A 72089-nucleotide genomic window follows, 5' to 3' on the forward strand; every position below is an offset into this window, starting at 1 on the left:
ACAGTGTTTCCCTGTGGAACTGCAGTGGAAGTATAACAAAAAGAGGGGGTTTAACACTAAAATACTGTAAGACTGAAAAATATCCACTTGATTTGACTCATTTGGATGGCTAAAGCTTCACATTTGCTTCTGGTACAGTTTTAAATACATTTTTGCACAGATGGAGGCTTCCAGATTTTAGCCCCCATTTTTACATCTCAGAGCTATAAAAATACCTTTTCTTTTAGCCTGAAATTTGATGATTAAAACTAAATAAACCCTCCCTGCTTTCTGAAAGCTTCATTTAAGGATTAATCATGTGTATTTGTGACCGATGAGGTCTTTATGAATGACTTGTGGTTCAGAAATGTGGTATAAAGACTAGGGTGATATCAGCAAAATTGGGCCATCAGGTAAAATGGGCCATTTAAGGTCTGAGCATCTTAGCTCTTGAAACATTAACAGGCAATGACTGCAAATTATTTCAAACTCTTGCCACAATTGTACTTGATTTGATTAATATTATATTGTTATAGCGCATAGATGTATTTTGAAATTAAAGTGTATTAGATTGATTTATCAGAAATTACCATTTTACCTGAACACTGCCCATCTCAAAAATGTGGGGTAGCTGATCTTTCAACAGCTGTAGGGCCTGAACAATTATATTTTTCTTACATAAATTCCACACAAAAATATTAAAAACTATCCTTATTAATCATAAGAACACCATTAAATGTCATACATCATGCCATTAACCAAAAAGTAGCCACATTTAGCTGATATCACCCTACAGTAATTATAAGGAAATACTGTGAATATCAGAATATGAACAATATGTGAAGGTAAAAAATGATCCGGAGGACAAACTAAGAACCAGCAGAGGGCTGTGCAGTGTACATTTCCCCCCCAGACATCACTGTCAAGGTTTGCGTGTTATTTGGAGGAGGAGCTCACAGTATGCACCGCCTCTTGCCTGTCAGACAGCACTGAGGGCTCACCCCCCTTTATAAACCTTGTAGCTATGGAAACTCGTCGATGGCAACATCCACCAGTCTTTTCTGCCTTCATCCTCTCATACCTCTCAGAGGTGCTGAGTGTGTGCATCTGTAGCCGATAAATGAGACGCTGCAAGATGGCGATTGTGCGACTCATAGCTTGTTTTCTTCTTTACACCAGCCTAGGTAAGCTTTTCCTCTCCTCCTTCTTCACAGCGATATTATCAAAGCATTGTGCTCTTAACTAGGTGCGGCTGTCTTTTTAATGAGAGCTGTAGAAATGTGACTGTCAGCGCTAATGTTACACCAGATGATAATGTGCTAGCTTGACACAAACAGGTTGAAGGGAAGGAGGGGGAATAAAGGGAGCATTGTGGTTAGTTGTAGTGGTGTGAAGTAGATAACATTATTAACATAAGCTGCTTGTTTCTTCCTTTCTCTCTCAGTAATGCTAATGTTACTGTTGTGCGGCTCAAACATGAAACATGACGTCGTCGTGTATATGAGTAGCTTTATGATTAAACAATTGAATTGAGTTTTTGGGGTAAGCAGTGCCGAATTTAAACAGCTTGAGATATGCTTTTAAAATAAATGTATTTTTTTTGGGTCATTGTCACAAACCTTTAACCCTTATAAACAGGCAGGAGTGGAAAATGAGATGTGACAAATAAAATCCCAGTTATCTCATGTGCACCTCATAGACTGTATAAAAGAAACCTAAGTAAAACATTTCTGTGAATATATTTTTAAAATGTTTTGGATTTTTATGAGTTGCATCTTCTCCAAGATACATTGTCCTTATTAAGTATACAACTGGTCATAATGGTAAAAAACAATTGAATGGTTTATTTGATAAAGAGAAGTGATGTATTCCTACTTTCTCTGGTCATTAATATCACATATACTAGTTTCTAAGGGCGGGGGGGCGGGGGGGGGGGGGCGGGGGGGTCATGTTAAGCACTGATATGATGACAGGTATCAGAAATAACAATGACAGGCCCCCTAAGCTAGAGCATCTCAGAAATAACATCTGCTGTGTATGCAGCTTAAACCCATAGGGGCCCATATATTTAAAAACCCATATTTCACTAGATGAGATGTGGAAATCCAAAGTGGTGTATTTGATAACACAGTGAGTGTATTTAGGGGGTTTTGTGCTGATCGATGATGGTTAGTAGTGAGGCAGGTGGAGGGCATCTGCTCAAAAATGAAGTCATGTCGGGTAACATGATGATGGTGCCCAAAAAAAACCAGCTGAAGCTTTTTTGGGGGGCCGATCAATGTATAAAAAAATGCTGTGTCCACCCTGGTGTACGCTTGGTGGGTGTGAGGTCACCCTGCTCCTCCTGTGTGAAAATTGGCAGTGGACTAGGTGATTGCTAAATGGCAGATTTCATCAGTAAGTGTTGAACTTTTGACCCCTCTGCAAGTGTGAATCAAATGAGCAGCTGACAGGCAAGAGCGTCATTTATTATCAGGTTGTCGACACTCAGGACTGATCTGGAGTAGAAAAAAAAAGAAAAAAAGGAGCTCGCTTATTTCCACAACAGCAGGAGACGTGATCAAAATTCAAGGTTTCAGACTATTTTAAAAAGCCTCCAATTCTACCCTCAAGTTTTTAGAGACTGCACTTAGGTATGAATAATGAATATGAATTAGTGTTAGCATTGTTGAATTCATGCTCCATATAATTGGGACACAATGGTGCATACATTTAAATAATTTTATTTAAATGAAGATGAAATTAATGTTTTTTTGCCATCTTCCTCTGAATTTGGAGTAGAGTGGTGTAAAACATACAAGAGCTGCAACTAATGTTTCAATTTCATTATAGATTCATCTGTTGTTTCTGTAATCAGTTTATCGTTCAATATCGGCCAATAAATGTCAGAGAATAGTGACAAAAGCAATACAAAAGGTCGTTAAAATTGCTTGTGTCATCTGGCAAACAGTCCTAACTTAAAGAGAGTCAAATTACAATGATGTAAAACAAAGGAAAGCATAAAAAAATTCACCATAAAAGACACATTTTTTCAGCTTCACCCTTCTGAAGCTATAGTAACCCATACAAACAGGGGTTGTTTTCATCATTTCATTTTCATAATAGATTAATCTACTGTTTAATTAATAGTTTATCGTTTAGTCAATAAATGTCGGAGAATAATGACAAAAAAGGTCTTTAAAATTGCTAACTTAAAGAGAGTCAATTTACAATGATATAAAAGAAAGAAAAGCTTTAAAAATCACAGTAAAGGATGAATGTTTTCAGCTCTTAACCCTCCTGAAGCTATAATGTTGCAAAGAGACAAGGGTTGTTTTCATTATAGATTCATCTACTGTTTGATATCGGTCAATAGATGTTAGAGAATAGTGACAAAAACATTACAAAAAGGTCTCCACAATCTAACTCAAAGAGAGTCAAATTAAAAAATCACTATAAAAAACTATTTATTTCAGCTTTAAAGCCTTTCTGAATCTACACACAGGGGTTGTTTTCATCATCGGTGTCATTTATGCGGCCTTAAGTGGCTTTAAAAGACACAAAGGCAAAATAAAGTTCATGCCCCCCCCCCTCGTCTTAGATCTCCCCAAAGTTGTTATGAAAATATGATTTTCTTCATTTTTAATCTACTGGAGTGATTAGATGTTATGACACAGTGGCTTCAGTATGCTGTGAGTCCCTGTTGGTCTCTGGTCCACACAACTCTCCATGTTGCTCAGCATATTCGCAGCGTCCGCACTGGAATGTCTGGGAAAAAAGCTTTTTATAGATGCACTGGATCAACAACTTTTCTGTTTTTTTTTAAGCAGGGTATGGGGACGGGGTAATTGTTTTCATATTTGGTGCATAAGAGGATTGCAGAATGTGGCTATTTAAGAGCACATTTTCCTCCGAACAGGCTATAGACCTACTTTACCCATGCATCAGAGACAACAGAGGGATTAAAAACTAGCCCGTGTGTTCGCTTTCCAGCAAAGCGGCTGAGATTATTTTCATAATTCAAAAATATTGTCTCCTCTTCGGCCTACATTGTGTCACAGCACCGCCGATCATTGTTGTATGGATGCTTTTATTCTAAGCTCTTATTAGCAATTAGTCATACATTGTCTCGTTAATTGACTGTGATGAGTCTTCCCACGGCCTACTTCTGGTTTTGTTTGGGTTGAGAAGAACGTCGAACAGGAATCACATGACACAGATTTAGCCATATTTTTGATCTTGGTTACTTTTGTACTGTGAATAATAACAGCAGTAAACTTTATCTATCCTTTTTTATAACCCTTACATACTGTTCAGGGTCAAATTTGACCCTTCTTTACATTTAAAAACACCATATACACATTTTTTTAGCCAAACTTTTCCTAATGACCCACAGTGTATAAAAATGGAAATAAAATGCACAATCTTTGTGCAGCTGATACACATTTGTATATATGCAAATGTACAAATCTGAGCTGTGTTTATTAAAAAAAAAAAAAAGTAAATTTTGTATGCTGGTTTTATGTTATTTGTAATGACGTTTGAACCAGTTATTTTCACCATAATGAGACTGAATGCTCCTGAAAATGTCAAATGGTGTAACCACAAAAGAATGATAAATATTAATTTATCAACATACAGTGTATTTAAGCATACTTATACAAATAATTACGTCATTTTAAAACATCAAATGAAAAGACATTTCTTTGGTGTATTTCTGCATTTTTTCTAAATAAGTTTTGACAAATTATGTAAAATTTGATAGAAAACATAGTGTTGCATTGCTAACAGTGGATTATATTTATTCCACATTTTAGTTCACATGTATTTTCCATTGACCCATATGCAAATGTACTAGTATGACCTGTGTTTACTAAAAAAAACAAAAAGAAAACAGCATTAAAACATTCACATATTCATTATATTCTATAAAATATTCTCCTGCACCATAAAACAGTGATTGTAAATGTCTGTTTTCCATAAGATTCAAACATTTGGTAATGACTGATGGTAAAATTAGGAATGTGAATTGGAGTAGAGATAAAATTATGAGTCAGAATATGAACAGTATGTCAGGGTTAAAGTTTATTTTAAAGAGGGGGAAGAGGGGAAGGGTGACGACACGCAACTCCCCCCGAGGACCTTCTTCTCCAGTGTTACAAAAATATATAGACTGCAGCTAAACTTAATGAACTGAATCACTTGTAAGTGCGGTGTAACACATTACACACTGGTATGTTGTAATGAAACGATGAGAGATGTCAGGCTTTTATATTTGTTGCCTTTTGTAATTTGATACTTTACAGTTTTTTTATCTTGTGTCTAAAAAATGAGACATTTCCTCTTCATGTAAACTCACAGCATGAATAAAACTTTTTCCTTTATTGTAGATTTATCACAGTACTCCACTCCAAACTGTGCATGAGGCTGAAGACTGAGGCGAGTACGTGCGCATGCAGAGGAGGGAGAAGGGGGTTTGTTTGTTGGACGAGGTCTCCTGTGTCTCTCTCAGGATGTCCAGTCACAGCTGGGGTAAAAATAGCTCTTGATGTACAGGGTGGGAAAGTCAGCAACAGAGACGGAAGCTGAGACCTGGGAGTCAGATCTCATCAGCGTCCGCAGCTGTGCAAGATACGACCGGATGCTTTGGCAGGACCCATGTTTTCATCACATTGAGGCCGAGCGTCGTGAGGCTATATGTGCACGCTCTCTTCTTCTGTACGTCTCGGCGGGGGTCACTCGACTCGCGTGGCCGCTTTGAATAAAATGTCTCAGAGTTCGTCAGATGGCCTCGGGCGAACAGGAGAGTATGTCTCGCAGTATTCAAGCCTGCTCAGATCAACACTGATTATTATTGTCTAATTTCAGCCCTTCACGCAGAGCCCATTGGGAGTGGGAAAGCCTTCATTACTCAGCAGGGGGGCAGTTATTGTGTTAGTGTACCCAGTAATTACCACATTTGGAAGAGGCGCAGACACAATAGTTAGTGTGTAGAACTCCAGTGGAAATTGGAAACATGCTTATTTAAATCAAATTGTCTTTGGCTTCCTCCATTACATTAAAAAATACAACCAATACACACCACATCACATCATGAGGACACTAAAAAAAACACTACACAACATTAAAACATACACCAACACTACACAACATGAAAAACATACAACACTACACAACATTAAAACATACACTAACACTACACAACATGAAAAACATACAACACTACACAACATTAAAACATACACTAACACTACACAACATTAACAACATACACTAACACTACACAACATTAAAACATACACTAACACTACACAACATTAAAACATACACCAACACTACACAACATGAAAAACATACACCAACACTACACAACATTAAAACATACACTAACACTACACAACATTAACAACATACACTAACACTACACAACATTAACAACATACACTAACACTACACAACATTACACAACATTAAAACATACACCAACACTACACAATATTAAAACATACACTAACACTACACAACATTAAAACATACACCAACACTACACAACATTAAAACATACACTAACACTACACAACATTAAAACATACACCAACACTACACAACATTAAAACATACACCAACACTACACAACATTAAAACATACACCAACACTACACAACATTAAAACATACACCAACACTACACAAATCATTACACAACATTAAAACATACACCAACACTACACAACATTAACAACATACACTAACACTACACAACATTAAAACATACACTAACACTACACAACACTACACAACATTAAAACATACACTAACACTACACAACATTACACAACATTAAAACATACACTAACACTACACAATATTAAAACATACACCAACTAACAATTGTGCAAAGGAGCACAAAAACAGTAGCAACCACTGTAGAATAATGTGTAATTTTCAGATTTTCTTCATTTGTTGCCACACACTCCTCCTCCTCCTCCTCCTCTTCCTCCCTCATAGTCATTTACTTTCTGCTCGGGTTGACTTTTCTGCTGGCCCAGTTTTGACACAATTTGTAAATTAACTCGTCATTAAAATCTGACATTTACAGAATAACGCTGATCGCTTTAAGGAGTGCGCTCATGCAAGGAACTTAAAACTTAAAATAAGTATTTGCTGTTTGTGCCAGAGGGAAACCAAGATGGTTGATTAAATGTGCTTTGAGTTTAAGCACTGCTAAGTAATCTGTGCTTCTGGTTTGTTTTGTTTAGTGTTTCTGACGCATTGTTTATTCTAAGTATCCCGAGCAACTTAGTGTCACGATTCAGCTGCCAGGCTTTTTAACAGCAGCTACATTCAATATAATTAAGTTGAGAAATTACAGACCACTTAGACAAAGCCATCTTGTTTGTTTGTGTTTTTGAGTGAATAAATGCTTTAATAGCTCATTTGCCCGAATACTAAAATGATGAGTTAGAGAAAATAAATGAGAGCACACTGGTGAAACATCACTGACACTGACCCATTTCATCTATTTTTCAGAGATGTATGTATGTCATGTATGATTTCAGCATTAGAGTCAGCGGTGACAGATTGAAATCCTTCTGTATGTGCAGCGTCCAGGTTTTCATTCAATTACTGTACTTACTTTATCTGTATGATTAGGATCATGGTCTCACTTTGCCTAAAACTGGAGGAGCTGTGCAGAAAAGGCTTCCTCCACTATGGATCTAAACACAGTAAAACACCCATCCAGCTGAAAGTCGGCACCTTAACCTCGGTCTCTGTTTCATTTCAAAAAGCAGAGTAAAGCCAAACAACAAATAACATTGACTATTCTCTCATGATGCATCACCAGCCAAATTATTATCTAATAAACCACTATAAAGGAGGCTATATTTAACCAGTAAAGTCAGAATATTTCTCTTTTGGAGTCAATTTATGCAAAAAGCCTACACTACAGAGTACACATCCTCATTAAAAATGTACACTTTACACATTTTGGCCTCAGGTTAATCTTCCTAAACAGAAATGGGAAGTAATTAATACGATGTGTTTACCCTAAATCAGATCCTAAGGCTCTCTCACTCTATATTTATCACTTTAAGCCACTGTTTATTAGGCAGCACGCCCAGCTGATAATGCCTGCTAATGAAAATGTTCATGAGTGTCATCAGGGTTACTCGGCGTTTAATGTCTTTCTTCCTTTTTTCTTTTTCTTTTTTTTTTTATTCACAGGCCACATTCCATCATCACTTGGCGTAATCCTCCGAACCACGGACAAGATTGTTTGGGCAAATGAGTTTGAGCGTAAGTTGCTTTAACCTATTTAGCAAAAGTAGCTTTTCTTTTTCCTGATTTGGGATGCCTGCTCCTGTGCTCACTCGTTCTGTTTTTTTTCTTCTTCACAGCCATCGAACTGACCTGTTTAATAGAGTCCATCTCGACTAACAACCCGAGGATTGAGTGGAAAAAGATTAAAAACGGTGTCCCCAGTTATGTGTACTTTCAAAACAAGATAGCAGGTAAACCGCTTGGAAAACTTTGTATTTTTAAAAACCTCACCAACGAAGGGGACCACTGCCTTTCAAAGCAATGTCTCGAGCCTCAGAGCTTAGCTGAATGAATGGTACCTTGAACGAACTTGGCATTGAATTTTGTTTTTGAACTGTGAAGTCTGCTCTGTATTTGAATGAGCAATTGTAAAGTGTTTTCTTTCTTCCTCTGAAAAGGGGACTTGGAGCACAGAGCACAGCTCAGAGAGCCGGCCAACATTCTGATCTACAACGCCACTCGGTCAGACACCGCAGAGTACCGCTGTGAGGTGGCCGCCATCGATGATCAAAGGGACTTTGATGAGATACTTATTAGTCTGGCAGTAAGAGGTATGGCAGCAGGTTCTAATCACATCACCGACCTGTCCGTGATTGTCTAAGACTCAAAGTGAATCTGGATTTACATTCTTGTGTGTAGATGAACATTAAATTAAACTGCACTTTAGATATCTAAGATTTATTTGCTTTTCTTTGTTTCACACTGATATAGAACTGATATTTCAGGTTTTGTGGACTGCTAAACTCATTTTTAAAAGAGCAGTGGGACATTTTAAGAAATCAACTAATTTGCCTTCTTTCCCAAGAGATAGATAAGAAAATTGTTTCCACTCTTATATCTGGCTGATAAATATGAAAGAACAGCCAACAGCCAGTTAGCTTAGCTTAACATAAAGACCAGAAATTGGAAGGCAGCAAGCCTGACTCTTTCCAAAGGTAACACAATCTGTCCATTTAATTAAACATTATGTTTTGTTTCTAAATTGAAACAAAGTGTAAAAAACCAAAATGTGTGGTTTTGTTGGTTTCTTGGCCAGGAGCAGTGCATTTTTGGAGTCTTGATTTTACAGTGAGAAATTGCCTTTAGAAGCTTTTTGTTACATTTGGACAGAGGCAGACTTGCTGTTTCCAGTCTTTATGCTACACTAAGCTAACTGTCTGCTGGTTGTTGTTTCATATTTAAGGCACTCATAAGGGAGTGTTGTCAATCTTCTCATTTAACTCTTTGCAAGAAAAAAATAAAACAAAACAGATTTCCTAAAATGTCAAACTATTCTTATAAGTCATTATCTCAGGCTCTGGTTTCACTATGTGATTAATACATGTTTTTTGTCTGAAGTAGATAGAGGTGTGTGTCAATATTTCTCAGTTTGGTCTGTGTCTGTGTGCAGTGAAACCTGTGGTACCACGGTGTAGCGTTCCTGAGGCAGTCACAGTCGGAACATCAACCGAGCTACGATGTCTGGAGAACGAGGGCTTCCCTGCATCCCAGTACCGCTGGTTCCACAACAACGAGGAACTTCCTCAGGACCACAAAAACAGCCCTAAGTTTGCCAACTCCTCCTACAGCATAAATCCTGACACTGGAGGCCTGGTAAGAGTTATTCTAGAAATCTCTCCGCATTATTATCTTCCTAACAGCCTCCACGGCTTTTTGTATTGTATGTTTTACTAGCTTACTGTCCTCTCGGCGGATGTGACTCTTTAGCATTAAGGATGGTAAATTGCAGCTCTAAAGTATGTGAACAGCTTAATCTGAGCAAAACCTAAACCATTATATGACTAACAGCAGTATTAATCCATGGATGTAAAGATAGTCTAAAGCAGAGAAGAGGATAATGTTCCATTTAAAGTCAAGATGATGTCTTTATGGTTTTCTTAAAATAGACAAAAGCTGGTTTACATATGGCTGAAATACGATAATGTTAGATTCACTTCATGAAATGTTAAAGCACAAATGAAAACTACTCTCAACTAGGAAACATCACACAAGAATGTATTCACAGCCACACATCCTTCAACATTTTTGCTGACAATGCATCTATGTGTCATTGCAACTGAAAGATGTCTAAAAATGTCTCCTCAGAAATTTCGAAGGGTCAGAAAGGAGGACGCAGGGGAGTACTACTGCCAAGCGAAGAATGATGCTGGACATGCACAGTGTCCCCCGCAAATGATGGAAGTCTGTGAGTGACACGTGCATGCATCTGCAGTTTTTGAACTTCCTCACTGTAAAGTTTTGAAACAATTTCTTAGACATTTTGAGAAAAACCAGCTCATGTTGTGTATGTGGACAGTTCTTGGACCACACAGCAGACTCAAAAGAGTAGACCTTAGATGAAAAGGAGACAACAGACAGCTAAAGTGATCAGGTGATCTGCTAGAAGCAGGGAAATTGTCACTACTTTTGGACAGGTGAGCTATTACAGGATTCAAACCTCAAAGTGATTCATCCATCCATTTTCTATAAAGGGAGACTTAGTTGGAGCATATCCCAGCATGCATTGGGTGAGAGGCTGGGTACAATGTAGACAGGTCAAAGGGCTAAGTGTGGCTTCAGATTGGTTTATGTTTACCTTGTTCATGATGAGAATTCTCCTTTTAAAATGCTACAGTACAGTATGCACAAAAGTTACAATATAAGGTTTTTTTATTTTTTATTTCTTATCACTAAACATGACTTTAAAGGACAAATAACACTAAAGCATGCAACAGTTTTAATCTGTAACCATGCTCTCAAAACCACTAGCATGTTATGCATATGCAGTACTTCCAATGTCAATTTAAAGTCACCTAACCTGCATCCCTTCACAAGCAAAGTCCAGAGAAACACAGTCCCAGCTGGCCAAGTCTGTTTTGAATCCAGGACCGGCGAAGCACCAGCTCTAAACACTAAAATGTTCAATTTCAGGTGAGAGCAGGCAAACAGAAGAGTAAACGGAGAAGAATGGGGGATCAGGTTCAGGCTATTTATTGAATAGTTATTTATGTAGTTGAAACTATTTTGTGGGAAACTGAATATAATGCATAAAATCTTTCAGCTTTATAACCAGGAAGGGCTACAGATATGGATTGTTTTCAGTACTGATTATTTATAGTTCCTTGATAAATCATATCAAAATGAGTAACTATTGCCCATCTATCACAAGATATCAGAGCCATAGGTTTGTCAGAAGCTGTTATGCTTAATGTGGCCAAAAAAAGTATTTGATGTAATGACATGAAGTTATGAGAACTGAATAATGTGAATCAGAAAAAAGGAGAAGAATAGCATAACACAAAAATGACCAAATATAATCATTGGTGGAATCATTTATTAAATAATGTTAATCAGCCAATCCATTAATTGGAATATTTTCACCACATATGTAAAATATAAAATAAAGAAAATTAAAAATATATATATATGTGTATATATATAAAATATAAAAAACCATAATGAAAACATAAATGACAAAGCTTAATAACTGTAAGTCAAAATGATAAGTGATCTCTGTGTTCTGCTGCAGATGATGTTGACATCCTTGGGATTTTCCTCAAGTCCTTCGGAGCGGTGATTGTGTTCCTGATCCTGACTTGTTCCATTTGTCATTCACTCAAACGTGGATGCTTCTCCAAAAAATGTCACAATGAAAATAAGTGAGTATAAAGTACAGCTCAGGGGAAGGGAGAGGCTATTTGTCATTCTGTATCCTCTGCCTTATGTCTGCACTATGTTAAGCCTCTTGTGTTTTATGATTTTTTTTTTTTCAGCTACAATTGGCCGGCACAGACTGATGGTGTTGACTACGGTGATGCAGATGAGGTAAATAAAAACTAAACACTAAAATACGTTTTAGTTGATGAGAGGTTGAGGAAAACATAAAAAGCATTTACTGAATGTCAAAGGGACATATTAAACAAAAGAAAAAATTGTGGAGTAGGAGAGGAACTGTATACTAATTTAATTATTTATATTTTTCACAGGGCCATTTTCGCCACAAGTCTTCATTCATCATTTGACAGCTGAGAGAGGTACGATGGATGGATACGATGGAACCAACAAAGAAAAACTGATGGTTAACTTGCAACAATTATGCTCCAGATGGTAAAGTATGAGGTGTAACATGGCACATTATTCTCTGATGCACATCAAAATCAAATCAACCAACTTGCCAAAGTAATTTTAATATCATTTTGTGGCACTGTTTTGTGGTTTTTATAAGGTAACAGGTTTTTATTTTGGTAGAATTCATTTCCATTTAAAACACTGGGTTTTTACTCCTTTAGTTTTCTTTTATCCTTTTTTTTAATTCTACAACAAAATCATTTAAAAGCTGTGAAATTTCACATTTGGCCCATGCTATCATCGCAAAATATGCTGGAAGCTACATTCCTTCACAGTTTTTGAACAAGTTCTCTTTTATAACTCTTAAACTTTTTACTGTATACACTGAAATTGTTTTACAAAACTCCTTTACATTGTCTTTGTTCATAAGATAAACATTTTCTCAGTTTGTTTCAAGTGGCCAAGAGTTGAAACTTGTTTTTGTATATACTGTAGTTATACAGGCAATAAATAACAGACTGCAAAAGGCTGATGAGCTCAGATTCATAAGGCACAATTTATCAGCCTTTATTATATTTACAGATGATAACAAGTATGTACGAGTACAGAGTAACCCATAAAATTGAGTACCATATATCCCACTATGCTGCAAATTCAATATTTACTATAAAGGTGGTGAAGTATGATTTTTAGAGTGCTGTTTCTGTGTATAAGTGACCTTCTGTGCTTCACTAATTATTTTGTGAGTATTGGACATATTGTCCAGTTTTGACTTAGTATTTAATGTACATAAATGCATACTTTTTTTTATCTTTTAATTTTCATACATTGCACCCCATACCTTATTGTAAATACTGCAATATAACGGTTTGTTTGAAATCAACTTACAGTATTTACTGTCTAGTGTGTTTCTGCAGTGTTGAGCCTGTCAGTATTAACAGTATATCGTTTCATTAGTGTCGATGATTTGTGTAAAAACTCAGGAACTGTTGTAAAATGTCCACTGTTCATTTGATATTAATGCTATATGTTCATATTATTTTGTTACTATTAAAATACATTTGAACTGTAAGTGTTTCATTCATGTTTCATGTGTTTTATTGAGATTGAGAAAGGACTTGCAAATATCAGGGAGTGACAGTAACAAGAGAAAATGTGTAAAAAATGAAAAATACAGAAGAATGCAGGAAAGGGAAAACTGTACAAACAATTTTACTAAACTGGTTAAAGTTTGACAGTGAACTACTTTTTTTGATAGGCTACTCTACAAACAGATTGTTTTTAAACTATTGAGTTTTAAATATGCCCAGTATTTATACAGAAAGTAAGTGCAGCCTCAATAATTGCATTTTGAACATGTCACCAGTAGACTTCAGTTCTTTACTCAAGTAACAATACTGTCTGTAAAATACTATTTTACAAGTAAAAGTTTCAAACATTTTCTAAAGTAAGATAAATTATAATCAGCTAAATGTACTCTAAAGAGGCTGCATGGTTATTTGTAGGTGGTAGAAGTGGATCTAATTTTAATTGCACTTGTTTAATAGACAATATAGCATATAATGGAAGCCCATTTCCACCATGTGATGAAAAAAATGTAATGAGAAACCTTCTCAATATAATGACTTAGTAACATAAAACAATTAGGAACTATCTAAAAATAATGATTTTGTATCTCAAAATAATGATTTTGTATCTCAAAATAATGACCTATCTAGTATTTCATTATATTGAGATAGTAAGTTATTATGAGATATTAAGTCATCATGTTGAGATAGTCATTATTTTGAGAGAATTAGTCTATAGTGTATAATTTGAATGACAAATAAAATCTTATTATTTTGAGATAGATTCTCATTATTGTGAGATACTAAGTCATTATTTTTTGAGTTACTGAGTCATTTTGAGAAAGTTTCTCATATTGACTTACAGGATCTTCTTTTATGGGCTCCAAAATATATGATATGTGAGACAGTAGGTTGATTCTTTTTGTATGTAAAATCTGCGAAACAAAACTACTACAGCTGTCACTTAAATGTAGTAAAGTATTATAATAGAGCAGAAGAAAAAAGGAAACACATTGAAGTAATAGTATGTAAAAGTTGTACTTGCGTGCTGTACTCAATGGTCTTAGAAATGATAATACAAGTATTACACAATATTTATTTATGCTTGGATAAGAAAAAAGAAAAAGCATCCTGCTATTTTTTTTTTTACATTTTTTTATGCACCCGGAAGTAGTTGAAGCTACGCATGTGACGTACTTCCTGATCTTTTGACAACATTGACGGTCTTCTCTTGTCGATAAACAAACATGTAAAATATCGCCATTCACGCAGCGGGGATAGTGTCCTTTGTGAGACAGGCTGTTTGTTGGACACTTTGAGCTGAACACGACGAAAAAAGCAAGCGGCTAATTTTTTCATGGACTTCTTCTTCTTATTGTTATTATTGAGCGTTTTCGTTGTGCAACCGTATCGCTGGGAATGAGCATGGACATGTAGCTAATGTTGGTCAAATATCTCTGACTTTTATTGTGCAATAGCGTGTTGTGAGCTACACCTTTCAGGCCTTATTGTGTGTTTTCTACTTTTAAAAAAAAATAGCAAGGGTTTCTCTCCTTTTTTTTCTTTCTTGGATTAGTTTGCTCAGAAGTCAGTAACGTTACCATGAGTTTCTTTAGTTTTGGACAAACTGCAGAAATTGATGTAGTCCTGAATGATGCTGAAACGAGGAAGAAGGCTGAACACAAGACTGAAGATGGAAAGAAAGACAAATACTTTCTTTTCTATGATGGTGAGACTGTCAGTGGGAAGGTGAACGTCACACTGAAGAACCCCGGGAAGAGGCTGGAGCACCAAGGGATCAAAATTGAATTTGTTGGACAAATAGGTGGGTGGAAAAAAAAATACACCAAATGCAACATGACCTCATACATTTCTACATCACAGTGTCTCTTGATAGTAGCAATTACATTCTGCACTATATGAACAAGCCATTTTTTTATTAGGGACTGTCTGAAAATGTATACAGATAAGGAGGAAGGGGACTGAACATGATGTTTCACTTCTTTAAAAAAAAAAAACAAAAAAAAAAGCAAGGCCCTCTTTAGCCCCAGTATGTGCCTCTCTTGTACCATTACATTCATATCACAAGGCTTGGCATCAGATTTCCCTAAAACTATGCACCTGACTGTCTCATGACTCTCCCAGTTATCTGGATTAAACTATATTAAATGTTTTGCACAATAAAAGTATGTCCCTGCTCTTTTTGTAAAACACATGCAAAATATAACTTAGTTAATTAGTATGGAAATATTATATACTGAGAAAAAACACATCTGAATACAGCTGATAATATATTTCTGTCTACCACCTACATTTGTATTAGGAAAAAGGTTTTCATCCATATGGTTAGAAGAGGTTTTGAATACTCTGGAAAAAAACCCATCAGACACCAGTTAGTGTTATTAAACCTGTGTTATTGGGTTCTTTTAACTCTATTTTTAGAAAATGTGGATGCTTGTAATGGGAATACATGAGAGGTGTTCTCCATGTGACTAAGAGAACAGTTGCAGCACTCTCTCTACGATATCTCACAGTAATATAACACAATTGAATTGCTTTTAATCATTTCTACACGAGAAGTGGAATTAGCAATCACTTAAATAATGGTGAACATAAACTTCGTCCTTTTTCTAATATACAGCATGCCAGCCAGTCTTTAGTTTTGAACCTGTCACTGTCACTTTAGATGACACATTTCATAGACTCATTTTACTTTACTTCTGCTTCCTGTTAAGATGCAATATCAAGTGAAAAAGGAAGACGAAAGATGACAAAAAATATGCTCTCTGGAGAAAGAAAGTTCAACCCCTAAAAGCTCTCCACCACTCTCCCAAAAAAAGACTTTTCTCCCTTCAGCAAAAATAAAAAAATGACACAAGTCTTCCACTTTTCTGACCCTACGCTCTTCCTCCAAACAATTTTAACAAAGTCCCTTAGGGGAAGACTCAGGGCATCTTGCACAGTGTTGGTAAAATAAATCCATGATGTAAAGAAGGCCCAGTTTTACTGAAAATACATATCTGTATATCTGCCAAAAAACTGACTCAGGCTACATATTTCAAAATGTTTACTTATATACATAAACTGAGTAATCAATATGTAAAATCTAAAAATGAATCTCTCTTATTTTGCTTCTGCTAATATTATCTTTCCTTTCTAGAGCTGTATTACGACAGAGGAAACCACCATGAGTTTGTTTCCCTGGTGAAAGACCTCGCCAGACCTGGTGAAATAACTCAGTCACAGACCTTTGACTTCGAGTTCACTCATGTTGAAAAACCTTACGAGTCCTACACAGGTCAGAATGTTAAGCTAAGGTAAGCTTGAGCACTTGTCACTTTTTAACGTGCCGGACATGTGGTTGCACTCAATGCTTAGTGTTGTAAATGTTACACCAGCTACATGTGTTTCAGTCTCTGCTTGTTACATTTTCAGATACTTTCTACGCGCTTCGGTGATCAGAAGACTAAATGACATCACTAAAGAGATGGACATTGTCGTCCACACGTTGAGCACTTACCCTGAACTCAACTCGTCCATTAAAATGGAAGTTGGAATTGAGGATTGTCTCCACATTGAGTTTGAATACAACAAATCCAAGTAAGAAAACATTATTATTAATATTTACCCCGTTCATGACACATGAATATGATTCTGAGTGAAAGGACACAAAGTGAACTCACAAGTAATAAATACTTAAATAGCTCCGATTTCTGTAGAAAGAAAAACCCTCCCCCACTTTCCCAAAATCATAGACTACGTACCCTCCCTTAAGTAAAAAGAAAAATACATAACCCTGCCAACCCAAACACTTTTCTGAACCTCGTCTTCCACCAACATTTCCAAACAGTCCCTTAGGGGAAGACTTATTTTGAATTTTGAGTTTGAGTATAACTAATCCAAATAAGAAAACATTATCTTTGTTGCAAGTTGTCTTTGATTAAAGAAACAGAAAATACAGGATTAAAAAATGAACACATTCAGGTACAGGAATAAAGTACCAAATCCAGCAAAGAAAATAATTCATATTATTACAGTGCCCTTTGAGAATACTACTGTTAGTGTACTTGTGTAGTGTAGTAATTCTACTTTGAGGACATTATCATTTATACAGTATTCCATGCTGTCTAAAGCATTGACACACTGGAAAAATCATGACATATAAATACTATTCTGAGGGGGAAAAATGTGCTCAAGTTTCTCAATTACTTGTTAATTAAAGCCTTTATTTTAAGTTGTTCACATTGGTGTCTTCATTTATCTTCTGATTCATTATTTGTATTATTTCTTGCAGTATAAATTAACTAAATGAATAAACCTACCCATATGCACATACCTAAACGTATGTTACTGTGTCTTCTGACAGGTACCATCTGAAAGATGTTATTGTGGGAAAAATCTATTTTCTGCTGGTGAGGATTAAGATAAAACACATGGAGATTGACATCATCAAACGTGAGACAACAGGCACTGGCCCCAGTGTATACCATGAAAACGACACTATTGCCAAGTATGAGATCATGGACGGAGCACCAGTCAGGGGTAAAAAAAAATAAACAAACTTTATATTTATCTATAATTTCCGACAGTTTAACAGTACCAAGCATCTAACCTATTACAATGTATATAATATTTTAGGAGAGTCCATTCCCATACGATTATTTCTGGCTGGCTATGATCTGACTCCCACCATGCGGGACATCAACAAGAAGTTCTCTGTGCGCTACTACCTTAACCTGGTGCTGATTGATGAGGAGGAGAGACGCTACTTCAAACAGCAGGTGAGCTACAATATATGTCAAATTGGTCACTTGTGGAGCTCAGTCATTCACCATAAGAATCTAAATATTCTCCTATTACTGGTAGTAATCTAATTAAGGATGTTCCATGTAAATATCTGATTTTACTATCATCATTAACACAGTAACATTTTACAGTAGAAGCCTGATTACTTGGCCTTGTATAATACCTCTGGCTAGGTTTCTTCAAAGTTTCTTAAGTGTGGTATAAACATTAGATAGAAAGAGAAACATGAAATATGAACCGTACTATCATTTGACAAATACTAGCTGTGTCTAAGCAGCTTTGTGTGTGTACTATGAACTGCAGAGCATTGAAATGAATTGAGGTTGGGCTGAGGCAGCCACAGGAAGATCTTGTAAATCAAAAAGAAATGCTTTAAATATTTGAAAACACACTTAGCTTTCTCTCTGTGAAGGTTAATTGGCTGTAGCATTTTGAGTTTAATCACATTTTATTTGACATTTATCAGCTCTGATCCTGTATCATTCCTGATAGTAAAACAAGTGTTGTTTTACTGTTGTCTGATATTCTGTAAATTAAACAATAAATCAGTTGATCAAAAACACAAATCAACAGATTCATCAAAAATGTAAATAGCTGTTAATAAATACCTGCCCTACATACAATATATGATGGCAAATAGTCGCAGGTGTCATAGCAGGAAAAGCACAGGTGTAAGTAATAGTGGCTGTTTTCCATATAGGAGAGTTAGGGTGCTGGTGCTGTGCATGCTGGCTCACTACCATAGTTTATAGGGACACTTGATGGCCCTGAGCCATCATTAATGTCATGATTAGTTTTAGCTGTGCTGTTCCACTGTGCTGTGACGGAGTTTTATTGGCCTTAATCAGTTGTAGTACCGCGACAGTTTGTCATGGTTGTGATTCAAAATGAGAAACATCACATCATTTCTTCTGTGCTGTCTACTCCACTCACAGATGTTTTGCATAATGATGGTTTGCATGATGACAAGCAGATACACACATGTTACTAATGTGATTCTTTGAAGATAAGATAAGATATATATTAATGTTCCTGCAGGGAAATTTGTCCTGGACTCTGTCCTGTAGTTCAACAGAAGATAAAATCATACATACTCTGGAGTGAAAAAAAGTCAGCACATAGCTTCTATACACATGCACAGTTTGCCTGTACACATATACTAATACACACCGACTGCTTTGGGAACCTTGAATCTACCAGTAGGTAAGAGCTGGTGGAGAAAGTGAGTTGGATCAGACACTATTTTCTGAGCCTGTCAGATAATAAACTGAAGCAAAGATTACATTGCATTACATATCCAGACATTAAGATCACCCATAGACCACCCATGGACCCAAGTCTTAAAACCTTCAAACACTTCTTCTCCCCTCCCCTTCTTCTTTTTTAGGAGATCACACTGTGGAGAAAAGGGGACGTGGTAAGGAAGAGCATGTCTCACCAGGCAGCCATCGCCTCTCAGAGGTACGAGGGCTCAGCCGCTTCAGAGAGTGCAATGGAAAAGATTGCAAAGGAGGAAAGCGGGTAGAGCCACCGCCCTCCAGTCTCCTCTCACAAGACTCATCAGCGTCTGCGTCGGAGTGATGGAGGTACCGGTCTACTGTACAACATCTGGTGGTGCAGCTGTTTTCGTTGTAGCCGCTGCTGGTAAAGGGAGGAAGAAGGGAAACCGACTTACAGTGAACAGTATGTGAACAATGAAAAAGAACAGTTTGCATGAGGCATTTAAAGTGGCTTCAGCCTGCTGGTCTTGTCCTTCCTCATTAATGCATTTTTTTTCTCTTCGTCTTGGGAATCAAACTAATCACCAGTTGCCGTATCGACTATAAAATCCTCTGCATTACATTTTTAAGCGATCACCCTTCTGTTTATCATTTTAACACTTTTGGGGTAAATTGGTTTCTAATCTCTTAATGCAACTAAACTGTCATGTATTTCCAGCTAAATGTATCTCCGACATTCCACGTTTAATGAACGCATTCCTAACATTGTTGTAAAGTCAAGAAATCTGAAATAACTTTGCACTGCTATATCTTGTTCAACAGTTTTCTCTTTGTTTGTGTGTATTTGCACAAATGATAGTGGACTGGGGAAATGGAATTTAATCTTTTTTTTTTGTGCGTGTGAGAGGGCTCAAGTGTTATCCCACACATTTTGTTGAGATCTGTAAATAAGACCAGCTAAAACCAGTTATCATGTTCCAGTTTGTGTACATCGATTATACAGTACACGGTGCCACAAAATGACCTTTCGTGATCATACGCTTTACCTCAGCATTCCAGTGGTGTTAGGAAAGGATGTCAAAGAGTTTGTATTAATAAGGTCTGATAGTATGAAGTCCTCTGTATCTTCTCTTTTAGAGACTTGAAAGTTGTGCCTATGTGTATCAAGCAAATGAAATCCTCCTGCCTCTAACATGATTTTAGTCTTTTAACCAGAGAAATGTTACAGTAGAACTATCTATCTTTTGCAATATGCTTATCAAGTATTCCTTGTCCCCGAAAGTCAAATAAATTGATGCCAAATGGAAAAAGTCAGACTTTGTTGTTTTGCAGAATTGAGTGAATGTGTTGACATGATAAACCTGAAATTGACTGGGAGGATAAAATAATGATGACATGAAAAAAAGCATGTTTTAAAAATAGCTACATACACTGGTGATTTGTGTTGTCAGTTTACAGCCACATTACAGCTTTGAAAACTGACTGGATATAAACTTTAATGACATTTTGAACGAATACTACATTATAAACATCAACTTAGTCAGGTCATGTAAAGATAATTTGGATTTAACAGATGAGGTTCTCAACCTGCTGGCTGTGTACTGCACTGTGCCTTGGAACTGCTAGCAGGCTGTGAGGAAATTATAGGATTTGGCAAAAAAGTTCATATCAATATTATATCACTTTATAAGATTTTTTGCAGTAATTACCTTGAACTTACTTTGCACATGTCTCACACCATCAACAATATTCTTATTTAACTGAGGAGTAACACTTCACTTTAAGTCCTTCTAGTGGGGCATTTATAAGGGGAATATAAAGAGTTAAATGGTTTATAACACACTATAATGTAGTGATGAACTGATGAACAATAATTGACAAATCCTTAAAACACTGAAAATGTTCTTCAATCTGCTTTGACTATATTGTAGTGTGTTTAAAAACTGTTTATTAAATGTGTGGGGATACTACATGTGTCACTGAGATGTTAAGTGAGTAACCACAATGTAATACAGAGAATATGTAGCTGGTCTGCAACAAAACTGTCAGTAGAAAAATGGTCCATGGTGCAAAAAAGCATGTGAAACCTTTAGTATAGTTATCTGCTGACAGTCATTAACTCTGATCATGATGTAATCTATAGTGGTTATCCATATGCAGTGGCTGACTGCCTGCAAAAGCAAGATGACTGTAGTTTGGAGATGTACTGTAGGTAGAAAGTGGATCTGAGTCATGATTTGACAAATACTTTTAATAATATTTATGAACTAGAGTAGTACAAAGAAACAGTTATTTCAACTCATTGCATTTTCCATAATCACTGGGTTGATGGTTTGATGATGTGCTTAATTGTTGCTTCATTATTTCACCCCATCACAAAACATCATGTGGTCCAAATCCTCACAGTGGCTCTTGGTCCTCCAAACTCAGGACAAAATCAAACTCCTCTGCAGAGAAAAGAAAACAACAGAATGAGTGTTCACTGTGAGCCAAACACTAGATAATAGATAATAAAACAGGATTGCACAGCGTGGTTATTACTTACCGCTGGTGAGAGGTTGCACAGACAGCCGGGCTCTTGTAAAAAGTGCCATGTCCTTTAAAGGCCCTCCTTTGGCACGATGCTTCAGGTGGTACTTTTTCAGCTCAGACAGAGAAATATAACGATTCAACATCCTTTGATACTGGACATCAACCTGACAGAGAAAGAAACTAAATTAAATTCATCCTTAATTATTACCAGAAATTGTGTGTTTGCATTAGTGGTTAGTCCTGATTTATTTCACCATGCTCCACTTGGGGTTGTCTGGTTTGCTTTTGGCATCATAATGGACGTCTTTCTTGTCAAACTGAGTATGGTCCACATATGCTTCCTTCACAATCTAAAAAAAAAAAAGGAGCTACAGCTGAGTGACATTTTTAATCACTCGAATATTCTCAGCAGGAAAAGAAAGTGACTCACTGTCATGATCCCTGCTATCCCCGGTTCCTTACAGTTGCTGTGATAAAAGAAAGCCAGCTGCCCTTCTTTCATCTGCCTCATAAAGTTGCGCGCCTGCAGACGACAGACAGTTTTTGGAAGAACTTTCCCACAGAGACAAGATTAAATAAAATGAACAGTTGTATTCAAGCTCTTCTTGTGGTTGCAGAGAGACAGTTTGGACAAGGCTGGTGAGAGTAAGATGAAAAAAAGCATTTTCAGGGTATTGTGATAACAGCAGGCAGCTCCGTGTCTCTACCTGATAATTGCGGACACCGTCCCAGCAGCCTGTCTGATCAGGCAAAGCCTTCAGATCCTCGATCCCAAACTACAAAATGAACCAGATACATCAGAGGTGTGCAGTTGGTCCTTTTTTTTCTAACAACAGACTGTCCTGATGAGACTGTCACTGCTCTGTACCTTCACATCGATGCCGTTCTCAAAGCGGCTCTCAGGCTCAGACTTCATCAGCCAGTGACAGTACTGCAGGGGACTCGATGATTCTGTGCTTTCTTTTTTTTCATCCTCGACAGAAGCCGCAGCTTTCCTCTTCCTGCCAACTGTCTCCTTAGCAGAAGAGACTTTTTCACCCTCGTCATCTTTGGCTGTGTGTGTCAAGGCAACTACTCATCATTAAGAAGCGTCATCAAACAAGAAGTTTTACTGTGATTTCATTTACTTACCTGAACTTTTGCTCCCTCTGGCCCTTTTCTTCGGAGACATCTCTCACAGACTGTAAAGGGACATGTTTCAAATATAATGCATAATATAAGTGGTTTATTAGTCTTAGAAACATGTCTGAGAAAGATTTCAGGGATCAATGAGTTTGTCGAAAGATTTGACAAACTCATTGATCCCTGAAAATGTACAAACTCATGATTTACAGGTACTGTGCTGTAAAGCGAGGATGCTTTAAAAACCCAACATGAATAGTTTTTATTTATCAATTAACTTCATATAAAGTTCAGTAAACAAAAGAAACTTAAATGAAGTACAGGTGTGCAGTTTTTCTCATCTCAATTTTAGGCTCCCGTCTCTTCATGTAATACCACACTGACTCCATGATGTTGAGATCAGGGCTCTGTGGGGGCCGTACCATCTGTTGCAGGACTCTTTGTTCTTCTTGTTGCTGAAAATAGTTCTTAATAACTCTGTATGTATGTTTGGTGTCATTGTCATGCTGCAGAATACATTTGGGACCAAAACATATGCCTCCTTGATGGTAACTGCATTATGGATATGAATCTAAACATCTGAAGTGCCTGCATAAAACACAGTGTTGTATATGTAAAAATACATTTACATCTACACTTTTAACTGTTACATTACCAAATGTAATTATTTTATCAATATCGCCCACTCAAATACAACACAGATTATCAGTATGGTAGGATTTGCAGTAAAATAAAATGTGAGATGTACATTCAGTAGCTTCATGAAGTATCACAGCTTTAAATGGGTGTTAATTACACTGTGTAGTTGTTTTGGAAGCTGTAGATGGCATAACAAACTGCATAAATTAAACTGGCAGCAGGTAAATGCATCCTGGGTGTGGGTGATAACTTGGAGAGGAATTTATGCTTACTGCTGTGGTTTTCCATGTTAAAAATAGAAACACATGCCCTAACATTGACTCTGGTTTTATCTCCTGGGTTTAAACACTTTCAACACCCCATTCGCCTCTTAAAATTGAGCTCATGAAGGTCACATGCTAATTCTTAATCTGCAACATTAGTGGGACATGATGGCAGAGATTAAAAAGGACTTTGACAGCTTCACACAAACCTGAAAAACACATGTAAACAAACATCACAGATTTTTGGCAGTAACGTAGATTATAATGCAGCCGTGGTCTGTAGATGACCTCTGCAAACACTGATAATCATACCTTTGGGTCAGTAGTGTGTCAGGTAAACATGCAGTCATCAAAACCCGCGGAAAAATCCACGACACGTGACGTAAACAAATTTTTAACCCTGCATGTGTTTAATTTATTTAACAGCTGCTCCCGTTTGTGTTGTAACGACGTTAAGGGCTGTTTCTCAAATATATATAATAATAATAATCCTACATAAGTGAACATCAACATGCATTTAAAGTATGATATCAACTGACTGAACATACACTCGCATCTCTACAGTACAATACAACTACATTTCCCAGCAGCAGCAGCGCCGCCCTGTCTGATATAACCTAACTCTGTGGCACTATGCACTGTGGGCAATATTTTCTATCCTAGGATGGCGAAGTCATGACCCGCCCTATTCTGCATCTGATTGGCTTACCCTGACATCATTATTCTACATCTAACCAATCCTATGCCTCACACCGAACGCCGGTAACAAATACTAGCCAATCAGAAGCAGAGTAGGGCGGGTCGTGACTTCGCACTCCTAGTAAAAAAAAAATTGGGCACACTGTGAAGGAGGTAAACATGGCGGCGGTCGGACCTCTAACGAGACTCGCCAGATTTGGCCATAGCATCTGCAGGAGCCACCGTGTAATATTTAACAGGAGCTCACAGAGAAGAGGGATAGCTTCATGTGTCGACCGTAAGTCCCGAAAAAAGAGCAATATCATACCACAGTTGTTTGTTATAAAAAGAAAACCTTGCATGGCATAGCACTTCTACAGCTGTCAAACACTCCAATTCATTGTCTTTTTGCCATTTATAGGACACGTTGACTAAACTCAGACAATAACCAGTTAATTTAGTGCTTTAAAATTAGTGTTACCTAACTGTCATTGGGTAGTTTTGGTCGTCCAGTCATGAAGCAGAGAGGGCTACACACCCCTCCTTATCACCGCCCCTCTCTCCTCTCAGGCAGGTGGTGCTAAGATGTATCAAGGACACTTAGCAAAATCTGAGATGGATCTTTTACTTTCCTGGTCAATTGCTGAATGATAATAATAATGATGATAATGATAAGAAGAAGAGTATCTTGCAAGCATCTGTAAATGTAAATGCTGCTGAAATCCAAAGATATTAAAAAGCAATGTGACAAGTGCAGTTGGATTTCTTACACCTTTATCTTTACATACTGGAAATTTCATTATTCATTGCATTTCATTTATCCTGTATCTACTGTATGTTTTCTAATGCTACACTTTGTTGACAGCTGCTCATGGACTCACGGATGAACAGAGGGAGTTTCAGAAAGTGGCCTTTGACTTCGCAGCCAATGAAATGGCTCCATTCATGGCAGAGTGGGACCAGAAGGTATGTTGGGCCGAGATCAGACGGTCAGACGCCCACATGAACACTGAAAGAGGTTGTTAAAAGGTGGTTGGCTGTTGAAAGATCCCCTTCAAATGTCTTTTCAATCTAAGTGATGGGGGCCAAAGTCCACAGTGTGTCCACAGTCATTTTGTTTAAAAATGCATGTAAGAATGAATCTGAAGCTTATGCGAGGCTTCTGCAGTCTTGGTGAGTTATATGAAGTGGATATCTGCCACATTTACAGTCTTTGCAGCATCAAATTCCCTCTTTGTGTTTCCCTGTTCAGCTGTGGTGGAAGTATAGTAACAAAAAGAGGGACTTTGGCACTAAAAAGACTGTAACATTTAAAGGGATCTTTTAATGTCTAGTATGTACAGTATAGGGGGAATGATTATGGTATGGTGTTCATTTAGGCACCTGGATATTGTTTAAAGGCAGATTCAAAACAATTGTGAACTTCTCCTTTAATTAATTTTGTGAAAATGTCAACACAGCAGACTTAAGATTCATAATCTTTGGCCAGAGGGTAACACTGTGATTGCAGTTTGCATAAGCACATCTACAGAAGACCCAGTTTCCCAAAAAAACATGGAATGTCCTAAACTGAACCATTTTTAGGATAATTTTGAAATGATTGGTCCACCTCCTTCATCCTTCACTGAGTTGTCTGTCATTAACACTGATTAATCATGCTGATAATAGAACTTATCAGATCTCACAGTAGATTATCCAAAGTGTTTTTAAGTTAAAGTTTATCATCATCATCATCATCATCATCATCATCATCATCTTCATCAGTTATCGGTGTATATATTTATTTTGCTTTGGGTGTTTTGTGTATGCTCATGTTGGATGTTATTCTTTTAGGAAATGTTTCCTGTTGAGACAATGCGGAAGGCAGCCCAGTTGGGCTTTGGTGGTATCTATGTTCAGCCAGATGTTGGAGGATCAGGTCTTTCTCGGCTGGACACATCAGTCATCTTTGAGGCCTTGTCATCAGGATGCGTCAGCACAACAGCTTACATCAGTATCCACAAGTATGAGCCCCTTATGTCACTATAATGACACTCGTCTGCAGCTTAAGGCTTTTTTTTAAATGAGCGAATTTAAAGAACAGTTGCCAGAACACATGTAGTTACATCTGAAACTATAAATACAAGCATTGTGTGAACAAAAAAATACTAAAAGGTGAAATGTAAGCAAAGGTAAATAAATTGTATTATAACCATATAATGTAGTATGATGGTTGTTTTCAGACATATTTTCTGTGCTCTTTATTGTTCAGCATGTGTGCCTGGATGATCGACACCTTTGGTAACACTGAGCAGAGGGAGAAGTTTTGCCCTGACCTCTGTACAATGGAAAAGTTTGCTTCTTACTGTCTCACTGAACCAGGTCAGTCATTTTCAAACTTAAAGGAAACATACATACACTCCAAAATGTACCACCAATAATGATATTATATCACTGAAATATTATATCACTGAAGGTTGTTGCCTGTTTGTAAAGATTGACAACACACTAACCTGAAAGTGTTATCTTTGACTTCAGGCAGCGGCAGTGATGCTGCTTCACTTATGACAACTGCACAGCAGAAAGGTGACCACTACATCTTGAATGGCTCTAAGGTAATTTCAAACCTCACGTGTGGCTTGAAGCCTACAATATGTATACAGTGAGCCAGAAACACTCTTTCATCTTTTTATGGCTTTCAGGCCTTCATCAGTGGAGGAGGAGACACAGATGTGTACATTGTGATGTGCCGAACAGGAGGCAAAGGACCCAAAGGCATCTCATGTGTGGTGGTGGAGAAGGGAACCCCAGGCCTCAGTTTTGGCAAGAAAGAGAAGAAGGTAGAAGAGTGGCTGACGACATGTCTTGATCTAATTATGTTGTTCTGTAGTTAATGTTTACAGAAAACCACTAGATGGCACAATTAAGTCACACAACTCTTACTCAATCTGTTCTTCAGGTGGGTTGGAACTCTCAGCCAACCAGGGCGGTGATATTTGAGGACTGTGCCGTGCCAGTGACCAACCGGCTTGGTGAGGAAGGACAAGGCTTCACCATCGCCATGAAAGGCCTGAATGGAGGCAGGATTAATATTGGTGAGGAGGAAAAATTAGTCTAATTAGTCATCCTACTATATTATTCCATTAGCTGTAGAAAATGATTGGAATTACTCTGATGATGGAAAATGTTGAAGTGCAAATAAACATTTCCTGGAAAAGTATAGAATTGAATGAATAATTATTTTACATATATTAATTTATATTCATATACATTTCCTGCGGACAGCTTCCTGTTCTCTTGGGGCGGCACATGCCTGTGTACAGCTGGCGAGGGATCACTTGTTGGTGCGCAAACAGTTTGGAGAGACGCTCTCTAACAACCAGGTAAGTAGCTCAATATTTGAATCTTTAAAAATGTGTATTAATGCACTAACCCAGTTACAATCTTGAAGTTGTCTTTCCATCTCTCTCCCTGCCTCTGTGTGTGTGTGTGTGTGTGTGTGTGTGTGTGTAGTTTCTTCAGTTCAAACTGGCAGAAATGGCCACAAAGTTGGTTGCATCTCGCCTTTTGGTGCGTGAAGCTGCGACAGCGCTTCAGGAGAACCGGTCTGATGCCGCTTCCCTCTGCGCCATGGCCAAGCTCTTTGTCACAGATGAGTGCTTTAATGTGAGTAGTACTGAGTGAGCGTTAATGAGAGTGATTATATCTACACGGCAAAGAAAACTGTCACATTTTTGTACTTGTTTCACTTGTGTTTCAGGTTTTTCTGTAACATTAATAATATTTTTATTATTTATTATAACTCAACAGATTTGCAACCAGGCTCTTCAGATGCACGGTGGGTACGGTTACCTCAAAGACTACGCAGTGCAGCAGTTTGTCCGTGACATCCGAGTACATCAGATCCTAGAAGGTGAGCTTTTACAACAGGACTTTGTATGTCATTATGTTTGATTTCCTTACATTTATGAGAAGCATGTTAAGGCTTTGTAACAATTACAGTTTGGATGATTTTTCTCTTTTGCTCTTTTGTCTCCCTTAAAGGAACAAATGAGGTGATGAGGATGATCATCTCCCGAAATCTGCTGACAGAGTCATGATAGATATCTTACCTGGACCCTTAAGTGACTTCAGTGATGACCATATTGTGATGGTCTTAACTTCTGGTTTGTTACTGTATGACTGGTTTCCTCAGTGGCCCTCTGCATCGTAGCTGTTCAAAGGACAGCAAAGGTCATTAGAGGTTTTAGGATGAACCAGTCAGAAAAACGTAGATTTTAAAGTATTCTAATGCTCTAAATAAGGCAATAATAATGTGTCAGTTTGTGATTGATCATTGGTTCAGAGTGACATATCTCAATAACGGAGGGATTTCAAGAACATTTTGCACTTTCATAGCTCATTGAGGATGAGTCCCAAAGACATTGGCCATCCTCTGACTTTTCATGAAGCGCCACCTGCAGGTCCATTTATACAACACTTGAGTTCATGGTAGCACACCACTATAGTAATGATCCAATTTCCAACTATATGTTGAGACTAATATGGCATGCCAACATTAGCATTTGGCCCAAACCACAGCTGAAAGTAGAACTTAAGTTGATAACTTATTTATTTACTTATGGAAGTAAATAATGCAACTGAAGGCTGACCAGCTTAGTCTGATGTTATACAGTATAATGGCCACTGCAGGATGAATATGTTTTGATTTGGTTAACTACATGGTGTAAAACCATCCATCATCCAACCATTCGGTTTCATATGGGGTAGATATTTTTTCTATCAAAGCTGCTTGTGAGAACTTTTTAACCCAATTTGAGATTTAAATTGTTTGGCTATTGTATTGTAGTAATGTGTATGTTACACATCTGTGACACATTCAGTTTAACTGTCTTTATCCTCAAGTGGCCTTCCAGATCTCTTTTATGTTCATGGTTACTGTATTTTACCCTGTTGTGTGTTTTGCAGTATGTTAAAAAGAAACAGCATGTGGTGTGTACTGTGGATTATGTGACACCTTACAAACTATATTTGCTGTTCACACTCCAAATAAAATGATCCTGGCTTTTATCAAAGCATTTCAAATGTCTGCCATCTGTATGAATTGTTTCCAATAGTAGTAATGTGTTACCAAGTGAAGTAAATTATGCTAAAATTAAACACTCCAGGACACTTTATTGAAAAAACAATCAAAACTGCATTATAAGTGCTACATGTAGCCTTTCAACATTAACAAATAACTTCCACATTATTCAGTATAATTACCACCAAACACATAAGGCCATCAGCAGATTTCCTTTTCTGTCATCTCAATCTTGGCCTCATATGTTTACAGTAATTACATCAAGTTTTATCAAGCACCTCTGAACAAAATAGTCAGAAACCAACAACTTCAACAAGTTATACATACTATTTTGGTTACATTCCATCTACCATAACAGGCAATATACTCGTACAGTATTTTCTCTCAGTAGATAACAGTATTGTCACACCACACTGACATTTCTCACTTAAATAAATGACCATCAGGTGAACACAAGTGAATATGAGTCAAAGCAAGTGAAAAATAAATGATTTAGTTTTTGTTGAAATACCTGAATAGAGATTTTGCTGGGTTTAGTTCTGAACTAGTGCAGTTAGCCTGAGAGAAGTGAACTGAAAAGTGTTCCTCAAACAGCCAGGTACAGTGAAATATTAATTAAATTATGGAAATGTATAAGGTTTTGTTTCTTGATATATATTACAAATGTATCCAAAACATAACATTTTGCAAAAACTGCAAAACTCTAAGAAAACTGAACTGTTTATTGTGGTTTACAGCAGTGCTTCTCAAAGTGGGGTCTCCAGCAAAAAGTGGAATCTTTTCATTATAATTCAATCCATAAGTAATACAATTATCAGAATTTTGACTATCCTGGTCATTAATTTCATACATTTTCTGTAATTATACATCTGAAAGCAAAAAGCTCATAAGATGGGGGTCCTTGGCCTAATTTGTGTCAGTTTAGGGGTCCTTGACGTGAAAAGGTTTGAGAGCCACTGACTGATTCCATTAAATGAAAACAACTCACTTACGATAACTGGTATTTCATGTAGTCTGTGTAGTCATCACAACACAACTGGATACCATTTTAAAGATCTCTTTACAAGCATGTAAATAAAAAATATATTTTTCTTCAGTGAGCCATAAAGCAGCATACAAAAAGGAACTGGAATGAAGAACACTGTACTGAGTCAGTTAAATGAACAAAAAGAAGAGGGAAGGGAGCATTTGTGCTAATGAAGTACAAATCAGCTATGTGACATTTTCCTCTTTTACAACCTTTTAGGTTTCATGGAGAAAGTGCTTTCCATAACAAGGCATACTTTCTCTCCATCCTCAACCACTGTCCTTTACTTCCCATTAGAGATGCTTCTGCTGGCTACACTAGTGAGCCAGCTTGGCTTTGAGCAGGCACCATGACGGCAACAGCTCCCATGCGTGTCAGAGTGGAGGAGCTGATTTGTGGGGACACAGTGAGTGGAGGTGGCACCTGAGGCTGAGCCCCCTCAGTCCTGTTAGGAATGGCAAACACTGGGCTCCGGAGAACCTGCGGAGGGGCCCCATTTGTACTAAGAGGCCGCTTGTGTTTACGTGAAGGGGTAGCTCCGATGTTGTAACCCGGAAGTCCCTGTAAGGTGTTTGCCTCTCCAGGTCGCAGCTGGTAGGCGTTGATCACTGAACCTGTGTCTGAAGCAGATGTGGGGGAGTATGGGTAGTGGAAGTTGGGCTGGTGGGGGTCTCTAGGCCGAGGACTGGTGGCTATGGAGGACAGTGTGCCATTCTTAGACACAATGTCAGAGCCGGTGTTACTTTTTGCCCATGACACTCGCTTTGGTGCCTGGGCATCCTCCCTGTGGCAGAGACAGAGGAGAGAGGAGAGTCAGAAAGAAGCAGAGAATGCAAAACACTCAATGTAACTAATGAAAATCATAGAAAATGATTTTTTTTTCTTTTTAAATGAGAGAAATTTACTTGCTTACTTAAAGGTATCCTGTGGAGTTTGTTATGGAGCAATGTTTTAATGAGCTTGTCCCTGTTTTAATTGTATCTTGTGCATTACTATCCTGCATGCAAGGATGTACATGTAACCGTGCAAGCATGCAGGTGACATGACACGCATTCCTGCCGACTGCAGAGGATGGTAATGCAAACATGTACTCTAGTGCACTTAAGCCATAAGACACAAGGCGGAAGATAAACAGGTGAGAAAAAAATCAGAAAGGTACCATAAGAAAGAGAAACAGCAGGAAAGGTGAAAAATGAAAGTCTGACCTTAATATTAAAATGAAACGTGAGCTTTATGACATCCTTTGTTGTCTCACTAATTAACTAATCATTGGTTGGTGGTTGTAACTGGTTAAGCCAGTGGACAAGTGGTTAGGGTGTGTAGCATATAACCACAACGTCCTGTGTTACATGACATCCCCCTCTCTCCAAAAAAAGTGAATAACTTGCAAAGACATTGTTTTGAAATTTGTTGCTATCCAGGAAAAACCATGTAGCTCCAAATTTGGAGATTTTTTTTCCCCAGTTAAACTGAAGCGTTCAGAAAATAAAATAATAATAATACTTCTCAAGATAAATAAATAATTTTAAAACCTTTTGGATTATTTAAAAACTGCATTGTCACAAATATGTGAAAGTGGCTGTTTTTCCTCTGCTCATGAAATGAAAGATAAATGGGACAACACATTTTCTAGGCCTCCACGACACAAACAATGTATTTTGGTGAGAAACAAAGACTTTAGATGCCTCTGTTTGGAAGAAAACTCCACACACTACCTTTAAAATAATAATGCATAATAGCACTCATACTGTAGATTGAAGATTTTTCTACAGTATGACTCCTCCCTTCTTATATTTATTATAAATAAATGAGTTAGACATTTAGACATAGACATTTACTCAGATGAGTAAAACTCTTTACATTTTCATCACACTTATAATAAAGTGAAATTCTCACTTGATCTCATTGGCTATCTCCTCCTCAGTGTCTTGTCTCCTTTTCAGTAAGAATATGAGGAAGAGCACCATGGCCACCAGTCCCACGATTGACCCCACTGTAGCTGCTGCAATTATACCTGCATTGGAAGCTGGAAAACAGGAGCACACACTGTATTCACGCGTAATGAGAGTCACAGCGGTGTCACTTTAAAACACTCTTGAATACTCTGGCATGCAGTGGAGTAAAAATAGAGCTTTAACTGTGCACACACAGGTGATAACCTCCAGGTTAATGGAGCAGCTGTCAGAGCCGGCCGTGTTGCTGGCCCGGCACATGTACTTCCCAGACATGCTTTTAGTGAGGTTGCTCAGCCTGAGGGTGCCTTGTCTCTCATCTGCAAAACAACCACACAGTTACACACACTTCACAATCATATATTTATGTGATCGGAGCATGAGAGTGTGGAAGCACAAGCCAAGAAAACTATACAGGTAGACATTCAATTGTAGTACCACTATATAGTTCACAGGGACACACACATCTATATCGACAAAGAAGCAAACACAAATTTACAATATATATAATAATAAAATAATGAACACATGAAGATTGATAATCTTTAATAAAAAATCTCATAATGTAAAAAAAGCAGGCAAATATAGATATCATGTATCACAGAGTTTTTTATATTGTGATGACATTATTGTGGTCATATCATGATAATGTAGAACCATTCATTACTGATTCCCAACCCTGATCCAGAATTTAATCCACTTTTGGCTCATTTCCAATACCTACTGTATATAGTGTTTTATTGGAGCAATCCTACAGCGCAGAGCTCTGCAGATGATTCTGCAGTCTTGCAGTATAACAGTGTTTGTCAGCAGTTTTTGTTTTAATATCTTCTCACACAAAAGGTCATGACACAGCAGTGTGAGACATGTGAGCATCCGTCACAGTGCTTCCACAACTGGGTATTGCCATTCAAACACAATCTGTTCCTCCTGCCACATCTGGCTTCAAAATGCTGTGTTGTTGCAAACATAGGCTGTAGAAAAATAAACAAGCTTTATGAGGGACTTATCACAACAAATCCTCTGAAATCCAATCTTAAACGTCACATCGCAGCATGTCTTCATCTGATGTGTTTTTTGCTTTCGTGGGGACGTGAGGAAATGACAGAGGGTTGTGTGTCTGCTTTGTGGAATCACTCTCTTAAAAGTGATGTCCAGGAGGGTGGAGTCCCATAAGCGATGCACGCCTGTCTGTCTCACTCAGAGAAGTAATGCAACCCAGGGACTCAGCCAACTCATCCCCGATGAAAAGTCAAAGTTCATATAATGCCTGCGAGCAACATATTAACGCAAGAGAGCAGAAAATCCTGGACAATCATTGTGTCAAAACATCTGCCTTCATCCCAAAGTTTGGGGGAGTAAAACATCGACTGGGCTTCTTGTTTTGTACAACTAGTCTGGACCATCTGCTACATTACTGCACCAGGCATGAGTTGATTTTACAGTAGGTGCACACAACCCACAAGCATCAGTAGACCACAGCATATATTTGTAACTGAATGAAAAGTCATAATTTTGAAATATGACTTGCTGTGGTTAAACATGAAAGTTACTCAATTACTCAGTGGAGGGTAAGAAAGAATGGCAGTGATTAACAGATCAAAACTAAATGCCTTATTGTCAACCCTTTAACCTGAATATTATATCATGCCTTGGAGATCAAAATAAACACGGGCACCAAATAAAACAGTTGCAGATTCCTCTCTGATTATTTAATCCCCAGGCTCGAAAACCAGCTGTGGAGAACCAAACCCAATTGTGACAGATTAGCAGAACATCAGCTGACTCTGAGCTTGGAGCGAGTTCAAGCCCGCACAGTGATCAGATTCCAGCGTCAGTGCTGAAGGGGATCTGACGTTACTGTGGTTGTTGCTTTATATCAAGTCAGGGGCATTACTCATATTATACTGCCATCACTGCAAGGTCAATGAACAGCGTTTGTCAAAGCCTTGACACATGACACATGATTAATGTAAATCAGCAGCATTTCTATTCAGAGCACATTGTATAGTTTGCTACTTTGCTGCTATTTCATATCAGACCAAAATGGATGTAGTACAAATTACTATAATTTACCCATCAACAATAATTTCCTCTTACAGGCCTAATGGATGGAGATTAACCCTTTCTAATAACTTCCTGCAATCTAGTGAACACAAAGTATAAATGGAGCTAAAACAGGACTGCACGACCCATCTGCCTGTCCATTCACTTATTTTATTAGTCAATCACTGCATCCACATGCCTCTCAGTTTATATATTAAACTATTGCTTTGGACTAGGACTGCAACTAATAATTACACCCATAGGGATACCTTTGGCAAATATATGCAGTTTACATAAACATATACAAACTGGGAGAAGGAGGATAATGTTTGATAAATTGATTGATAAATAGTTTAAAAGAATAGCTTGACATTTGATTGATTGATACCACTCTCATGTTTGTACAATAAATATGAAGGTACAGTGATGAGCGGGTTGGCTTAGATTAGGCAGAGAAATGGGGTGGAGGGGGGGAGCTAGTCAGGTTCTAGGTAACAAAAACAAGAACAAATAAGCATATTTTCTAAAACGTCAAAGTATTTCTTGAAATTATTAATAAATTATCAAAACTGTTGGCAATTGACGTATCAACAAGTCCTTTCATCCCTACTATGACCTCTAAATAGTGATTTGTTACCAGGCTTTTGGGTCAGACAGATGGTCAATAAAAACCTTCAGATCACACGAGACTAACCAGCTTGGACACTTGAACTTCTGTCAGAGCATACCAGCTTACTCTCTGTCTATATACAACACACAATAAAAAGGTGAATGGGTGCAAAAGGATGACGGCTAAATCTAACACAACTCACACACTGCAAAGATTTAAAGGATGATTTCAACCCATACCAAACAAAATGGTAAAATATGCAGGTCAGCATCTTAATTTGCAAGTCTCAGTATCTTAATAATGAATATATTCAGGAAAATATTACAACAGCTGTTCATTCTTCCTTATGATTACAGTGAATATAAACTACTACATGCTTTTCAGGTTTATCTTCTATTCCTACAGAGTTAATGTTTTTTCTCATGGTTTTATCAATGAATGTTAATGAAAAGTGGGATGATCACCTGGGTACAGTATGCCAAGCTGTTATAGATTGTAATCATTTCTAAAACATAATCCTATATGCTTACTCACAAATTGGTTTGATTTGTTTTCCTTTAAATCTTTTCTACAGCTTATGACTAATATGGTTCACAGGAGTGACATGTTCATGGAAAATGACTTGACCCCACAAACCGTGACTCCTCGTGATGTCACGGTTTGCAGGTGAGGCAGGGATGGAGTTGGGGTTAATGTATGATTGTGAAAACCCTTACCCATGAACCCAAGGACAAGCATGGTCTGGGGGCAGGCTCTCCATTCTGTTTTTTTTTGGGAGGGTGGGGGATGTTGGTGCAGAAGGAAAAATGGCAAAGAGAGACTGAGCATGAGAGTGAGGTAGAGAAGGAATGGTACAGACTGATGGGGAGGGGGTGGAAGAGTGACATCGGCTGCACTCTGGTTCCCAAATCCAACTTATGCCTCTTAGAGGGGTTGATCAAGTAATGACATGGGGCTTGTTAGATTGGGCACCAAGGCCAACAGGAAATGAGAAGTGCCGAGAGAGGATCAGCAGAGAGAGAAAACGGAGAGAGAAAGAGAGATTGCTGAAAGAGATTTGAGTTCAAGTGTCATAGAGCAAGCATACATCAGCGCAGATAAAAAAAAAGATGAGCACAGGGTTTGAACTTAAGCGTCAGTGGCATGTAAGAGGGTGTGGATACACATGTGACGTAGGAGTGAGTGAACATACTGCATTGCAAAAGCCTAGGTCAATGCACAATCAAAGGGAGTAGTTTTCATTTTATGAGTATGAGGACCTTTCTGCAATAAAGAGATGAGAGCCAGAGATCAAAGCAGTTAAGTCAATACTCAATCAGTCCTAAGTCCTGTTGTTCAGAAACAGATGGTGTTTTCTCTGAGGCATGATCTGGAAACATCAACAAGTAGTAGTAATGTGAGAGGAATGTGCTCTATAGGTCGCATTGTCTCAATCTGTAAAGTGCTGTATGTCATGGCATATCAAGGATTTTCCTCTGGGGTACGTTCAGCAGAGCTGCCAGCAAAGCAAGGTCTGTAGGTTGTGTCTGGGACTAAAGGTCATGTACAGTATGTGAGCTGAGGGCAGAGACTAAGCCTTATTTGCATGTTAGGTGTTGGGGTCAAAAACAGGGTGCATGCCACTTAGACATGAATGTAAACAGGATTACAGATTATTTCTTTATCACTTTTGCTTTTGTTTGATAAGTATCTCTTTTTACTGATACATAATTAAGGCGCAATCTCACCTTTTTGTTGCTCTAAAATAAACAACTTTAAAGAATTAGTTTGTCATTTTTGGAAAAAATGTTTTATTGCCGGAGTTAGATAACTGCAAGAAAGCTAATGAGTGCATTTTATAAAACGAAAACTATTCCTCTCAAAGCTAAAAATGATAAATCGATGTTTTTTACTACACATTTACTGTGACACGATAAGACTGCTTGTGTAAAATGTGGCTCAGTTGTATTTATGATACATCTCCCATCAATTAAATAGTTGGTTCAACCAAATTCCAAAAATCATATTTTCTCAATTACCTCTTGTAGTATCTAGCCATGCATTTTATCCTCTATGATGGTTATGTGTGGAATTTCATTTGTGGTGCCCAGTGCTTTGAGAAATTGAATTTAAAGAACACAGCAACATAACAGAAACTGTCTCCTTGTTAATCCATCAGCATTTTCATGGGGACAATTCATTTGGTACAAAGCAGTAAGAGAGACACTGTTTCTGGAAAAACATGTTATTTTATCAAAAATGCTGCGAGTGTTTTAAACCTCTGTTACCTGCATGGGTAGATATCACTAGAGGTGAGCAAATATGTTTTTTTTGTAACTTGGATGAACTAATCCTTTACATATACATATACATATACATATTATGAGTTAATGTCTGATTGTGTTGGCAGGAAATACTCACTCTGCATTGGTGAGAAGAAGACCTCGGACATGGGTGCGGCCTTGGTCCACTTGTAGTGAGGGATGGGTTTTCCATGACTGGACTTGCAGCTCAGGGTCACATTGCCCTTCACCACTGGATTTCCTGTCATGGTGCACACTGGGGGAGATGGAGGGACTGGAGAGAAAGTGAGAGAGAGACAGAGAGAGAGAGCAGAGAGGGAGAGAGAGAAAGGGTGAGACTGTCGTTAACACATGTAGAAGATGAGGATATAGGAGCAACCTCTTATTGAACTTGTAGGTTAGGCTTCAATAAGAGAAACGACCTCTTATTGAACTTGTACGTTAGACTTTAATCCACAGCTGACAAGGTGGAGATTTCTAAGGGCAGTAGCCATATTGCATAAAGTTTAATGTTTTGTCCCCCGCTGATTCCATCTGCTGCTGGAAGATGACATAATGACTTCTGAGGCCAGAGAATCCCCTCAACAGCAGATGAATCGTATTTGGACAGTTTCTGCTCACAGAAAAATATGATTTATAACAGATAGGTCCAGTCTAAAATCCCTTAAAATACAGTATGTTCAGCGTCTGAATTTCAAAATCCTGGGGAAGTGTGTGAGCTGTGTCATAACATTTTTTTCTGATTAAATCCAACCTTTGAAATTCTTGTTGTGGTTTATTACCTTTGACATTAAGGCGCACCTCTCCGGAAATGCCAGGACCTCCATGGATGATGACATTGCACACATAGCGTCCGGAGTCGGATTCCTGGGTGTTTTTGATGTTGATGGAGATGTTGGCTGAGGGCATGGCCACACTGAAGCCAACTCTTTTGGTGAACTCATTCTTGCCGTGCCCAACCTCACCTGAGCTAAAGTTTATCACCTGCACGAGAAAAAAAACATGGAAATATGCCGAACAGTATCATTACAGTGTTAATTAGAAATCCACGTCTGTACTAGAGGAGCTTTCATAAAGTAAAATTTATTCTGAAAATAGCACTACAGTCTTTCTAGTCATTTCACTGAAATGTGTTTAATTTTATTTGCTGCAGCTATATTAAGATGTGCAGCTTAACCGTATAACAGAAATCAACGTCCTTCATAAGGATAATCCTAGCATGTGCAGATGGTGGTGTTGAATTTTAGGCTGATTTTCAGTTTGAGATAAGCTCACAGGCATCAGACACCGAAACTGTTTAGATTATATTAATCACGCAAACACCCTACACACTCTGACATAAACAAATATACGGCCTCCTGTGTACAGATGTGTAGTTCCACCAGCAGTTTGTGCTACATGTAGTAGGTGCATTAAAAAGTAGAGATGATATGTCATTAGTGGCACACTTTCAGTAAGACCACTATATCTGTCCTTCCTTCCTTCCTTCCGCTATGAATCAGCAGTGGTGTTAGCAGTAATCCTAATCTTTACAGATCATCTTTTTTTTACCTTACAGACCCCTCGATGGGTTTCTCAGAATATAACAGTGTCATGCATCACAGAAAAGCTTGCTTCTTCTTGCATAAAGTCAGAAGTGAGAAAGGCCTTATATATAAAAAGGCATAGCTGGTTCTTAAACATGAATTCCTGAAATTCATTTTCAATTGACGAACAGTTCAAAGAAAAAGTTCACATTAAAATGATATAAGACAACGAAAAGCAACAAATTCTCACGTTTGAGACTGCAATTGCATTTTTGCTCTACAAAACAACTTGCAAAATATCAAAATACTTATTTCTCTGTCTTATTCTGATCATGTAATTAGTTATTTGTTCTACTCTAACTGCTCTCCTTTCTCTGCTCCACTAGAGGTCAGAGCAGGTTCAACTAACAATCCTCAATCAACCCTCAATCCTTTATCGATGTGTCTCACACTTTACGTTTTGATTGTCTCACCTGTTTGGATTCGTTTCCAACAAAGTGCCAAACGACAGAGTTTTTAGAAATGTCTGAGTTGGGGCTATACCACGCATGTAACACCACCATCTGGCCCTTAACCACCTCAATCTCTCCTCTGGGGATTTCCACCTTCTGGGTGTCACCTGGAACAACATAAAACAGATTGAAAAGGGTTAAATGAGTATATCATAACTGTAATGTAGCAGAGGCATGATACGGGACTTTTACTGATTTTCTTTGTTTTTGTCCTGTGATGTGCTTCAACTTTATGCATCTTGTTTTTGTTGTATGCTACTAGAGTCTTTGTACATCTTTATGTGTCATATTGGATGAAATCTGTGTCTTTTTTCTTTTGTGAATATTTGGATGAGCATGTTTTTGCCAGAATCAACTCAAATCAAGTTGGAACCGCTGCCGCACTATCTTGCCAAATAAGTCTGATGTTCAACATGAAAAGAGTTGATCAGACAGAAGTAGTATCATAAAATTAAAATTATGAAATGAAGGACAACTTTAGACTGGAGAAAATCAATAACTCAATAAATCTTCCTAAATGATTATGATACCAAGTGGAATTTTATGATGTAACTGTGATATCAGTTAATCGGCTCTGTTATGCCCTTTGAGCCTAAGGACCATCTAATCCCAAACATGTTTTGACATCTTGACATGTGTATGTGTGAGGTAACTCAAACATTATATAGCAGCAGGGGGAAAAAAGTTAAGTAAATAGTGATATGACCTGTTCTTTGAATAATGTTTAATAATAGGTAACAGCTAATTATGATCTAATTCAGGTGCAACAGCAACTCCCACAGACACTTATAAAGCCCAACACACACCAAGCAGATCTCATTTTCTGGGTGAATCTGAAGAAGAATTAGAATTAAAAACTAAAGAAAGATTTGATTTCAGCAAAATTGTAAGAAATGCAGGTGCAGGGACTATCAAGAAATATCAGCAGAACAAAGATTATGTATAAGAACTGATAGCAAAGAAAGGAAAATAAGATATTTCAAAAGAAAAGAGGAGGAAATCTAACTCACAAGGCGCCCAGTCACCTGAACCGGATAACGGCAGCTGGATCAACTGATCCCAGCAGTCAGTGTCTGTCTGTGTCTCCAGTTTGAAGCTTGGCTCAAAAACTCATGTGAAGAAAAAAGTAAAAGTGCCACTAAATCCTTCGACTGCAGAGCACACTTTGAGGAGGGTTCCTCATGTACTCAGATGGGTGAGCAGAGTAAATGATGAGGTAGTGAAGAACACAGAGAGAAGGGAACGTTATGATCCATAGGCAGGCCGCTGAGATCTCCACATCTGTTCACCCGAGCACGCCTTCCTTCTTTTCCAGACCGAAAGCATGCAGAGCCAGGAGAATTAGGCGATTTGTGGTGGTGGTGAGGCTGGGCTTGGGGAGGGGGAGTGTGTAGGGGGAGTGCACAGATGATGATGAGGAAAGTGTTTCATGTGTGCGTGAGAGAAAAAGAGAGATTGTGTGCGGATACAGAAGGAGAGACAGAACTTGTTTTTGAATTATAGTTTTGTTGCAGTGTCTCAGGGCTTCCTTATTCCTTCTGGAACAATGTGACCCTGCTGCTGTGGTGCTCCTGTCCCTTAATTTCTGAATCTCTGAGTCTGGTAAGTCCTGTTCACTAATCCCCAAACAATCCTGGGCTCAATCCTCTCACCTCACGTGAGCGAAAGCGCTCAGCTGGACATGGATATGATGTAACACATGGTCACTTCAGCCACCAACGCTGATGTTTGCCATCATCACAGCATGCATTATGTTCTCTAAATAACGATTAGCAGATCGCTTTGCTTCACATTTAATCATTCATGTCATGCTATCTCTGCCAAGCCCTATTTGTGGCTTTCACATGTTATGAGTTGAAGCCACCATGTCAGCTAAATATATACTGGGCACAAAATTACACCAAAAATTGGAGGGTTTGGACAGAAAGGAACTTGACTTCACCAAAATAATTACATATATAAAGCTTTTATAATAGTTTTTCCTCATTCAACAGGTATTGAAAAGGCTTATGGTCACATGACCCTTCCTTTCAATGAAACTGCCCCACAGTCAAACATAAAAATGATGAGCTGTTATGTTTCCAATGTAAGTAATAAATATAATAGAGTAATGACGTCACCCTTTCTAAACACAGTGAATCACTGTTTCTGCAAATTTGTAGAGCAACTTTGAACAAAGGAAAACTCTGACCAGCAAAGACATTAATTAAACTGAAACCTCGATTGAAGTCAATAGGTTCAATGATTATTCGCAGAGGCTGTGTACTAATGTGACTGTGGCACGACAACCTTCACCTGGCATATGACAAAAAGCTGTAGATCGAGTTTTCAGATCAGTTGTTACTCTGATAAAGCATTTATAGCATACATGCTAGCATCTCTGTGAGCCACGAGCATCGTGTGTGGCTACAAATCTACTGTAAGGACATCAGTGCTTTCATCACAAATACAAGAAAAGATGTTACAATCCCATGGTATGCATTGGGATACATTAATGTACAAATATTCCACAACATGTCTTCCTATCCTGCCTTTGCTCATGTAAATGGTACAGAGCAGTAAAGCCATCTATTGAACATGCATGCATGAGATTAATATCTTTATTGTCACCATCATTCCTGCAGCTGTCGTCATATTGGCCTGTTTTTATATTCATAATATTCAGCAGTCCAGAGTACAGAAAAATTGACGTCTTTCAGATTTGAAACATAGTTTTTCTCACAAATCCGGTTAGTGCACCAATTTCATTTCCACCAGCTATTGTCATTGCTGTTGCACAGTAACAATTATGTAACAATATTGAGAAAAAGGGTCTGCTTTTGGGATTGCGTCTACATGGAAGATGCCTGGAATCTCTTTCCTTGTATAATGCTATAAAGTGCTATGCAGGCATTTCATCATGATTAATATACATTGTGAATCAGCAATGCAATCACAAAGGATCAGTTTGTTTTTCTGTAGGTTGATGAGACTATACTGTTTCTTGATGTGAATGAGGGCCAGCTGCAGAGAGCATGCAACAATAGATGCGCTGAATGATACAGAGATATTCCATAATGAAGTGGGATAATGCTCCTCACTCCAGACTACTCTTGTGTTTCTTTGAACAGGTTTATCCTCAGAACTGTGTCATTCAATTGTTTATTAAATGAAGGAAAATCTGCAGTAATCCTCGGCTGTCTCCATCTGGGATGTGTGTATAACTGCAGACACAGACAGATAGAAAACAGTTTAAGATGTGGATATGGGTATGAAGTCAACCTAAATCCTCCATGAAGACTAAAGAAAAAAAACAGGAAAATCTGCCAATAAATGGGATGCAGATCTGACACTATGTAGCCTGAGTAAACTCTGTCCTAATTATATTTTGCCAAAGGCTACCATTTAGCGTAGCCACGCTTTATATCTGCTAATTGGATTCTTCTCTTTAGAATAAACAATGTTTCTGTTTTCATGCATCCCGGCTGAGATACTGGCAGTCTCAGCAGTCAAGGTCCCTGCAACAGCAATTAAGTGGCGTACTTGCAAACCTGCACAGAATAATCAAAGAAAAGTCAACCCTGTCATGTGTGTCTGAGCTGGGGCACAATTAAGAGATCAAATGTAAGGTTGCTGTAGTATGATGAGCTGTCTACAGGGGGCAGCACATACATGTGCTAAAACAGATCATCTGATGAAAAGATAACAATACTACTATGAAAACCTCACTAAAACAGTTAAATCTCTGAAGAATCATCAAATTCATAAATTAAGTGCTAAATAAATACACAGGTTAAATGAGATTTTGTCAACTGGGCTGAGCAGATGTTGAAAAACAAACAAATATGTGACTCCGTTATTTCTGAAATACATGTAATGTGCATTTCTAACAGGGCTTCCCAACCTAATTCTGCTGTGTGTGTGTGATCAAGTGAAGGATAAAAAAGTCAGTCCCTCTCTCAAAGCCCTCAGGGAGCCATGTAGGCCTGTGTGAAGATAAACTGATCCTCTTTAACCAGCCCCACTCTATCTCCCCGAGTAATCTCTGCTTCCACCCATGTCTTTCTCTCATGTGCTCATGTGAGTCCCTCTCTGGAGCTAAAGCTTTAGCTGAGGCTCAGACTCACTCTCTGTTTTCAGTGCACCTCTCCCCTCCCTTTACCCATCAATACAACAGGGTGGGCCTGCCACCTTAAAAATGAACTGGATAATCAAAGTAAAGCAAAAAAGTAACATGGTCAGAGGTTAAAGGTCTTGACTAGAGACCGGGACTGAAGGTAGGATGCACTCTTAGGTTTAGATTTTATAAAAACTAAAAATGCAGTACTGTATAAGTCAGACACTTTCTGTCCTGTCTGTCATTTGTACTCCAGTCACCTGTTGTAACCATTTGTACATACAGGCAGTATACATGAAAATAATCCATCAACTGCTTTTGTACAACTGATTACTTATTTATTTGATACTATATCAAAAATAGTGAAACCCTTGTAATTGTTTCACAGAACCAAATGTGACTAGGAATTTAACCACTTAACACACGCCCCTGTTTTTTATGCTGTTAGCCTAAACGACATGCCCAAGTTGTGAGCAGCACAGATCCCACATAGTTTGAGACTCAGAGATGTGTCTGGTATCATTGGAAAGGAAACACTCTCAGGATTCTTGTAAAAAGTGTTTCTGTGACTTACTGACAAAGAGTGGCAGAGGTTACAATGATGGGGTTGTTTACTCGTCCATAGGTTTGCCTTTACAATGACATGTGTACAGACATTCAGGGACCTCTCAGCAGGATATAGACACAATGAGGCCACATCCACAGGTCTTGGCTTCATGCAGTCCAAATGTGGAGTCAAAAGACCAAAAGATGAATTTTTCTGAATTATTTTTCAACAGGTATGTCCATGCGTTTTCCTCAGGTCCTTTTTGGAGACTCCAAATGGACACTTGGTTACCAAAGCTGTATAACCACAATCAAACACCTATAACTTCACATCCCCTTTGCCTACAATCAAAATCTTGGTCTCTAATGAAAGCTGACGCCATATTATCATTATTATTATTATAATTATTATTATAATTATTATTATTATTATTATTACATATAACCATATTTTTTTGTTTGGCCATATCTATCTATCTATCTATCTATCTATCTATCTATCTATCTATCTATCTGTTTATTTTGGTATAAGTCATATGGTAAGTCGAAGAAGAACCAACCGTGTACCAAAATGCCGAGTGCGTAATGATATATGGTATATGATGATATATATTCAACTCTTTTACGCACAGGGCGCACGCCGGTAACGCTTGGAGTTTGTTTATGGACAGCCAAACTTAATAGCTTAGTGTCATAATTCTTATATACAGTCTATGGTCATAAACCGTTGGAAACCTCTGACTATTGGCTAAAAGGTTATCAACTTCATTTCACCGAATATTTCCATAGGCTAGAACAGCAGTCAATCAAAGCCATGTCGTCATTGTTGTCGGTCACATGTCCTCATTGGCTTTGGAGACATGTACCAAAGTCCTTGCATGTACTGCCTAAACCTAAACACCGATTGGCTTGTGTGTGGTGTCGTCAGAAGCAGGAGAGGCTCACGGTCGTAAACATCTAGTCACGTGTACTCTGAGATGGACGTGCAGGTCAGGAAATGACGTAAACGGACCGTGTATGGTTTGTTATTTGTGTTATTACGTTACGTGTTGGACTAAATACATGTTGACATATTGAGGAAAATATTCTGGTTTTATGGAAACGGATTTCATATTTCACAAGAATGGATACTTGGCGAGCTGTACAGAAAGTGCTGAGTCATAAGATGATCGTTGTGGATAAAGGGAAGACTTTGAAGGTATGTAGGCATTATAGCTTTTCTTACTTAGCTCAGGGGCTAGCCGAGCTAATCGCTAATACTATTACGGCTGTGAGCAACCATATAAGTCGTGAATGGTCTTGAATGAATCAGGACAATCTAAGCTTTCCAACGATGTACGGCATGAATATATATGTTTAAGGGTTGGTGTTTAAAACATTCAGAAGAACTTGTGGCTACCTCCTAACATCCGTCCCGTTCCGTAGACGGAACAGCGTGCGTTAAGTGGTTAAGAAACAGACAAGAATATTCTCTTAAATCCTCAAATTAGAAAAACAGGAAAAGCTTTGAGAATGATTGATATAACCACTTGATAAATTACTTCACTCAGTAATCAATCACCAGCAATCATCTGACAATTGACGACTTGACTTATCAATTAATTGGCACAAAACCAAACAATGCTTTTTCACTCACCATATGTTTCAACTTATCAAGTTGTTAAAGTTAAGAAGTTAAGCTTGGGATCTTGGGATGAGTTCAGCTTTATAACAATCACATTTGTTGAGGATAAAAAATAAAAAGCATGTCATTTTATACTGGAATAATGACACACACACACACACACACACACACACACACACACACACACACACACACATATATATATCTGCAGGATATTGATTAGTGTAATGGTTGTTCGCCTGAACTTTTCTTTTATTCCAAACACTGCGACATATTGCTCTGATTAATAACAATCTATCACCTTCTGAGCTGAATTAAAAGATAAGAATAAAAATTAAAAAATAAGATATACTTTATTGTCTCTGAGGGGAAATCTGACATAGGCAATAGTGCTACATATAGCTGCAATCAACTCAAATATAATGTGTAACCATCAAAGTACAGTGGTACATCAAAGACTATAAAGACAAAACAGAACATATATTTAAATATTGCACATACCCAAAGAGGTAAAAGATATAAATATCTAAACATTATGAAATGAAGAATGAAATCATGGAAGCTATACAACCAAAATTGATAATGCATGATATTAAAGGCAACAGTGTCTCCTTATTATAAGGCACAACATACAGTAAGGACAGATTTGGTTGTTCGCTACAGATGTAGGAAGGTCATGGGCTCCCACCTCCCCATGGTGAATTATCATTTATAGTTTTGTTAACATTGAGAAGAAGGTGGTGGTTATGACAAGAGACTCTAAAGGTGTCACATATGGTGATATTTAAAGGTGATGCATCTCATCTTATCAATTTGTTTACTAGATGACAGTCTAAACAATTACTTCACTCGTTAAATATGTGACCTTTGCAGAGTGGAGCAGTGCTACTGCTTGTTTCCCCTGAAATTTAATGAGCCTGATATTACATTTCATAAAAATTTAATAATTTCTTCATCTTTTGTTGGCAGAGGCGCTTTTTATTTCAGGCAAATGGAATATCTCCACTAACTCAGCAGCAAACCCTGTATGTTAAAGCTACCCTTACCTTTGTTACATTTTTACACATTTTTTGTTTAGATTAAAATGTTATTAATAAGGTAATAGCACTCTAAAATGTAAGAGAGATCCACCAGGCATAGAAACTCATCATTATTCCATTCTCATAATATTTTGTGAAAACTCTGACCAATCATATCATTCGGTCCGAATGATGTGATTGGCCGAGCGACCTGCCTGTTTTCTCCTTCGGCATTATGTAATCATGTGCACACCCCCACTCGAAAGAGAATCTGTTGTGGATCCACAGCATTATAATGCTGGTAGGTAGCTGAGCTGTTTTCTCTGATTGTCTCATTTCTGCCACACAGTGAAATTTATTGCATTGCTTCAAGACTCACACTACGCAAAACAACTTCTATTTGAAACCAGCGTTTGATTGATAAAAATTTCATGTGATCGACAACATTTTTAACAATCAATTATTGATCAACGATTAATCATGCCCATCCCTAGTAATTACATTAACATCACACGATGCCATGAGACTTTTTCCCAGACTTTCATTGTGAAAGAGATGTCTGTAAATCAGTGAATTACCCCCACAAGATGACGAGTTTCATTATTAGAGTTATTAGAGTATCAGTCTGATCACATTTCAAAACTCTAGGAAAGCTGAATGACTAAACCATTTATCTCTATTCAAATTAGCTGGAGGGCTAAACCGGAAGTTGGTGGTCTTGTCCAGCAGAAATTCCTACTGAGTATCCTTCATGAACAGTATGCAGTATGTTTTCTTCCAGGTATTTCTTTACAGCAAGAATTGGCTTTTTCAGCTTGATGTGCTACTGCGCAATTTTCATAGGAATGAACGGGCCCCGCCTCCGACACTGTATCCAGTTCTATTATATTTACATGCTTGAGCTGCAAGCTTATATTGACATCCACACCTCCAGATTTCTTTCTTTTTCATACTTGTCGTCTTCACACAACCAGAGCCCCCAAAGGCATTAAACAATTTCTTTCACATATGCAGTAGTACACTCCTTCGATGTGTAAAATTGGTGCACTTTCCCTTTAATTTAACAAGAAAGTCGCAGTTTCCTGCTTAGCAACATAGCTCATGTGTATGAAACTCAGCTTATCTGAGCTCTACATCGTGTTTCCTCTGTGCTGAGCTGGAATCTGTGTCACAGAAGTAATAACAAAGTCTTCAAATGACCCCATAAAAGCCTAGCCACGCAGAAACCAACAACATAATAATACATTATTTAAGCATCAGATTTCTGCTCCCCATTATAATCTTTCATTAGTCTAGCAAAGAAATCGGAATGACCTTTACTTTTATTAAGAAATTTAACAACCTGAGGAACTGATTGCAAATTGTTCCAGATTGCTGATGTCAAAGGAGGACAAACATGAACAAAGATAACAGAGCCAGGGAAAAATTGGGTTATTCTCTGACTTTTTGACAGACAGGACAGGGAGGAATGTAGGACAACAAAATAGCCTTGTTGGTGTAAAACTGCATATTGGACTGACCCTACGGGTTTCAAACAGATGGTGCTTCAATAATAAATATTTTGGGAAGGCTCCTTTAAATTGGATTACATTAGTGTAATCTCTGTAGCTATTTTAAACCATTTTGAGAGTGTTATCTCATCACAGTAGCTTTAATCCCTCTTAACTTTTGATTGTGTTTAAATTGATTCTCCTCGCACACATGGCTCAAAACTCCCACAACCTTAGTCTGGTTCTCATAGAAAGCTCACTTGTTCATTCTCTCACATTCAAAAGTACTGACACAAACAAATATGCACTTGCACACATACAATTTTAAATATGATTTGTTTTTACAGTATCTTTTTGGGGTTACAGTAGATGTAGCAGCCCACTCATGACAGAAAAGTAGAACTAGCTTAATGTACTGCTGAGTGGGAGGAGGATCACTGAAGATCACTGACACAGTTTGAGTCTGCATAAATATTTTGATTATTTTCATAAGAGCATAAAGCTGTTCATTATTTTTTGATATGACATGAAAACATCCATAAAGCCCAGATCAATACTACAGCAACAATCACCAACAAAATGATTCTTGTCCACCTCTTGGTAGCAGTCACTAGTTTATGATTTGATTCATGATTGACCTGGCCAACATGTTGCATGTTAGGGCTGCAACCATTGGTGTAGGACGCATTGAAAATGTGAGTGGGATCATCTTACCAGGGGAGGGTGCAGTACTGGACTCGAACCAAGAACCTTTTTACATTAATGCATGACTACCAACCACTAGAATATGAGGGCGCCTTACATCGCAGCTTTTTAACAGCTAACGCACATCAAGGCTACTGTCAATTTGTACACAGACTTTGTAACAACAATTTTAAAAAGCTTTGAATGACAGGCAAACAAAATACGAACATTTAGTTAATGACGAGCTTTGTGACCCAGGTTAACTCTGCTACCTGCCACCTGAGTATCAATGACAGCCGAGCATCAGCAGCACTTGTGTGTGTGCGCTATGTGAGAATCTGCCTGGGTGAAAGGTGGCAGTGAAAACATGAGATGGAGTTTCATTGATTTGGGCATTCTCCCATTAAGCAAGTGGAATGGATTTTGATAATGAAGTACTTAGACAGCACTCTGAAAACAGTGCTGAATGGATAGACTGACTCACTGATTTTCAACATGGTAAAAGTGTTGGGAGGGTCTAGACTAATCAATTTAAAAAGTGGGCGGGACTGTAACACTCATGGCTGTACCTACTACTTTCATAAACTTTTAACCTGTGAATTACTTTTTAGATGAACTGACTGAACATTTGGTCTATAAAAAGGTCAGAAAATGTTGAACACAAGTCCCAAAACATGTTTCAATTTCTGGTTTTGTCATTTTTTCATACTGTAAAAAGATTTGATTATTTGATTATTATGGTTAAATGGCCATCGACATGTCTTTGAGGAATTTTGTATATTCATTGATTTACTGGTCACATGATAAATCGGTGAAATGTACCACGTACCGTGAAAGCATTTGGTGAATAAAGCAAAGTGTACTGGAGAATAGTTGGGAGGCGTGTTTTAACTTACATTCAAGCACACAATGGTCTGCACCTTGCTATGTGTACCTTCTTAAAGCAGAAATTTAAATCAGAAACAGCCCAGACCCTTTTATTATTTTATTTACAATCTAACAGAAAATAACTGATGATCAATCATTTATCACTAATAATTGAGTTTAATTGATTACACATACTGTACACTTTCAGAACAATGTATACATATCTCATTTAAGAACAGTTATCTACTTGATCTGCAATAGTCACAACTAGTGTATTAAAAAAGGCTGTACAAATGATCAAAACCATCTTAGAATTGCAAAGCAAAGCAACAATTAAAAATAAAAACACTGGCTCCTCATTTTCTCTCACTGCTTCCACATCAGTATCTATGCCATTGTCTCTGCTGCCTACACAAAAGGCTTGTGTGAGACATAAAAAATTGAGGCAGAAATGTAACAAAATGTATTATGAGTCTCAATCCAAATTAAAAAGAAGCTCCCTGTGTAATTTCTCATTGCAGCAACTATTTATAACCTTTAATGCAGGAACATTAAATCATTGGAGACATGATTGTAATATTCATACGAACTCATCAGAAACTGTGACAAACAAAACAAGTGCATTCATTAATTGTGTGTCTTGTGTCTAAAGCAGCTTCCTGCAGTTCAGCTACCTTTTTTTCCACACGCTTGTTGTTTGTCCTCTGACTCCCCTTACAACATTCATCTACAAGCGTGATTATGCATTTACGGCAGCAGAGAAATGCATGCTTGTGTGTTTATGTTGAATGCCTTACATGTCTCCTTGCAGCTCTGACATCCACCCCATTTAAGCACAATGCCCTCAGAGCTGAATGAAACATGAAACACAAGGCAGACAAATGGGAAACGGAGAAACAGGTTTCTATAGTCGTGAGGGAAGGAGGGAGGAAGGAGGGAGGGAGGGAGGGAAGGAGCAGTGGGCTGACGCTTTGATCACATGCAAATACCACACACAGGGGATATAGGTGTTTACGTGGGAAAACAAAGACTCCTATTGCAACACAACTTGGGTGAAGTACGCAAGTTAGGGAGTTGGGGAAAAGCTTTACATCTGTAAGTGCATGGGTATGAATGTATGTGCTGTATTAATATTTAACAAGAGTCTGACAGTGAAGCGGCTGGCAGTGGCTCATCTTGTCCTGTGTGTTGGTCAGTCTGATTCGGACTGGTGGATGCAAGTGGCCTTTTCATCCCAGCTGTCCATCACAAGTCCCACAGTGGCCTTTCTAACCCCCTCGCCAGCTAACTCTTGGGTCCTAGTGGCAGGGAATGAAAAGCAAACTGAGATCCTAAATGGGTCTGCAATGTTGCACCACAACAGAGCCCATAACCACCCGCCACCCCTCACACCGTCTCGGGTCTTTGAAGAAGATATTTATAAACCATTAGTGTGGCAGCGGGGTGAGGGTTGGCTGTTTTATCTTCCAGATCTGTCATGTGTTACCATGCACCAGGCGAGCTGTGCTGACAGACTGACAGAGTGAGGGCTGATGGGGCCGCTGCAGCACAAGACCAGGGTCGAACGCGACGGGTGAAGCCCCCCCAACTGCCTCACCACTTCATTGCCTGTGGGACACGGGGGTTTTAATGCAGTGTGACTGTAATTAAGAGGTTGAGTGATCTGATTTCAGATTTCCACTGAGCTCTCATCAGAGAGGAATTACAGCATGAAGCTTATAATCTGTATATGCAACATCAGACACTCAAATGCCTCCCAAGTTCATCATGGGAGAGATGTAGGGTACGAGTAATTTGGATGCAGGAGTGCAACATTTCTTTCTCAAATGTTCTGCTTGTTTTAAGAAATAGAACACCATGTCAGTGTTTCCCATATATAGATGTGTGGTGCGGTGCCACAGAATCAACACCGAGTGCCACAAATTGATTCCGTTATTTTTTTTTTAAACGCGATTTTGAAATATAAATATTGTTCTGTTCATTCATCTCCGCATAGCACTCTTTCTCCCTGTCATTCTCGTACACACACACACACACACACAAACACACAGAGAGAGAGTGAGAGAGGCATACATACTTGCCAGTGGGGGTACACTTATAAAAGACCCGCACTCGCCCAACGTTTTCAACCAACCCAACTGCAACTCGGACCGCAAGTATTAATATTAAAATAATGTACACGACCTGCTTCCCAACCCACTTATTTTAAAAAGTATCTTGATTAGCTTAATCATAGCCTTATTGGCTTACATAAAACTGACATCCCTGTTGATGCATAGCAGTTTAATGTGAGGAACCTGCAGGGTTTCCCCCAGTGTATTATAAGCCTGGCGGCCTGCCAGTATTTTATTTATTGTATTTGTATTATTATATGTATATTGTTACATTACACTAGTTATGTTGTTTTACCAAAAAAGTTAAATACAAGAACAGGTTGATATTGGTTGAGGTAGGTCTTAAGTTCAGTATTTGAAATAAAAACCTCCAGCTTTAGTTGTTTTTTGCAATTCATTCCTTCAGTTCAGGTAAAAACTAAACTTTAACATCAGTTTTGGTGAGTAATTCTCAACATGAAACTTAAGAGATAGGTCTTCCTCCAACATAAAGTCCAGGTATTTGTATGAGCAAACTATTCTACTGGCCTGCTATGTAATGTATGGAGTTGGGGTGAGGAGTGAAACCAGGCAGGGTTCTGGTAAACATTTTTTAGCTGTGTTCTCTTAAAGAACTTACTGTAAAGAATTAAGATTGAGCTGGATAATTTCAAATGCTTCTTGTAGCTTTAAAAAAAAAACATTTTTTTAATGCATTATATGAGCGATATCCGCCGTGTTACTCTGTCCTGTTTTCTCACTTCCATTCAAAACTGTGACCAACTCCAGTCTCCCTTCCCTGCAGAACTGTGAATTTTGTGGCTGAATGTCATCATGCTATCTATCATCATCTGTTGTCAGAGTCTGTACAGTGTTGCCCCCTGGTCAGACAGCGACGCCCCCTTCCCTGCCCCTCAAAAGGTCTCTGTACGGCCCTGCACCACACATTGCTACCTAGTCTGTGGGAAACACTGCATGTGATTAACAGGAAAAGAAAAGGTCTGAATTCAACATTCTCTGGGCACTTCCAGGTTAAGTCTTACTCCTGAGGCCTCGCTGTAAAATCAAAGAATCACTCCCACAGTCAGAGCCATTCCCAAAGCCTAGGTATAGATTTTATAAAATGAAATCTATACATGTTTCTTTGATGATTATACAGGATTTCTTTTTATTGACTGAGCTTTTGTGGAAAAAATACTATTGCTATTTTACCACTTTTAGAAAATGTACCCAATGTACCTGCAATGACTTTTCAAATCATCTTATACAACGGAAATGACAAAAGCAAATCCTCTTTTAGCTCTGTATTCACAAACTTTTAACTTTTTCTGCTATTTGGGGCTTTGGAGGTTGTGGCACCTTTCACATTACACATTGTAGCTTGATCAATCGTAAAATATTAAATAGTGCAGCTGTAACTTTCTTATCGATCTGATAATCCTCTACAGTTGAAATTGTATGGTGAATTAAATACTTGTTTAATGATGCTGAATTTGTGAACTTACCAAACCTTTGCTTACATTTTACTGTCACCAAGTAATTTCCAGATTCCGGTCTTCATAGGAAAAATGAATCTACCAATTAAGCATCCTTTTTGCTTTCTAATTTGGTAAAACCTATCTTGTAATATCTATTCCAATCATTAGATAATGTCATCCATTTCTGTAGATAAAGATTAAGATTTTTTTTCAATGTAAATTTAGAAAATACACACCATTTTAGAAATACATGTATAATCAAAGTCTCTTAGGAATTCACTAAAATAGAGCAAATGTCAGCCATATTTAAAACTACTGTGATGTACATGTTCGCCGCTCCTTATATCCCGACCTCTAGCTTTACCTTAAGCCAAGAAATGAGGGGATTAATTATTAACTTCACCTGGTGCACATGCCATTACATAGGCCAAATCAATATTTTATTTAAAAAAATCCTAATTATAGCTTGTCATTTTATCACGTATTTAGGGCATGGTGACCATAGAAGGAACAAAGGAACAAGTAGAGGTAAGAAAGTGAGAACCTTCACTACACGTGAGTATTTGAAGGATAAAGCTGATTTCTTGTTGTCAGCAGATCTCCTGTGCAGAGCCAAATCAAAAAATAATTGATTCTATTATATTTTTATTTCTAGTATTGTGTGTGTACCAAAATCCGATACATCTTATTCATCTGTTCTGAAACATATAAAAAACATATAAATGAGCCATACCGTTGTACTAGGTGACAATGTTTCTTTACCCCAAAGATTACGGTTACGATGGGTTCAGAAACATACAATACTTGTAAGTAGGATATAAGAGATTTGTTGACAATAAGAAAAATATAGAAAGTCATCAGCATCATCCTTCAAATCCTGCCAGACTGACATGTAGGCGAGTTTTGACCCAGATGGTCAGTAGTGATGATCAGAGCCCTGTTGGCCCTCATTTCCACTGTACATTATATCCAATAGTCTGATACATGTACATGAACTCAATTGACCCTCTCATCCACCACATGGACATATACAGTGGTGGATGAGAGGGGGGTCGGACAAAGGTGAAAGCGGCAGCTTAGAGCCAAGAGAGACCACAAGAAACAACTTAGCCTGCCATATCTCCCACCTGAGCCCAGTTCCCTGACTGCTGCTATGCTCTCCTCTTTACTGCCTGAGCACAGGATGAGTTTGCCAAAATCACAAAAAGACTTGCAGATATCTTTGCTCCACAATCTGATACATTTCCAGCTACCTTCATTTCAGCCAGCTGTATCCATAATCTAATTTTCAGGTGGTGTTTTAAAATGTCTACTTTGTGCTGTAGCCCAAATACAACAGAGGGTAAAGAAATTGTATTCATGGTGCTCAAAGATTTAAAAATAAATTACATCTGGAAAACTTAACAGCAATGTGTCCTTTCAGAGACAATATCCCAGTTGATCTGGATTATCCACAGACCTCACAACATGGATGGTTTTCAGCATTTTTTTTGTTGTTTTATTTTGTTTTGTTTTTTTACCTCTAGAAAAGAGTTGCCAGTAAACACCATTGACAGTGAAGTGTGCAGATTATCTGGAGTGACTTTAATAGTAGATAGAGGAATTTTCAATGTTCTTTTTGTAAGTCTGGCTGAACTGACCGCTTCACCTTTGTTCCTATTTCACCCAAATGATTACTCATGGTGCTGCTTTCATACTTCAGCACAATACACTATAGATAAAACTGCAACAGCATGGTTAAACAATAAAATAAGTGACATCATTTATTTTCCAGCCAGGTCAAAAGTTCTCTCTCTCCATCATTTTAACTCAAAAGGCACCACAAAAAGCTTTTTGTGTAAGAGCTGCTTGACATTACAAATGTTGCTATTTATAGACATTGCATTGGCTCCCTTAAAAACTGTGTGAATACTACAACTTTATGATATAAACTGAAGGCACAATACCCCCAGTAAATTCTTACGGAAATAAAAAATATATCTATAATCAAGGCTCTGTGGACCATATGGATTTTTTTTGACAGTGCAGATTCAAGCAGCTGTCATTACTGTGCTGCAGCTTCCACTGTTGAAGCCAGAAGCGTGCACATGTGACATTTTAAAGGCTGAGCGAAGTGCGTTGCAGTCATCTGTTTAGCAGGCTCGCAAATCACAGGCATGATTCATGTGGAGCAATGATTTGTACAGGTAATTTCGCTCGTTCGTTTACTTTCCTGCCGTGCATTACTGTGCTAATGTGACACTTTATTGATCCCTGTAGGGAAATTTTCTTTTCGCAACAAGGTCTATAAGTGCAGGGTCAGTAACAGGAGAGCAGCCCTATAGCTGGTAAAGATTCAGTGTCTTGTTGAAGGATGTTTGCCGACATGAGGGCTTAAACCTGAGGTCTGTGGCTGAAGGAGAAGTCACCAAAACTCAATATGAGGCCAAAAGCTGCCGGACTCATGTTGGCACAATTTCAGCATGTCAGAACATTCCAATTTTCCACAACCCAGGGCTTATTTTCATACTTCTAGCCATCATGAAAACATCCATAAAAGTACAGTAAAAAGTAAAAGTACATTAATAAAATCTCCAACAGGGCAAGGGCCACAAGTGAGCAACCAACCAGACAAGTTATAAATGATCCCACTCTTCCACCATACGTATTTGTAAGACAAAACAAAGGCAAATAATACAAAATGTCCCATTCTGTTCACTTTAAATGTTTATTTTATTCCTGAGTAGAGACCATAGTGTAGTTCAAAATAAAATACGTTACGTCTTTATCTCCACCTATCTCATCTAGGTTCTTCTTCGAAGTAATTTTCACGTTAGCTAGACGAATGCAACATTAGTCAGAGCACATTAACTAAATGAGTAGGTATGCAGTGACTAGGGATCTCACGATTACCCGTTTTCACGATTAATTGCGGTATTAAACTTCCAATTCAATTTTCCAGAAAATATTATGCTGGAACAATAGTGGTACATCAGCGTAACTTGCCCGGAACGATAACAAAGCGAGACAACAACCGCATGTCACCGCTCGTGTTGCTTTGTTTACGGTCCGTGCAGTTGCAGATGGGAGCGTCCCAGTCCCACAGGAGGTAAAGCATGGAAGAGGAAGAGCTATTCCCTCTGAATAAACGCTTGAAGTCAGCCGTGTGGGATTTTTTTGGCTACAAGTTAAGCCGCATTCACGTAACGTTAGGTAAAGCTGAACATGTCTCATAGTAGTGTAGTAGTAGTTTCGCCGTTTGTATGCAAACATGTTTGACACAGTGTGAGGTTGATTCCTTTTAAGTAGTCAAACAGTTTCAGTGTCACCGTTTTCACTCTTTAAGAAGGGTTGGGGAGTAACGGATTACATGTAATAGCGTAACGTATTTAAAATACAAAATACGAGTAACCGTATTCCATTATAGTTACAGTTTAAATTGGTGTATTCAGAATGCAGTTACTTTCTTAAAAAAGATTACTACCCTGTCGGCGCCCTCCTATAAATTTAAATTCAAGGAGTTTTCATGGGATTTTAGTTATTCATGGTAGTGTGAAATTAATTAATGCAAAAATAATCGTGATAATCGTGATTATTTATCTGACAATAATCGTACCAAGACAATCTGTAATCGTGACATCCCTAGTGGTGACCAGGCTGCACTAGGTGTAAGGTAATGACTGCTCAAACAGCTTAATAGCATTTAAGTTTTATGATCATAATTACAATTTCTGTGTAATGTAGATCCTCTCACAGCTCATGTTCCTCGTCAAGTTGTAGTAATGTTAACACATGCCTCAAATGGAGGAAATCTCTCTTGATTCGTGAAATAAAAAAAAAATCAATTAACAATCAGGTATGATTTATATGATTTATATTTGATGATTAATTTTCTGTTGATTGAGTAATTGTTGCAGCTTTAAATAAAATGTTATCAGAAAATAGCCAGAACTAGAAAAATAAGACCCATGCTGTAAAAAAGGGGGCATTTATTTGAAATTGTCAGCAGATTGAATGAATTGAATGAGCAGATTGAATGAGCAAGGGTGAGTGAGGGCAGAAAGGACTGAATGATTAAGTTAAAGGAGCTCAAAAAGGCTTGATTCACAACCACAATAGATTCTCTGCAAATAACAAATAGATTTGTAAAGACACAATAAATAAAAATTGTTGGGATGTGATGGATGGACCATACGCATTAGAGCCTAACCCTGCAATTTCTATTTCCAAGGAAAATTCAATAAATGGGTGCCCAATATACACACATACAGACAGTGAAAGAGAAACACAAATGCTACACAACAGGGAGGCTGAGACTATGCCTGCTTGTATTCACACAATTAAGACCAGCAGTAATTTAGGAGAGGTGGGAGGACTGTAATCAACATGGATTATATCAAGGCGTAAAAGGATTCGATGAGTCTCACACGCTGACATGATAGATTAAGCAAGAGAGGCTTTTAAGGCCTCTCAGGGGTCTGCTTGTGAATGCATTATAAACTGTGCTTTTGTAAAAGTGCTCTAGTCAGTGTTGGGATTAGACAGAGAACAGTTGCTCCCTTGAGACTGACCGAGTGGTGTCTCTGTATTATGGTCATAGACATTTATTCTGGTGTTTGTGTAATCCTCTTGAGCTACTTTACCTTTCTCTGCCCCCAATAAGTTGATAGATAAAAAACTAGTGTCTTAATAATAACAGACTTGGAAAGTGGTGTTTACGCTGAGCTGTAGGTTGGATGTACAAATCAGCAAATACTTCTATCTAATTAGCAGTAAAGTAAGTAAAGATATACAGTTATCAAGAACAATGTTTCTTATAGTAAAGGCTCGCTGTCAAGTCTCAAAACTTTTATTAATCCTACCAAAATGTTCAGTATCAAGTATCAAACAGTACCAAAAGCAACAAGTCCTCCAAATTATATGACTAAATACATAATTGAAGATGTGCACTCCAGAATGACACATGACAACAGCACTGCGAAACAATAATGCTTTTTTAGGATGTGACAATATTGTGGTTAAAGTCTAAAGGTTTAGGCGCAAACAGTTAGGTTTAGGGCAAGATCATGATTTGTGTTAAAATTTTCATTTAGTTAAGGTTTGAGAAAATTGTGGTGGGTTAAAGTTACTGCTTTCTTAAAGTTAAGAAACCTTATTTGTCATCATGGCTACAACAATAATAAAAATAACAGAGTTAAGGTTAGTAGATGACTGTCTGACTGACTGTCCTGACTGTTGGAAATATGTTGGAGACGAACAGCAGCCTCCTGAGGCAAAGTCTACTTTTGGTAAATTTGGGTTAAGCCATCCACCCAACCGACCACCTCTGAGTTTGTCAAGTTATATAGACGTCACCTGAACTGCACCACTACTCCAAGTCATAATTGCTGCGTCTTCTAAATGGCACACAAAATGTAATTTTTGGGTGACTGACATGACACTCGAATTGTGTCATTTTTCTTTGGAGTACAGTTTCATCGAAAGAGTATCAAAAAGTTGACCTACAAAGGTGTTATAAACTCTTGGTTGCCTGTTTGATCAGTTTCTGCATAAGTTTGCTCATTTTAGACCATTTTACTAAGTAAGGTAAGGTATTGAAAAAGTACACTTTTCATTGTATCAACTACTGATTACTTTCATTATTAATTAATCTACCACTTTTTTTCTTTGATTAATCAATTCATTGCTTAGTCCATAAATTAGACTTGACTTTTCATTTAACTGTTTTAATGAAGTACCTGTGCAGCTGCAACCTTTTGTATCATACAAGCTATACAAAATTAAAACAAAACACTGATTCACGGTCTAAACCTTGAAACCTGAATATGTGACTTAACGTGCACAATATGTCCTGAACTACCTTCTTTAAATCTCTGTTGCCGTGAAGGTCTTTGTAGACAGTTGGTAGCAAAGGGGTTAAGCCTTTAATTCTGCCACAGTTCAACAAAGCATTGATTAGTTTGGATGGATGAAGCCACTGATGGAGGTGAAAGAAGCATTAGTTGCAGAGGAGGCGGTTATAGATGGAAAGATCAACAGTGTGTCTGTATGTGCACAAAACAATTAATTTCATGTTGTCTTTGTGTTGGAAGGTGCTTCTGTAGAATAAATAAATGTAGGTGCTGTGAGTGTTTCCTGCTATGGTAAATAGAGCCAGGCACAGTGATTTTATAGACACATCTGAGCGGTGACTGAATAGCGTTTGTTGCCCTTTAACCTCCATATCCTCACACCCACTCTCTGCTCTGTGACCCCTTTCCCCAGTCATGTCTATCTGCTGCAGCCTGAGTGATAAATGATCACTGTTTCTTAGACCAGGTCTCTAAGCTGCCTCTCCACGCTGTAATCTTATTATCAGCCCAAGCTGGCTTTAGCAGGGAGGGAGACCGGATAGACAAAAGTCGTACACAAGAAGGCATCAAAACATGACCACTGTCCTTTGACGGGAGACAATCGCATTATAGTAGAGAGACAAACATGGTAGTGCGCATGTCTGTGTCAGGATGTGAGTGTAGTTAAATAAAGCTATTCAATAAATATTTAGTTAGACAATGCACTAAATAGATAATCTCTTTCTTCAAAAGAGGAAGAATAAATATTACACTATCACAGCATTCCCCTGAATGATACTGTGTGTTGTTGCTTAACACCAATATCCATGCTTACTAAAAGATGTTCTTCAATATGAGAAAAGTGATTTAAATTAAATCACATTTTTGTTTTATACATTTCTATTTTTACACAAAACGAATGAAGGGAGCATAAATGGTAAGAGACTAACTGGTCTCAATTCAATTTGGGACTCATACCATCACTAATTTGTGAAGTGAAACACATGCTTCTTTATTTCCCAGCAATAAAAATGGGTTAAAGTAGTTAGTTGTTCATTTAGACCTCAAAAAATGTGAAATCTATCAAACCTCTGCACAATCCGTTTTTCACATTTGGGCTGTTACACAACATGCACAAATGTAGTACACAAACCCTTAATTCTGAGCACAATTGTGTTTTTCGACCACAGACACTACAGTGTCCATTTAAGCCATTGTTCCCCAAACACTAATTTGGTAAAAAAAATAATTTAAAAAGTCAAAATATTTGTTTTAAAGTCAATTCAGTGAATACACTCTTATAGGGAGAGAAGCAAGCTCCTAAGAACACACACCATTGTCAAGGCCTTCAGTTAAACCAATTAGGTGTAAGTGTTGGTAAACTCCTGCTATTCCCTCACCCCACCCAACTCTCTATACCAAAGTATAAATAAACCTGGAACTGGGTTAACATACTCACATTTACATCTTAATTTAAAAAAAGTATACAGAGTGAAGATTAACATCAGACTTAAGTTCTTTGAGATATTTCCAAAGCACAATATAGTACAAGTCAAAAGGTTTGGATATGTAGCAAAAGTGCATCACTGTGAAACATGTGCAGTGACGCTCTTTGGAGGACGACCTCATCAACTAACTTCATCACTTATAAAGTCTTCATAATGAAGGAACATGTCACCCAGAGCAACAGTGTCTCTCACTGATGTGTTAATTAATTTCTGATCAACAGCAACAGAGGTCTACAGCAGAGAAGAATATGATATATAGGGCTTTCAATATGCATACAATGCTTGTAAGTAGGATCCGTTCATTGTTGGATGGGATCTGCACAATTTGTTGACACTACAAAAAAATAAAGAAAATTGCAAGCTTTATCCTTTAAACAATGATCAGTTGCTTTGCAGGATTTAAAAAATCATCCTTGTAACATTTGCTCAGCTCCTTAGAAATAAACTTCCACTAGCTGGTTGATCTAGCTTTCAATGTAGGGTAAAGTTTCTGTACACAAGACTTATAATGTGTTCATATATTAATTGTATTAGTTATTTATTCAATGTTTGGACAGGTTATGGCACTTTTGAAGATGATGTTGTAGAAGATGATGCATGGGGAGGCTGAACATCAGCAACGGGGTGGGGGCAAACCGTAACTGGCAACAATCGTGATTGTCACTAAAATGAGAATAGCTAGTCCACCTTAAAGGTCAGTCCACCTTAAGTAAGCCCGGTCAGGTTGTTGCTAACTTCAGGGCTACATAACATGTAGACTCTACATAACATCTTTTCAACTGCTCAACTGCTGACACAGGCATTTTCATTATTTAGACTTTAACAGTATGCACTGTAGGCTTCACAACAGCCAGCAGTACATTTAGGGAAGGTTTAGCCTCTTTGCTTAAGAGTGTCACCTATGGATGTGCACTGTTTCAACACTCAGGTTACTATACAATTTTATAGTTCAAAAAAAGCTAAAAAGTACTGTTGTTAATATGTGAAAAGATGGACTTGGCTGAAAGGCACAATGTCATTGGTTACTATCTGTTTTATGTGCATTTAAAATGAGTGGAAGGCATTTATGACCAAATATGAAGCATAGTTCAGGCAGAGCACTGAAGTGAAACCTGAATTAACTGATTGGCATCAACTATTTCATTTGTGCTTCACTATCACCTAAACACTGCAGCTGAAAGAAAACAGAGTTTGGAAAGGATTGAGATTAGGAAGCATCTCAATGAATCCAAAGCAGTCGACCGCATTACATATACAGTACTCCAAGTGTAAGACTTTCTGCACCTATATAATTAAAATAATACTTTTTAAACATCTATATTTTTCAGGGAACTGTATCGATTAGTTGTGTGACTTCAAAATAAAAACGCTCTTCTGGTAGAGCAGGAAAATCTGTAAGTCCTTTAACACTGCAGCTCTCTTTCTGTGACTGAAGCAGTTTCATTAATTTTCTCATTTCAAATCAGACATACAAGTGCACTGATTAGAAGATCTAAATGCATGACAGTCATCTCCATGCCGGGTTTGTACTGAAAACTCCAGCAGGACCTCTGTCCATACTTTGTTCTTCTTTTGGGTAATTACTCTGTTTCAGTGTGGAGGAGAGCAGATGAATAATGAAATGCAGCTTAAACGCTTAAAACAGGAAATGTTTCAGTTTGAATCATTGATAAATCAAAAACTGCATGAAACTTCCTACAGTATGAAAGTGGGACACTGGTATTTATAAGGCATAAAGACCTTTTTTTTGCCTTAACACTAAATATAAATGCATCTCTGTAATAACTTTATTTGTAGCAACTGACAGTTAAATTTTATTCTTACAGTCTCTTAAAAGCAGCTATTAACCTTTGCCTTGTTTTCAGTCAATACTGTGACTCTAAAAATCGTTTTTTTAAAAGTGGTGTAATGAGAGGGTGACGCCTCTTTGACTGTTCAAAGCCGAAGAGCTAAAAACAGCAGGTGAAAAAGTATTACAATTTTATCTTTCTCTTTATCTTTCCAACTGAAAGAGCAAACATGTCATCTTGATTAACAAAACCACAGCATAAAAGGTTATCTTCTCGACTATCTGTCGTAGTGTACAAAAGTCGACTGTATTTCACACCATTACAGCTGTCAAAATAACCACAATACTGCAATACCACAATATGTACAAGCCAACCACAGTGGAAGGCAAGCAATCACCACAACCGAGCTATGTTCACCTATTTTCTTTTTTTCAAGGTTAAAGCTCTGGCACCCAACCCTTGTAACAGAGCCGGCCTCAGGTTGAGGTGCTGATGCTCGGTACTTAAAAACATGCCTGTATGATTATGTTGTCTCAGTTATATGTTTAAATCCCAGGTTCAAGGGGATTTGGATGTAGGCTAACATTGTTTCCTGTCACAACATTATTTAAAGTGTTTTCCATTTTTTTAGGTACTGCTGCTCCAAACAGCTGACACACAATCAGAGTAGCAAACTGTGCCCCCTGCCCCCCCCCCCCCCCCCCCCCCCCCAAAAAAAAAACACAAAACAACTGGTACTAATATTGCATTGATCACATACTGTGTTGTTTAGTCACCCTAGCTAACCATAGGAGAAATTCCTTCACTGCGACAGGGCTGCATATAACATTACATTTATAGTCTGTAAACAGTCATGAAGTTATACCCAAAGCTGTTGAATTAATGACATAAAACAGACAGAAATGATCACATTTCAGAAGACGATTCAAGACAAACAATTCAATCTGCACTAATCTTTAAAGTTACATGAATACTTCCTCAAATTAATATATATAATAATGCAGTCAGATAACCTGACGTCTCGCTACCTCGCCAGTACCAAACAGCATACAGACAAATTTGACAACTAGCTGGTTAACACAGTGTAGCATTTATCAGCTAAAATATTCAAATATTTCCCTCTGGAGCCGGACAAAACCAATATAGTGCTAAAAGAAGACTGAATATTGGACTTACATTGATAAGTGTCCAGAAGCACGACATGAATATTAATGTTCCTCCTCCACAACTATTGTAAGTTACTATGTTTTAATAAAATATTCATATTCCCCAGTCTTTGTCTTTTCCTTAAATAATGTTTTGAAACATCACCTACTTTTAAAAGTAGTCAAGATAAATCCAGTTTAAAAACAGGCATTTATATTTATAACCGCCACCTGGTAAAATTAACCCGTATATGAAACATATTAAGCTGCTAGGCAACGGCATTCGTTGGAGTGTATGATCTGACAACTATGTCAAGTCATAATTAAATTATAAAAAGAGCAGAGGAAGATGACCTGCAAAAAAACCTTCACCAAGTGTCTGAAGAGCAGGAAAGCTGTGTGTGGAAAATGCACAGTCAAGGTGCTGAACGTCTGCTCAGTGTGTGATTAATGGACATGTATGATCAGGTGTGTTCAAAAGATAGTTTACCCTCCTCACAAACATTCATTGTACGTATAACTTATTTTTAGTTAACTGATTATTCATTCATTTTTAAACGTTACCGTTTATTGTTTTTGGGCTATTTAGCCTACTTTGTCCATTGCTTTACTGTGTTTTCATGAATGAAGTATCATAAGAGAAATATAAATACCTGTGTTATGATGTTATAAATAATGAAGCATTAATGGTTACCTCAGGTTTCTTTGTGATGTTCTCTTTTCACACATTGTTGAAATGCCTAAATGAATAATTGATGAGGTGAAACTGTGCCCTTGACTTTGTCATGTCGATTTCATTGTGAAATTAAATCGCCCATAATTAATTGTTATTTAGAGTATATATTATATTATTATAGCTCATTATTGGGTATTTGGTATACTTTGGTAATGTAAAGAGCAAGGTTTCTCTCATTATGTGATGAATGTAATTTTGTCACACCACCCAAATATGCAAATATTTCTTTCTAATAAGTATTTTCAGTGTAATTCTAGACTGATTTACATTAACCCCCATACAATACAATGAAAGAGTACAAAATAGTAAATCATCTCAGCACTACTTCTCTGATCTCAGGTGCTTAAATGTTTTGGGAACATTCTTGGGCTTCACATATTGTAACGTTACATCTCTACACACACTGCCGAACACATTATGTTTGCAGATAGCTTCGCAGTTATCAAGGTCAGTTCCTACCGACGGGAATCTCACTTTATTTGGTACAGATTTTATCCTTGACTGCTGCAGGCACAAAACAAGAATCCAGCACTCATTTGGAATTTCTATGTGACAAACTTAACTTCTTATGGATTCTGTTGGTCTGAAAATGTCACTGAGGAGTAGGAGGAAGGAAATAACAAGAAAAAAGACTGTTTTACACCCAATTTCACATATTTTCTCCATGAACCAAAAGAAACTGCGCTAAAAAAGGAAAACTTCCACAACTATCACTAGATGACTAGAAACTACCTAGATAATAATCTGCTTCAGTTCAAATTGATGTGAATTTGTGAAGGTAGGAGGATGTTGTATTTACAGTATCCTGTGTTTCTCTTACATTTCTGAGGTTCACAGAAGGTGACTGTTCACCCTCATGAATTCTTTTCCTTCCCCCCAGCACTTAAAAACTCGACTGATATATTAAGGGTACTGACATGCTACACACATTTCCTTTTTATATTCAATGAAATAACTTCAAATGTGATCTGAACACATCTGAAATATGAAGCAACGACAGGCTCAATATAACACATCATCTTGTAGCTACGGTACACAACAGGAGGAGCATTTCAGGGCAGAATCATTTGTCCTGTATGAGTCACCAGTTTCTGAATAAATGTTATATTTTAGTGGTCGAAAGTTTATGACTTCACCGTACCATCTGAAATGAAGCATATTTGATGTTCTGAGTGTTGTCTGTAAAGGTGCCATGGTTACTGGGCTTATCAGGTCTGAGCAGGTTTCTTAGAAGCAGCTGTGTTCGCCAGATCAATTTAGAGGACCACCCAACCTCTGGGCTTGAAATAGAAATGAGCAAATTCCTCTCCTGTGACTGTATAGGTAAATCTCACTGTATAGATCCTAATATATGTGACTTCAGGCATGACTGCTGGCTGCCACTTTGCTGACAGAGATACAGGAGAGTGCTTCAGAAAGCATTTCATGTATTTGGATGCAAGTTAAACTAATTTAATTCCAGTTGTGCTTAACATTATATTATCAAAAGAGCTATTTATCAGCACTCACATGGCACGGCCATAAAACTGATGACTCAAATAGGTTTGCTATCTAGTTACTGTGTAAGAAAATTGTCTGTATATACAGTTTTGAATATATTAACCTTTTATGCATACGTGAGACAGTGTGTCTGGCTCTTAGTTATTTATAATAGTTGACATTTCATTTTTTCCAACTAGAACAAAAAACAAAGTGTACTCAGTGAGGGTCATTCATACTGGTTTTGTTCTACAATTGTAAAACAATGACAAAACAAGACACTGAAGATGTGATCTTGGGTTTTTTCAAGAATCGTGACTTTTTTGCAACCCTTTTCTGACATTTTATTAATCAAGAAAATAGTCAACAGATTACCCCTAATATGAATTTACAGGCTACACCACATGATTCTCAATAATGAGCGTTGAACCGGTCAGGTTTGAGTCATCGTTTGAGTCATCGCTTGAAACGTAATCCAACCATTACTGTAAAACATCAAAGAAGATCAGTAGATGTTTAAAGCATCTTTGAATAAATACACCCACAGGAAATGCACAAAAGCCATCAGTTGGGTGAATAGTAGCACTACCACAGCGCCACAAATCCTTTTACGTGTAACACTGGAGAAACGCCTAAATTATCAAACACAGACAATCTTTCAATGAACATGAAATACATTGTAATGTAATTTATTCTATGTCGATACGACTTGCTGAATGATTTATCTGTAAATGGATAGCTGGTAATTTCCCAAAGCCAGAAAAATAATCTGTTTAACACAGGCTGTATTGGAAGTGTACTATTTATGCTGTTTGTCCATTTGATGTGCCTTCCTTTGTAGAGCTAAAAACTATGAATATGTAACATAAAATGAATGACCAGCAATTTAGAAAACCAGTTTAATCTTTCTACCTCAAATGTAATGATTTTAGGCATATGTTTTTACCGTAAAACGAACCCAGCCCTTTTGAGAATTATGGTGAGTAATGGTTTGTATGTTTTTTATGATTCATTGATGAATATAAACTTCTGGATAATCAGTGAGCCAATGGGTGCTCATTATGAATTGGGAAATAATATAACTGCAGCACAAATAATTTGTAATTGAACTGAAACACATATGGGTACCCAGACAGGCCCATGAAATTATTAAACCACCAACTGCAACTAATGACTAATATGTATCAATTTATCTATCCATCAATAGTTTAGTCTATGAAGGACACAGTGGTGTCTTGTTTTGGCTGACTGACAGCCTACAATGTTAAACCATTCAATTAACGATCATATAACAAAGTAAAACAGCAAATCTTCACATTTGGGAAGCAGATTAATTTTCAAATAACTGATTATTTGTTGCAGCTCTAAAGTGCACTGCAACAACAAATAACATGGAGAAATTAATACAGTGGTAGAGAGGGAGAAATCACTGACGGGGCAGGACTGACATTTTAAAAAATGGCTCAAGTGATAATGAAAATACTCTTCCTACCCTGGAGAAACCCCTACCCCATTCAAATGGCTTGAATTTTGACCTAGGTGTTCAGGGAAAATTACTGACACAGGCCCTACAGTAAGCAGAAGATTAGTTCTGTTCCTTGCTAACTGGGGAATAAAGCTACAATAAATTTCTCCTGAAAGTGTTGCAGTAAGTAATATTAATCCTACATTGGACAGGCACGCAGCTATTGCAGTAAGGCTAACGTTAGTGATGATGCTGAGGAGAAATTTCTCTTATCAAACCTCCCTGGTCATACTAATGGCATCTGGAGAGGCTTACAGACAGGAGTGTCACTTCAAGTGATGGTAAGGTCATTACTCTGCCTAGCTTCAATTCTCAGTCATCCCAAAGAGCCAATTATTCCTCGGTTTGACAGATCACGGCGATTATAAAATACAATTGGGCCTCTCATTCTGCTTGGTAGGTTGCTTCTATTTTTGCCGTCAACACCCCGAAGGTATAAATTCTAATGGCAAGCGCCACACCACCGGAGGGACCAAACAGAGTGAAAATTTGATCCACAAACTAAATTGATGTTACAGCTACGATAAACACTTGAGGGCTGGAAAATTAAGTGGTTGGTTTTATGGAAACAACGAAGTCCATTTCAGGAGGATTTTTTGTAACATACATGGTGAGCAGTTCAAAAAATGAGCCTTCAGTAAAAAAAGATGAAGTTTTCCTTGAAGAGTGCATTACATGAGAGGCAATAACACTACAGAAGTGAAGCGTAATGCAGCTTTAATCTGTAAGGAGGAATAACTGAAAGCCTGCACGGTTGAGTTGCCTCGCCACCACAGGATTGACCTGTGGGACCTTCTTTAGCCTCATTTAACCACGCCTGGAGTCCGTAAGGCCAGGTTACACCTCAAACCAGATGACAGCATTAATCTGGCCACAACATCCCTCCCCTCCATCTGGCGAGGCAGTCGAGCAACGTGGGAAAGGAGCAAGGACGCCTCTCACTCCTCAATGAATACTAATCTCTCATCTCTCTCTCCCATCCAAACACACCAATTGTGTCTTTCCACACGTAAAAAAAAAAAAATGCAGTTTCACATGCCATCATCTGCCATTTTAAAAACAACCTATCACCAGTACAGCTAGCCAGAAAACCCATCCAACCCTATGACACCACAGAAAAAAAAATCCTATCTCCTATTCCTCTACTGTAGCAGCCAAACAGGACTATAATCTTCCAGCTTCTTAGTGCAAAACTCATCTGCTGCCACCAGACAGCCCATTTCCTTCCTGCACTACAAAGTCAAAAGAATAAAAGGTATTTTTTTTTCTTTACAGACCAGCAGTTTTCATGCCTTTTACCCTTGAAAATCATTCTTCCTCTTTAGATAAAAGCAAACATTTTAAAATGCTGATGAAACAGGATTTTATGTCATATTGCTTTTTTTTTTTTTTTTTTTTTTTTAAAAAGGAGCCTCTGTCTTAGTATAGCAACCTCTTGCAATTACGGTTTCAACACTGCTTGTCAGTTTCAGAGTAAATATGATGAATTTCAGAAATCATCTCGAAATTAATTTCCATTCTGTTTTCCTGAGGTATGAACCAAGATTTTTTTTTTTTTTTTTTAAACCAAACGTTGCTGGAGATGATAGTTAGCAGCCTTGACATAGTGTGTGTTTGTATGCCTTGTCTCTGAAGTTCACACACTGGTTTCTACCATAGCAAAGGTCTCATTTAAAGAGGGAATGTACCTCATTAGTGTGTGCTATTTTCCCAGGGTGCACCTGGTCTAAATCATCATGACCCTCGCCTACGCCGGGGGTGAAAATGACACACTCCTCTGAAATGCACCATTTATGGGCCTCAATCAACTGGAAACCTGTGGCTCATACAAATGTAACAAACACCTCATTTGGATGTGTTTCCTTTTGCAGAGTTTCTGTTATTCAGATAAGGTGCCAGAAAAGACTAAAGTGCAAATTGACGATCTAATTGGCAGAGATGGAAGACTGAGGTGAAGTGTCCCAATAGTCTCATCTCCCTGGTGGCCAAGCTGGATTGGTCACCAGTGGCCACATCATTAGTGACATGAAGATGGAGTGTGCATGGAAAGGTGACTTGTCAAGTTCCATCACCAGCAGTTCCACCATTAGCTCAATCAGCCTACGTTCAGCTATGATTCACTGCACCAAATCATGAAGTTTAATTATGCCACGACCCTTTTTTGACTCTGCCACTCACTCAACCTGTGAGTGGGTTTAATATGGATTATCTGACTGACCCAAATACACAAAGAACATTTTTTTAACAAAGCCTTTGTGGTGGTCTGACACCAAGTGTGTCTGATGACCACAAATCTTTGTAAGCAGTGGAAGTTAATGAGGTGAAATGCTGACTGTTACTGCAGTAAGATGTGGCTGCAGCTAACCTTGTATTAGCTTTACTAATAACTCATGCTGAGAGGATCCATCTCCAGTGATTGTGTGTTGAGAGTGGCATTCCTTAAAGTACCACCTCAAATGTGCAACTGATTTTCACACAGAATTTGATGCAGCAAAATTATCTGTGCTGTGTCTTTTATGTTTGTTTCCAACCGGTCAATTTAACAGGTAATTTATAAGAAGAGCCATCTGTTAATAGTACAATGTGCAACTTCTAGCTAATATTATTAGAAGGCCTCACCCTTCTAACCAATCAGATGCAAACCACTGCAATGCAAAACAGTTTTTTAAGCTTCAACACTTGACCCAGTCAGAGAGCTCATGATTCAATTATTGGAGTGCTGTAATGATGTTGTATAGTACTGCAATGCATTAAAGGGGCCTTTTTTTGATGGTGCCAGAAAAAGGTAGGCACAATATTAGCCAAAACAAGTATTATGAAACATTATTTATGTTTTCTGATTAATTAGGATATCGCAAAGACAGGTGGAATATTTTAATAACAATGTGGAGCCAAACAAAGTGAAAACAAATGACTCAAAATTTAAAAGTATGGGAGAAGTAAAAACAAATACAAAGACAAATGTTCACAATAAATTTACAGAATGAAACTGTTTAGTGTCTGTTGGCCACTGGAGTTGTGCTGGGATACATAAGTGGATTAGGTGCTTTTCTGTCTCCATCCCTAATGGCAAGGACATCAGAATTGAGATTGGTGTCCCAGATCAGGCAGGTTTGCAGGACTTGGCAACAACTGTCCATGTCCAGGTTCTCAATGATCCTAGAAAATACAACTCTGTAAGGTGACTTTCTGCAGAAAGATAAATTAGTATGCCTTACAGTTCTTCTTGTAAATGAAAGCTACTTTGATTACTTCAATACATAATACGACTAGTAACTTCCAGAAATAAGACTTAGATTCCAGTGTATCATGTCCACCTAGCTAAAACAAATGCAATCTAATACAATGGTCGTGCAATAGATGCTCACTTAATGAAGGTTATAATGCTGATTCCACTGTATGATCATTTTGGAGGCTGTAGTTTGTGGTAATGTTGAACTACATTTCATTATACAGAGAGGTGTTTTCTATTATTTAGCTTAACCTCATTAATATACAGTGCACAGTTACAGTTGACTACACTGCCATGCCATTAAAAATATTACACTAGCCATGTAATGATGTTACTGAGAAATGAGATGAAAAAGTAGCAAGAATGATATAGCTCAACCATAACGAACACAACACATAAAGTATAACTAGCAATGTAGATCAAACTGCTACTTTAACAGTTTCAATTAAAATGTACACAACAGTCTATCATTTAACTGCAACACCTTACCTGTGAGAACAATGTTTTGTGTGAATGTTGTAAAACCCAACAGAAGAGCTCTGTTACGTCCAGTCTTTGGAGAGAAGTCAATACGTCAGCTGCAAGTGTTCATAAGCACACAGGTGAAGGTCGGGCCGCGGAGGAGGAGGCGGAGTTGTTTCTGTACAAGTCTCATTCTACTACTTGCTTCATTTCCAGAAATTGCATATTGTACTGTTAAAGGAAAATTAAAAGCAATAGCTACAACAGATAATGGTATACAAGAAACTCAGCTTCACACTGGTAAAAGTATGCGTTTACAATTATTCTGTATTTTCATAACATGTTGAGTCCATTGTCATATTTGACAGGAGATGCCTGTTTTTGGCTATTTCTAAATGTTGCGCAGTATCAGCACCCTATAATTTAGCATCTGTTATCTCTGTTACCACTGCATAAAAATATTATCTGATCAGATAAGGAATCCATCCTCAAGGGTTTTACTAATAGAAATGCTTTGCATACAATAAACAAGCAGGTGATTGGCAGTCATAATGTTTCAGTATCAGTCCCTGGGCCAGCTGGGATTTGTACATGCCTGTTATTTGTTTACTAGAGATATAGGGCAAAGTAATGGTGGTATATATTTTATAAATATGTTTGTTCTCAGGGACAAAGATTTGCTATGTTTCTTGACACATTTATAATCTACACAGCACGATTGTGTCCATTTTTTAAGCAATTTGAGAGTGAGGGTCACTGCTGCTGAATGAAATATGAGAAAACGCCATCTTAACAAATCCATCACTACAATGTGAGCAGCCCTTTCTCCAAGTGA

General features: G+C 37.8%; 5 protein-coding genes across 6 annotated transcripts; 3 read left to right on the forward strand and 2 right to left on the reverse strand.

The window, feature by feature from the left end:
• The first annotated feature begins 1034 nt into the window (after positions 1-1034).
• Positions 1035-13346, forward strand: jam3a (junctional adhesion molecule 3a). The gene is made up of 9 exons (XM_053321009.1): positions 1035-1163; positions 8184-8255; positions 8357-8470; positions 8678-8830; positions 9670-9872; positions 10365-10464; positions 11788-11917; positions 12032-12083; positions 12245-13346. Exons 1-9 carry the CDS (start codon positions 1100-1102, stop codon positions 12278-12280), a joined length of 924 nt encoding a protein of 307 aa, XP_053176984.1. The 5' UTR covers positions 1035-1099; the 3' UTR covers positions 12281-13346.
• Positions 13347-14611: 1265 nt separating this feature from the next.
• Positions 14612-20791, forward strand: LOC128360613 (vacuolar protein sorting-associated protein 26B-like). 2 transcript variants are annotated; one of them, XM_053321083.1, is made up of 7 exons: positions 14612-15218; positions 16554-16710; positions 16829-16993; positions 17760-17935; positions 18032-18174; positions 18385-18406; positions 19569-20791. In XM_053321083.1, exons 1-7 carry the CDS (start codon positions 14996-14998, stop codon positions 19778-19780), a joined length of 1098 nt encoding a protein of 365 aa, XP_053177058.1. In that variant the 5' UTR covers positions 14612-14995; the 3' UTR covers positions 19781-20791. The 2 variants fall into 2 exon arrangements, with proteins under 2 accessions (XP_053177058.1, XP_053177056.1); XM_053321081.1 differs by lacking the exon at positions 18385-18406 and having other exon boundaries at positions 19587-20791.
• An 840-nt stretch (positions 20792-21631) lies between these two features.
• Positions 21632-24336, reverse strand: thyn1 (thymocyte nuclear protein 1). The gene is made up of 8 exons (XM_053321089.1): positions 24288-24336; positions 23083-23132; positions 22820-23004; positions 22659-22727; positions 22382-22474; positions 22206-22301; positions 21965-22115; positions 21632-21866 (listed from the first exon to the last, which is right to left on the reverse strand). Exons 2-8 carry the CDS (start codon positions 23120-23122, stop codon positions 21820-21822), a joined length of 681 nt encoding a protein of 226 aa, XP_053177064.1. The 5' UTR covers positions 23123-23132; positions 24288-24336; the 3' UTR covers positions 21632-21819.
• Positions 24337-24832: 496 nt separating this feature from the next.
• acad8 (acyl-CoA dehydrogenase family, member 8) lies at positions 24833-29558 on the forward strand. The gene is made up of 11 exons (XM_053320937.1): positions 24833-24951; positions 25519-25619; positions 26487-26656; positions 26905-27014; positions 27171-27247; positions 27335-27472; positions 27592-27727; positions 27918-28015; positions 28146-28298; positions 28443-28545; positions 28677-29558. Exons 1-11 carry the CDS (start codon positions 24834-24836, stop codon positions 28730-28732), a joined length of 1260 nt encoding a protein of 419 aa, XP_053176912.1. The 5' UTR covers position 24833; the 3' UTR covers positions 28733-29558.
• A 1496-nt stretch (positions 29559-31054) lies between these two features.
• On the reverse strand, positions 31055-42304 carry esamb (endothelial cell adhesion molecule b). The gene is made up of 8 exons (XM_053320214.1): positions 42281-42304; positions 40681-40771; positions 39632-39777; positions 38415-38616; positions 37751-37888; positions 32892-33014; positions 32639-32768; positions 31055-31526 (listed from the first exon to the last, which is right to left on the reverse strand). Exons 1-8 carry the CDS (start codon positions 42302-42304, stop codon positions 31055-31057), a joined length of 1326 nt encoding a protein of 441 aa, XP_053176189.1.
• Between the last annotated feature and the right edge of the window lie 29785 nt (positions 42305-72089).

Source organism: Scomber japonicus, chromosome 6 (genome assembly GCF_027409825.1).
Source record: "Scomber japonicus isolate fScoJap1 chromosome 6, fScoJap1.pri, whole genome shotgun sequence".
NCBI classification, from domain to species: Eukaryota; Metazoa; Chordata; class Actinopteri; order Scombriformes; family Scombridae; genus Scomber; species Scomber japonicus.

Bases quoted from the DNA above. Each gene is read 5' to 3' on its own strand.
- jam3a (XM_053321009.1), top strand. From the start codon at position 1,100: ATGAGACGCTGCAAGATGGCGATTGTGCGACTCATAGCTTGTTTTCTT. The intron at 8,471-8,677 runs GTAAACCGCTTG...TCCTCTGAAAAG, and splicing joins CTTTCAAAACAAGATAGCAG to GGGACTTGGAGCACAGAGCA. The intron at 12,084-12,244 runs GTAAATAAAAAC...TATTTTTCACAG, and splicing joins ACTACGGTGATGCAGATGAG to GGCCATTTTCGCCACAAGTC.
- LOC128360613 (XM_053321083.1), top strand. From the start codon at position 14,996: ATGAGTTTCTTTAGTTTTGGACAAACTGCAGAAATTGATGTAGTCCTG. The intron at 15,219-16,553 runs GTGGGTGGAAAA...TTTCCTTTCTAG, and splicing joins TGAATTTGTTGGACAAATAG to AGCTGTATTACGACAGAGGA. The intron at 16,711-16,828 runs GTAAGCTTGAGC...TTACATTTTCAG, and splicing joins GGTCAGAATGTTAAGCTAAG to ATACTTTCTACGCGCTTCGG.
- thyn1 (XM_053321089.1), bottom strand. From the start codon at position 23,122: ATGTCTCCGAAGAAAAGGGCCAGAGGGAGCAAAAGTTCAG. The intron at 22,475-22,658 runs GTAGAGACACGG...TGTCGTCTGCAG, and splicing joins ACGGTGTCCGCAATTATCAG to GCGCGCAACTTTATGAGGCA. The intron at 22,116-22,205 runs GTGAAATAAATC...TTTCTCTGTCAG, and splicing joins ACAACCCCAAGTGGAGCATG to GTTGATGTCCAGTATCAAAG.
- acad8 (XM_053320937.1), top strand. From the start codon at position 24,834: ATGGCGGCGGTCGGACCTCTAACGAGACTCGCCAGATTTGGCCATAGC. The intron at 25,620-26,486 runs GTATGTTGGGCC...TTATTCTTTTAG, and splicing joins TGGCAGAGTGGGACCAGAAG to GAAATGTTTCCTGTTGAGAC. The intron at 26,657-26,904 runs GTATGAGCCCCT...TTTATTGTTCAG, and splicing joins GCTTACATCAGTATCCACAA to CATGTGTGCCTGGATGATCG.
- esamb (XM_053320214.1), bottom strand. From the start codon at position 42,304: ATGACGACAGCTGCAGGAATGATG. The intron at 39,778-40,680 runs GTGAGTTAGATT...ATGTTGTTCCAG, and splicing joins TTCAGGTGACTGGGCGCCTT to GTGACACCCAGAAGGTGGAA. The intron at 38,617-39,631 runs GTGAGACAATCA...TTTCTCGTGCAG, and splicing joins TTGGAAACGAATCCAAACAG to GTGATAAACTTTAGCTCAGG.